This window comes from Anastrepha obliqua, chromosome 3 (genome assembly GCF_027943255.1).
Source record: "Anastrepha obliqua isolate idAnaObli1 chromosome 3, idAnaObli1_1.0, whole genome shotgun sequence".
Classification (NCBI taxonomy): Eukaryota; Metazoa; Arthropoda; class Insecta; order Diptera; family Tephritidae; genus Anastrepha; species Anastrepha obliqua.
The window spans coordinates 51,827,838-51,899,926 of NC_072894.1; the positions used below are offsets into that span (position 1 = coordinate 51,827,838).

The 72,089-nt window shown below is 36.4% G+C and overlaps 1 protein-coding gene across 1 annotated transcript; it reads left to right on the top strand.

Annotated features, from left to right (window-relative positions):
• Nucleotides 1-6,824: 6,824 nt before the first annotated feature.
• LOC129241439 (EGFR adapter protein-like) lies at nt 6,825-48,570 on the top strand. The gene is made up of 5 exons (XM_054877740.1): nt 6,825-7,330; nt 12,304-12,409; nt 43,726-44,032; nt 47,568-47,920; nt 48,041-48,570. The coding sequence occupies exons 1-5, from the start codon at nt 6,825-6,827 to the stop codon at nt 48,239-48,241; spliced, it is 1,473 nt and encodes a 490-aa protein (XP_054733715.1). The 3' UTR covers nt 48,242-48,570.
• The last annotated feature ends 23,519 nt before the right edge of the window (nt 48,571-72,089 follow it).

Below are 72,089 nucleotides of genomic sequence, written 5' to 3' on the forward strand. Positions count from 1 at the left end.
GTTAAAATAACTGCCACAGAGCAGAAAAGTGAAATAATTGGAATTTATTAGTATAGTGGGAAAAATTCAATAAAGGCACATTCAAGAAATCTTGCTGCAAAATAAAAATTTTAATTCCAAATAACACAAGCACTTACACAGTTAAATAATTGGATTTCAAAGAGATGAGAAAGTGATATTACAAAAATATTGTTTTTCAAAAAAGAAAAAAAAATCATGGTTCATACTCTTATTGTATAAATATTTCTATAATGAAAATTTTTTGCAATAACAATTTACATGCACGAATTGATGGAAATGTGCAAATGCTTTTTAAACGAATTTCATTCTCACCAGTATAAAAAAGGCCTAAATTACACATGAACATATTTTATTAAAACTCAAACAAATATTTTAATTAGTCCACATGTCCGTTTCATATACTTATTCCACATACACACGTTCCACTTACTTTTTACAAAATATATAAATCTACATAAAAATTCAAGCAATTCCCTCAAGATAAAACCACATACCTGTCCTCTGGTTGTCTAATATTTTCTAGTAATACTCGGGTATTCAGTAATACACGAGTAGCACGCAAAAGAGATTAAAAAGAACATACATACATATGTTCACGGTGGCGCAAAATGAATCGTCTCTTTAACTGGTACTATGAGCACCCCAGATATTTTGGCAGAGCCACGTATTGACTTGACTGGCTCAAGCAAGAAAAGTGAAAGGATCATTAGACCACGAGAGGAAGTCTGAAAGGTTGTGGAAATACCAGACGAAAAATGATGGGGAATTATTTTTTCAGTAGCACTACTTCGCCACATGAAAATATAAATTTCAGTCAAATCAGTTCATTTATCTATGAAATATCAGAAAAAAACAAGTCTATCAGAAGAAAAATCAGTTATGGAGAAAATTCAGTTTTGAACTTTGCATAAGTTTTTCACTAGATTAGATTAGGTTGTGCGGTTGCTCATCATGGTACACACTCAAGTTCATAGCCCATTCTATTGGTACATGGGGAACATATCGCCTCTGTACAAGATTAATAGGTTATTCAAGCTTGTTAGGGGCTTAATTGAAGATGATTAACCACGCTAAGGTCGACCAATTGAAATGAAATCCTCAGATATTATAGAAAAACTCAGAAGCAAATAAGCATCAAGTATTCATGCAAGTTTTTGCATTATAATTCTAACCTATTCTGACCCGTAGTACACAAATGTGTACCAAATTGTTGGTATGAGCACACATATACATTTTATAGTAAATAAGTAGGAATTTCCCTATAAGTACTGTAGGTAGATGATAATTGCAAGTATTCCGATTTCTCGAAACTATTCCTTTAAGGTTTGCTTACTGCTTTATATACTAAAAGTTGCATAATATGGATTAGTTTGAAAAAAAAAGCCATTATTTTATCGGTAGAGTATTGATCAAACAACGGTAAACGATTATGCTTGTTGGTGTATGGATAGATACAGATACAGATAGATCGAAAATGGTCCAGGAGGTAGAAGCAGGAATTTTGGGGCTTAGAGCACACAATCTTTAGTACTGGGCACATATACCATAATTTTCCATGCGGAGCTTTTCGCCATAATTAAAACAGTGGAAATCGTATCCATAGTATCGGGTTCGAAAAAGTAAAAATTAAAGAACTTTCGGACAGTCAATCAGTCCTGAAAGCCTTCACTGGCTTTACGTTTAATTCAAAACCCCTTATAGAGTGTAACAATGCACTCAACAAACTGGCAGGTTTCCCTGATTTGGATACCCGGACATGAGGAACACGAGAGAAATGAGAACGCAGACTTTACGCCAAAAAAGGCGCGGAAGGCCCATTTATTGGCTTTAACCAAAACAACCTGAAAAAGGAAACCAAAAAATGGGCCCAAAGAAAAAACCAAGGAATACTAGAATGGCACGAATGGTCTTAGTCACTCCAGAGCAAAATCTGATCTAACCCTAGACAAAAGAGACCTCAGATTACTCTGTGAAGCACTTGCAGGCCACTTTGCGTGCAAAAAACATTTCAAAACAATAGGACTATCTAGCACTAGTTTATGCCGGTACTGCTGTGATGAAGAAGAGTCCTTGGAAGACTTAATCACCAACTGTGAAGCATTAGGTCACAGGATATACAGAATTCACTTACCTACTAGAGAATGAAGACTTACAAATGCTCCCTCCAAAATTAAGCACTAAGGGGTGCACAATAGATTAACCTGGTGTATAAAGGTCTTAGCCTAACCCGTACAACCATCATCATTACCATTACCATGCTTGTTGTCAATTTGACATTTCACACTAAAAAATCATTGCTCTCGAAGATATAGGATCTGTACAGTAGTGCTGCATAATCAGTTTTTCATTTCATCATTCATTTAATTTTATCATATCATTAACTAACTCTTCTGTGAATGACCGTATGGTTGGACAGTGGAACCTTGCGTCGAATCCACTACTCGTTCTTTTAGTTTCTCTTAAGGTGTCGCGAGGTCCTCATCTTACATATAATAATTGGCTTTTCTTACATAGTGAAATATCAATCGGTAAATAACTGATTTGACTGAAAACAAATATTTGTACTTGCTTTAATCAAAATTGGTTCATACCCCTACAATTTCTTCTCATTCATAACCTGCTGCAAAATTATAAACACACCTCGATTTTTTTATATAAGACTCAAACTTTGTACAAAATTTTCCAAAAAACTTTAAAACTTTAAACTTGTTAACCAGAATTTTTAAACATTTTCTGGGTATGTAGTTTTATAGCATATTTCAGTGCAAGTATCGAATGACTTCAAAATACCGTTGACTTTTCACGATTTTTTTGCTGAGGTGTCACTCCTTTTCTTCCATACAAAGTACATGCTCGAATATTTTTATATTAAAGAAAAAGCCTAGCACCGCATATTGGGAAAAACATAATAAAAACGCTCGCCTGATCATTGCATTAAAATCTATGGTCCTAACGCCACTTATATAGATTATGAATATGTTTTAAGAAATTTTTCACGAAATTTTGCTGTAAAAATATTCTTAATTTTAATTTTTTTTTTCTTTGGTAAACCTATGGTTACAATAATTTTATTTTTTATGATTTTCATTTTAACATAGCTGCTTCTTCAGGTGGCAACTCCCTTTCACAAATTGTTAGCTTATTTAGGATACAATAGATCATATGCAATTTACCTTTTAAAACTATATGTGAAATAAAATGCTAACCTTTCAAACCTTACTTTGGAGTGTCAATAATATAACCCATTCTTCTTCATTCTTCATTGGTTTTCCATGAACAATTAACATTTCATCATAAGCTATTTTTGGGTATACATTCCAACATGCCTACATTTTGAAACGACATTTTTCTTACCTATATATTTCTATACTTATATCTACCTATGCCCTTGGAATTCTTGGTCAAAAGTGCATAGAGATGCTTTGAGAGGTTTCAGTCGACGTATGTAGCCAATTCTATGCGCAGAACCATTCTTTTGTTACGATAATCTTGTGAAGTCTAACACTTCTGAATTCAACTCTCTAATTCTATTATAGGACACAGCCAATTCAACGTCATATTCAAGTGAGTTAATGCCTTACCTGCAGTTCGTATCATCTCTTACGGGTATCTTAATTTTGAAAAATCGTTTTTTCTTCAGTCACCGCCTACATCATATACGAGGTGTGTTCAAAAAGTATCGCGAGTTTGTGTTTTTTCAAAAATTATTGATTTATTCTTAATATCTATTTTATTCCCTTCAAAATAATCCCCATGAGACATTATGCACTTGTACCAACGTTTTTTCCAATCTTCGAAGCACTTCAAAAAATCTTTTTTTTATCTTGTTCAGCTCCTCCTCCGTTGCTGTCTTTATCTCGTCAATCGCAGCGTCGTCCTTTCATGTGCCTCTTCTGTTTCGGGAACAAGAAAAATTCACAGGGGGCCAGACCTGGGGAATACGGTGGCTGTGGCATCATTAGTGTGAGCTGGAGCGTCATAGTGATTCCAGAGCCATTTTTTGTTCTTCCACAAATCCGGGCGTTTCTGGCGAATCTCTTCGCGCAAATTGCGCATAACTTGCAGGTAATATTCCTTATTGACCGTTTTACCCTGTCGCAAGAACTCATGATACAATCGAAGAAAACTGTAAGCAAAACTTTTACATTCGACCGAGCTTGGCACGCTCTTTTCGGTCTTGGTTCGTACGGCAGCTTCCATTGAGATGATTGAGCTTTGATTTCCACGTCATAACCAAAAACCCACGATTCGTCACCAGTTATGACCCTCTAGAGCAAATTTGGGTCGTCGCGGACAGAGTACAACATCTCATTAACACTCATCATGCGATGCGCTTTTGGTCGAAATTTAGCCGAACTCGTCGGCATGTGTGAGAGACATGAGTACCAACATATCGCAAAAAAAAAATTAAATTCGAATATACGTAACCTGCGAAAATTCAAAATTCGCGATACTTTATGAACACACCTCGTATTACTACCTAGCATGATTTATTCAATCATTCGAAGTAAAATAAGCTTTCCACATAAATACACCAACTGTAAATGTAAAAGTTGTATTCCATAGAACATGGAAAAAATAAAAAAAAAATTAGGAAAAATTAGTTTATATCTAAGTACTTGTGCCTCTAAAAATACCATAATTTTGATTAAGAATATAGCTATTGCTGAATGCGACATCGTATAAATAAGCGTAAAGAATTTTAGTCCATTCGCGTTATAACTACCCGCCATACATTCATTTAAATACAAACATTAAAATGAAAATCAAGGGAAAAACAATTTTATCGTTTTGAGCGCTCTGTTAGAAGAGCTCTGGATAAAATAAACTGGGGTCAATTGACCTCTGCATAGTCAATGTGTGTATGTATTTTGCAGTAAAACTTAGCAAAATTCTGAATATATTTTAAGTGGAACTTTGCCGATTTATGCAACATGAGGCCTGGTGTCGTCGTGAAGGAGTATGGTTTTAGCATATCGGTTAGGCCTTTTCAGTCGAATAGCCTCATTCGCGAGGTGTATCTGGGCAATGTAGAGCTCCTTGTTAACAGTGGTATTCTTCTCGAGTATATCCCAGTCCTACCAAACATACATTATGATCTTCGTTGGATGAAGATCCTGCTTGGCTCTCGTCTTTGGCGTTTTTCCCGGAACCATCCACTCCTTTCTTTGCTTCATATTGATGTATAGGCACCATTTCTCATCTCCCGTGACGATTTGATACAAAAAGTGCTGCTTATGACCGTGTGTTGTTCGATGGCGGTCGAGATGCCGAGAAGCAATTCAAAGGCGACTTTCTTTGTTTTTCTCATTGAGCTCGTGAGCTAATAGGGCTCTCAAGTTTTCGGTAAATCCCATTGAATGAAGGTGATTGACAATTGTTTTATGATCGCAGTTCATTTTTCCCGCCAATTCACGACCAACGATGGTTTGGCGACCGTTCTCCTTCAAAAGTGATTTCAGACGTTCTTCATTGAACTCAGAAGGCCATCCGCTGTGAGGCGTGCCATCGACGTCGAAGTCGCCATTTTTGAACTTTACAAAACATTTCCGTGAAGTAGACTCACCTATGACAACTTCTCCACACGCGTTGCAAATGTTCCGGGCTGCTCCGTCAGCTTTTTGCCCTCGATAAAAAGCAAAGACGAGCAGGTGTCGAAAGTGTTGATTTTTGTCTCCTGAGTATTCCATTTCTAAGCCTCAAAACTAATAAAAAATCTACAAAACAGAAACAAAAAAAAAATACAATTATAATAGCTTTGTAGAAGCAGAAAGAGTTCTATTGAATGAATACATACCATTTGCCAAACAACGAACAAATCGTTGTACAACGTCCTATACATTTTTGAAGATCTTATAAGGATAGAATGAATAGCAGGTACAAAATTTAGCCTAGGTCGCTGCATTGAGAAACTCTTGAAGTATCATGAAGTGACTTCTAAGTTTAATTTTGTTCGTACCAGTTTATTCCCATATTCTCATGTTCCACCATTGAACTTGTTTTTAAAATAGAGTATGTAGTACTCGTATATGTTTATATACATATTAAGTCAATAACTCGTATATTTGCTACCACACACTTTTTACCTTCCTACTTCTCACTGAACTTGCAACTCAGCCCCCCTTAAGGAGCACTTCCACACTCTTTCGTACTCAGTGCATTGATGCTTTTCATTCCTGCTAATCTCCTGGTCCACATTTATTGCACAAAAACGTTATTGTTGTTTTGGTTTTTTGTCTTTATTCTGTTGCTACCCTTGTGCATTGCATTGGCTTTGCTATCGATGTGACGTAATGCCTCATTGCCATTGTTGTTTGTGATTTTTGCGGTTTGCCAACGCTTGTTTCCTTCCGGCTCAACGCTTTGGTTGCCCTTGGATGCGTTCCATTGTTTTTTGTTGGGGATTTAATGTGTACGCTGTTGTCAGTTTACGCATGAATTAACTGTGGTAATGTGGCATAAAATGTGGCTTCAACAGTAGCCAGGGATGAAAAGAAATAAAAAATAACAGGGTATCAGTAGAGACTCAAATACCACCCACTGGTAGTTAGCGGTTAAAACCATAAATACGATAATAATTTAATTTTTTCAACCAGCACACCAAAAAATATAAATCAGTTCAAAAAATATGTACAAAAAATATATGTGTAAGATATAAAGTGAATAGCGAAAAGTGAAAACTGTGGCCAAACGACAGTTCCAAACCAAAAACAAAAACAAAGAAAAAAAAAAGAGCAAAATCACCGCAGGTGTCCTTCGCTTGGCAAGGATAACCGCATAATCGCCGCGTAAATTCATTCAAAATGATTAACAATAATTTAGATTATGAGCGTAATAGCAATACAACGCCAGATAGTGTTGCCACCAATACCGCAGCAGCGCATACAACAACAGCAATGCGGTCAACCACAGTTTCGCCAACAACGGCGAACAGCAACAATCAGAATAGCAACAGCAATCAGCCGAGTGTCGACAATGGCAGCTACTTTAATCGCTTCGACAATCGCATCGCCGCCAATTTAGCTGCTGTGCTGACGGGTTCACGCTTCCGCTCGTCGTCCACATCATCGAGTACGTCGTCAGCATCAAAGACCCTACAACGGAAAAGGAATGCGAATAATCTCCACAACACTCAGGGCATCTCGAATTCAAGTACAAATATGAATACAGTTGGCAAAGCTATTGGTAATCACTACAACGGTATTTCCACTTTGGGTGGAAGACATAATCCACCCACTCACTTGCAGCTGCACGGCTCAGTGGGGCGCAGTCGACGACCGTTGCATTTATTCACGCAAGCGAATTTGAAGTGAGTAGCGCGAAAATATTTGATATTATGTTTTTTTATTTTATCTTTTTCGTTATTACAAGTAGTAGACAAAGATATTCCGCGTATTATAATATATATAAATACAAGTAAAGCGTAGAATATAAAAGCACAAATGCTAAAGTATGGCCTGCTAAGCGAATGAATTGTCGTGACACGTGTTCTGAACATAAAATGCAATGAATGTGGCAAACTCAGAAATGTAAGTTCCAAGGGTAACTTGTTTGAAAGATTTTGAAATAATCGAGGGATTCATGAAATATGGGTGGTAACCAGCCAAAACTATATGGATGTAAGCTGAAAATACTTGTATAACAAAAGCTGTTTGTTCTTTTAATCCCTTCAGACAAAATATTTGTGATAAACAAGAGGATGATGTATATGACGTAATGCAAGCAGCGCAAAGTTGTTGAGAATAATTTCTTACTCTGTATAGGTACGGTAGAGTATTTCATTAAGATCTTTCGAACTTTAAAATTTAATTTACAAACAGTTTAAGTGCTGTAACTGTTTTATGTTTCATATGTTTTTTTTTTCTATAACATAATCTCGGGTATCCTAGTGAACGACATATTTTCTTCAATAAAGTTTCACTTCATAAAAAAATGTTTAATCATTTAGCCAAACAGCCGGTAGTATCGAGTGTTTTTTTAACTGCATGAGAACTATGGATATCGATAACTATGGTTTGACAGCTGAGAGCAGCATTTCTGTTCAGTAAGGTTTGGCAGGTAATCATGAATCGGAAAAATTGTTAAAATTTAATTTGAAATAAATAAATATGTTCGTGAAATTCATAGAGCGAAGTGTTGGAGAACAACCAGTTGGCCTCTGTCCTTCGATTTCGTGGAAAATTTTACCTAAGGATCTTGGCTTAGGTGCCTATAAAATATAGCTTGTGCAAGAATTGAAGTCAAATGATCATTGCGAAGCATTTTAGCTCGTTGGGCTCATTTGGATTGGTTATTTAGTTTTATTGGAGAAAGCACCAAAAAATTATTCAATAAATAAATGCCATTAAATTATATGCTAGATTATAATGGAAAAAAATCATTCCATCAATATTTCTGTTTTGTATTATCATTTTAAGCTCACAAGCTATTAAAGAAACATCCGATATTACAAAGATGTCCGGTATATACTAAAGCTATTCTAGCGCACATATTGAAAACCTACAGGGGTTATTTAATTGGCACTTATGCCCTTTACCAGATTTTCTTATCGAATTTGCATGTGATTTGATGTTGCTCTTCAATTTTGTATCAACTCCGAATGATAGATATTTTAATGAAAGTAGTTAAATTAATTAAAGCCAGTATTCACAGTGTCAGGTAATGAGTTCCACACTCTACAGCGTTAATGATAAATAATCTAGACAATGTTGTTTAATTATATTTTGTAGCGATTGTAAGACTGTTGTGTCTTCGAGATTTTGCTGGTATCAACTTCTCTAACATTAAGTTTCCACATAAATATGCAATTTCTAGCAGCTAGATAATTTTCAGGACAAGTAGTAGTACTTTGTACCTTTGTTCGCCAGGCAGAGATATGCTCGTATCTACCAGTCATACATGACGCGTTGCATTATTAAATGCTACATTAAATTTGTGGTATGTTATTGAATACAATTCGCTATATAAAACCTCAGAGTAGGCAATGAGTGGCATAATTACTTGAAAAACTAATTTGAGTCTCGTTTTAACATAGTTGGTAGAAACTCTCAACCTGTAATTCTCACATCCCTATTTATATGGTCAGTATAGGTATGTTTTGAATTAAAAATAAACCCCAAATTCTTTACCTTATTCGTAAAACTAAAGAAACTGATACCTATGCACAATTTAGGGACATTATCAACTTACGCTACACTATTACATATAGATAATACAAATAACTTCGACGCATTCAAACATAGAAGAGGTATCATTAGTCTAGGCAGAAATATCAAGCAAATCGTTGTATATTTTGAAACATAAATCCTCAACGAGGCCAATATGACTGGACAGCTACAATTATATATCATCAAACGGTAAAATTATAATTGACAAAGAGACGGAATAGAAGTTCACCAAGGATAGACCCTTGTAAAATACCAATGTGCACAGGTCTAGGATGATATGTTAATATGTTTGTCTTAACCTTCTGCGTTCTAACCCCAAGATAGCTGGCCGTGAGTTTCACCACACTAACTTTGAAGTGGAAATAATGTTTAATCTTCGAACACAACAAATTGTTATCCACTGCGTCAAATGTTTTTGAAAAGTCAAGTAAGCAAAAAAGTGGCAAGTCACTTAATTCTAATATCATTCAGTATTTTAATCATTGCTGGCGAGCAAATATGATTGAAGCGAGATTGTACTGCTGGGAAACATGAACGGGTAAAACCATAGTTTATTTCATGTGTAAGAGGCTCTCTTATATGCTGGATAACTATTCGAATGAGTTTAGCGAGATTCTATCAGCCCCTATAGCATTAGACTTAGTTTAAATTTATTAATTTTAAAAAGATATATTTGTATAGTTTGAATTTAATTTTATTTAAATAGTTTATTAACAAAATGTACGTTAATATCCATAAATTAAGTAGAAAGCATAAAAAGACAAGATATAATATAGGATAGATATAAGACTAGGATATACGATATGTGTATGTATATAGATAGCAATACTCCCAGTTCAATATTATGTAAAAGTTAATGAAAGAATGAATAAAGAATATTCTTCAAGTTATTATCACTTAGAACTGAAGACCAGATACGAGCAGCATTGGCGTAAAGCTGTCTCGCAGAGTGAATTGTGATCAAAAATGTTGTAAATTTTCTGTCGTGATTAATAAAAGGAATATGTTTACATTATCTGCTTAAAGGAACATAGATGAACTAAAAATAAACCTTTTGCTAAAGCTTCCAAGCCAAAAATGTAGGACTCTGAGTCAATTCCAGGGAAATTAAATCCATGGACTCTTACTCTATAAAAGGTTCACAATTTTATCGTTTACCCATTGAAAACGTCAACAGTTTATATATCTTGGAAGCCAAATCATACTGAAGGTGAAGCAAAATACGGTATTGGTGTCAGAACCAAAAACACCAAGGCAGTCTTTGCAAGCCTCAAAAGGAACTGGTTTTCCAAACTGGTGATGCTACAAATTTTTAATTCGAATTTTAAATCCTTACTGTATGGATGTGAAACGTTTTAGGCGTCTGTATCTGCGGCATGGAAGTTGCAAACATTTGGCCATCCGATATCTTAGAACCGTCCTAAGTATCTGGTGACCTGACAACTGGGTTTTAAACGAACAAATCCTTGATCGAAGCAGACAGAAACTAGTAGACACTGAAATACGGCAGCGGAAATGGAAATGGGTTGGCTATACAATGCCCAAGTCAGCGACCGACATAAGTAGAATGACACTAGATTGGAAGTCCCAAGGATCGCGCAGCAGTCGACGCCCTAAAGGATCTTGGCGACGTTACCTTATATATTTGGGTGTTTGGCCAAGCTCCTCCTCTTTTTTGTGGCGTGCATCGTGATGTTGTTCCATAAATGGAGGAACTTACTACAGGTTAAGCCGACTCAGAATGACAAATGGTTTTTTGTGAGGAGCTTTTACATGGCAGAAATACACTTGGAAGTTTGACATTGCCTTCCGAGGGGCAACTGCTATTAGAAAAAACGGAGGGCACCTTAGCCGTAATCTTTATGAGGAGTTTTTAAAAATTGACGAATCTCTATCATGGACTTAAATTAAGACGAAAGCGAGAAGTAGACAACATTGGCAAGCATTTGGATCGGCATCATGTAGTAACAATAATAATAATAATAAGTCAAATATGTTTCATTATTATTAGGTAAAATTTATGCCGTGTCATTCAATACCATTTTGTTATTTTGACTCGCCATATTGGAAAAGAACTGGGAAGCAGATTATCCCAATTCCATTTGAGAACCATTTTTTACCTTCTTTGCTTTTATGATGAAAAGTCCCAATTTTGGAAATAGTTCCGATCTTGATGAAATTTTTCGCCCATTCTTTCAACATCAGTTGATCTTGGCTAGAATTTTATAACTGCAGCAGTAAGGGGAAAATATCACGCATATGCATATATACAAATTTATTACCACCAAACTTAGAACTGCTCTCTCCCGTTTTTAACAAACATTTTTGCTGACTTTTAATGCAGGACAGATTGAATTAAACGACTTACCACATATGTAAATGCAATTCTTAAACGCTCACATAATACCATACAAATAACAACACAAAGCTGCAGTAAACAGAACTAAACACCATCATATAATAAGAAAATATATGAGACACAAATTCCAATGCAACCCTCATTGCGAGCAAATATATGCACATACATAAATAATCGCAGAAACTACAAAACCATGCTTGCAGCAGCCCACAAACCCACAACTTACATATGTATATATAATATAATATAAGTATATATATTGCACATGTGCTTTGAAGTTTATTGACTGCAGTTGTCAATTTCGATTATCTTCAAATGCTAAATCAAACAAAACAAAACAGAAAACAAACCAGCGTAAGGACACCGAAAACACTTATGCACTTTTTAAGCGCAGACTTTGGCTATGCAGACGACCCAGACACATGCGTGCACAACCACCATGATGACAGCCAAAACAGGAAAGTACACACCACAAACATTTACGCAATTTCCTCCACACAATCCGGCCGCAAACCCACACCCATGACCCCCATCTCAATACTGGCAAAACTTCACTATAAATATTTAACTGCGCCATTATGCTTAGTCACTAGAAGTCAACAAAATTTTCTTATATTCAATACAATATTCTACTTCCTTCAACGTATATACATACATATGTACAATTTTCTATTACTAACGGTCTGCTTCATATATTTCTTCTCCCCTTTTTACTTTTTATTGCATGTCCTTTCATACTCGATAATGATAATATAGCTGCAATGACAACGAGAAAGCCGTACATATACCACCCAGCTCGGACGAAGACAACTCACCCACAGAGCTGAATAATTGCAAGCGTTTGGCCGACAAACCGCCGTTGGTAAGTACAGACACTTTTCAAAAATGTATAGATTATATGCGCACTCCTCTATTGAATATGTTTGTAGTTCAGTGATGTGGTCGGTATGAGCTGAAACTGAAAGGAGAAAACAATACAAAATGTCTATGGCAAATACAAATCACTCAAACAAAACAAAACGAGGCAAGCAATAAGGGGGTCGCATTTCTTATTGAAAAAGTATTGACAGCTGATGTAAAATAGTACACCAATGCATATATGCGTATATAAAAATACTAGCACTAGTACATCAGCAAAACACGCCACCATGTAGAAATCAAAAAACTAAAAAACAAAAAAGGTAGTAAATTGCAAAAGTTTTGCTTTTTCGCTATTATTTTTGCATATTTTATGTGATATTGACGTTGATAAGGGTGACTACGCGGAGTGCCGGCACATTTGGTTGTCACGCCAGCATTAAGGTGCAGTCAGACATGACAATGAAAGTGATTCTTAAGCTCACTCTGCCATCGAAAATGTTTACTCACGCTGTGAAGAGCCAAAAAGTAGTTTGAGAAAGTTATTTTTTAGCTTTGGAAGAAGAGGCAATCTGAGCTTCGGTTTTGGGTATTAAAAGTTACGTTCATTTCGCTCTGTCATTCACCTTATAAGAAATATTGAAATCACAATCCGTGATATTTGACACATATTACAGGATTACTTTCCTTATGAACTAGTTCACTCATTCTTAATTATTTTCACCATAATCTTATCTTAACCTCGCCATCGGTCACCTTTAGTCCATTAGCGGAATTTTCGCCGTGTAAGTTCATTTTTCCGTCTGTGAAGCGAAATATTACTTGATTCCCCAACTTGGCGTTGAAGTCGTCGGCCATGATTTATATGTTGTGACGTCGGCATTGCCCATAGAAGCTACTTTTGCAAGAGCTGCACAATAAACTGATTTCGCTATGCAAAACCGTATTCCAAGGTTGATACTTTCAATTTTTATCATAAGCAACGTAAGCAACTTTGCATCTACTCTCTTGAAAAGGCATTTTTAGAGCTGCAGATCGAAGTTTTAAATATTATATGTCTTGAAACGAGTTTTCGTAAATTTGATAATTAAATAAAAAGAAAAGGAAATTAAACTTAATCTTAAATGTGCGCGACCCTGTCACCATTTTATTATAATTTTGTACCAAAATCGAATCCTCTTCATTGTGATTCATTTATTTTTTGATTTCAAAATAAGGCGGAAGATAAATAACAAAACTTTCGAACAGGTAACGCAATTTAGCTTCTAACATTCTGCGAGACGTGATGGCTAATTTGTAAATGACCTTCTGGGAAATAAGAAAATACTCTCGCAAAGCACTTTACATGCTTCGCGTCTTTGCCTGTGCAATTAGTGTCCGCAACTCTCCAGTTCCGTAAGTTTGCTGTGAACCTTTGCTCTTTTGTAATGTCTGACAGCTCCTTTACTGTTAATCGATGCAACGAACTTTGTGTGCGCTATCGCCTAGAGAACGGGATATCATTTGCTTGCTGCCACTGCAGAAGCGAATTCAGTAGCAGCAGAAAAATCCAAAGCAGTTGGCTAGCGTGCGCTTGTACTCGTAATAGCAGAAGCATGCGTATGCATGAGTGCAAAGTTCTTAGGTCTTGTTTTCTCCTAGTTAACCAGGTTTTGGTTGGCTCGTCTTATTGGTATGGCTTTAATATCCTGAGGGGATACAAACTTTAATTTAACTAAAATTGGTTCTTTGCTTGAACGATTAAATTGGTTTGCGTGGGAATATTGACTGTAATCGCACCAAGGGATTTTAGCATTTGGTTTTAGTTAAAACTTTTGAGACATTTCTTTTTATACCCGCACGCACTTGTGCACAAAGGTATTATAATTTTGTTCACCTAACAGTTGAGTGTAATAGAATAAATGAATTGAAATAGATATAGACATATCTCAGAATGATGAGAGAAGGCAATTTCGCTATGTTTGTTCTTTCGTCCACTCGTCCGTGTGCACGATAACTCGAGCAAAAATTAATTTATTTAAATGAAATGTGGTACAAATATTACTCTTCTTCCGAAGTAGGTAGGTTGGTTTGGAAAATGGACGAAATCATTCAATAACCACGCCCGCAATCCATACAAAGATACATTTCATAAAGCAAAACAAAGCGAAATTGCTCATATTTAGGCTGCCACGCTCAGTTTTAGGTAATCGCGTATGTCTCGATAACTTAGCTAGGCTTTATCTTACCCAAATTTAGTAAACCTTTTGCTTCCCGCACATTTAGATCCGGCATAAAAACACGCCCACTTTATATAAGATCCTCTAAGTCCCAGTCGAAGCATAAGGCGGCAACCGAAGCTGAACAAAATCTTTATTAACATATTACCATTGTAATCCATAAAAACCGTGAGCATTGCTTTCCTTTTTGACTGAAAACGATGTGGTGACTTTTTTGGTCTTGGTTCATTCGGAGCTCTCCACTCACTCGTCTGATATCTGGATGGCATGTCATACTTATAAACTCATTATCTGCAGTAATTATAAGTTAGATGATTATTGGAATGGATTCAGTCTTGGAAATCACGTATTTGACAATAAAAACAACAATATTTTTTAAGTAATTGGCTTTAAAATTTAATACCACGGTTGTGTATGAGAGGCAAAAATTAAAAGCAAAATTTTCTTGTTTTGCTATCTACTTTCACAAATGTTCCAGAAATGTTTGCAATATCTATTTACTACTTACATGGTACTTATAAGTGTGCTTAATTGTCTACATACGGCTTAGGCAAGAAGTTGCTGGGACTACAACTTTGTGTCGTTAGCATCTTGTGTTATATGATATGTATTACAAATTTTAAATTCATGAACCCCCGAGACGCTTTGCTCGAAAGTGGAGATAAAGCAAGTTTTTGCAAATAAGCTAAACAGTACGCCCAAGGCCACAATTCATACAAATATACTAACAGATACAATAGGTGAATGCAAAACTATGTATTAGGTACGTGTTAATACACCTGTGTTCGAAATAATAGCAGAGAGACGAATCAGTAAGTTTTAACTTTTTTTTTTTGTTAAACCAACGCATGGGCCGAAATGTCCTGGACCTAACAAAGAAAACCCATGTTTAGCACATTATCTTTACGCATCAATGTAATTTACATCAAGAACAACGCAATCATTACAGTGCCGCTCTAACTTTTAAATACTACCTTTGTAGATCGATTTATCTCTTGCCTCAAAATAAGCCTCAGTTTCAATTTCTTTCTTACCGGCGAGCATTTTTTTTAGGTCTGCGAACAGCCGGTAGTCGCTAGGACTTAAATCTGACGAATACGATGGATATGAAATTGATGTAGTTTTGTCATTGTTTTGATTGACATGCGACACGGTGTGTTGCCTTGATTAAGCAAAATAGTGAAGAAACCCGGCAGCCTCTTTGAACAGAGCTTTTTCATAGTCAAATGCCCATGCAATATAAAGTCACATGTTTTTTTTGACATCTTTACGGTGTCAACTAACTCACGCAACTTCACTTTTCAATTATTGAAAACAGCGGATCATACCTGATTTTCTTCAAAGGGGTTTTCAATAACTCGACTTAATCTGTGGACTTGGTTAATGGTTGAATGCTTTGCGCGAAAACTAAATTGGCGTGTAGGAATTATATTTCTCTGTTCCATTACGTTATTGAGACGCTTGGCAATTCATTTTTCCATTAATTTTGAAATCAGAGGCAAGAGAAATACATATGTGCTGATATGCTCTTGCATCGTATGCTGGTTATCCTGGCTTGTTAAACGTGATCACCTCAGCTGTTTTCTAGTAGATGGGAATGTATTTTAATTCGAAAGTGGCATTCAAATTTTGGCAAAATTGATAAAATATTTTGAGTTAGTTACTTTAGGCTTTTGCTGGTGATTAGGCGACTTTTTTATTTTAATTTTATTTCTTCTTTTGCTCCAGCATTCGTTGCTAGAGGGATTTCAGGGTTGTTATCAGGATGGCAAGAGGAAAGTCCAAATTCGGTTACACTTGATGTGGCGTCTTCAAAATACGCCGAGAACGTATTAGCTATTACCTTGTTGTTTTTAGCTCATGTATTACCCCTCTTGTTCATTAGTAGGAATTGCACTGTCGGTTGAGAAAATCCAACTTTTTTCTTGTTTGTTGCCACCGTCTTCATACTTTACGTGTATCTTCAATCATTGTTTTTATTTCTTTAGTGTATTTTTGATCTGCTGTAGTTGTTCTTTTTACTTCATACTCTGAATAAAAAGTTGAAAATTTTCATGGCAATTTTTTTAAATTTTTTTTAAGTTTGCCGGTTTTTAAAAAAAGTTTGAAACTGAAGTGAAGAAAACACTTTTATAAAAATATGAAAAGAAAAAAATATCTATAAATCAACTGTTGAAACTTGGTAATTCATCGCGCTGCTAATGTTTCTAACACAGGTGTATATAACTCATGTGCGTATTTTGGAAAAACTTTTATCATACTAAAGTTCTGTTTTATCCAAGTTCATTGGCGTGAGTAAGTTTTCATATTCATACACCACATTTCGCATAAATGATTACAAACTTAACGCAATTGTGTTATGCTTATACGCTGAGTCACGTGTTGGGGAAACATTTGTCACGAATAACCCAAACCGCTTGTGAAACTTTTCCCCAATCACGTGTTGACGATAGTATAAGAATTTAAATCGACATGAACACTTATAATAAGGAATTTAAAGTTCATAAAATAATATGAAAAAATGTATATTGCCGTTGTTGTAAATATATGAGTAAGCGAAATAAAAGTCACCAAGTGATATTCATATAAAAACATTGTTTGGAAAAGTTTTTATAGGTAGAAAGAAAGGTTCTTCAATTGCAGTTCACGATTCCAAAAATCGATAGGAAGATAGTTAAATATCTTCCGCAGATCTGAAAGGGTTGCATGTATTCCACGATTAGTTTCAGCTTGAATCCGAGAGCAGAACTCCTGAAAGTACCCCGTACCTGTGCTAGACACTTTTGCACTTCACAGCGTGAGGTAAAGAATCGTGACTACCTGAGATTAGCAGGAATATAATCCTTAAACAGCAGTTGACAAAAAGTTGTAAGAGACTGGTTATAGCGGTAGTGATTGTACAGGTAGAGCTCTATAACTTAAATAAGAAGAATTTTAAGCGTCTAGGGTGACTTTCCCGGTACCCTGAATAATTCATATGGTTCAATATAATGTATCATACTTATATTTATACTCGTTATTATAATAAGGCCGGTCTGCCAAAAGAACTGTTGCAAAGTATCTAAACAAACTACAACACAATTCGAATGACATAATTCTTAAAATTTTTGCTTACCATAATCATTGGCTTTCATATTTTGAATTTAATGCCTTTGCAGAAATCTAAGCTAAATAAATCAAAATGAGATCGAAAGTGATCACAAAAAAAAGTGGGCATATTCGCTAATAATTTATTTTAATGCATGGCTTAATAGGATCCAGGTATATACTATATGTACTATATATAATATACAAGAAATATGCAATTACAAGTGTTATAAAAATTAAAATTAAAAAAAAAAAAACATTAACTCCAAAGATGTGTGACTAACACCGGCTTGCTGTGCGAGACCACTTGTGAATATGAATGAATATCAAATGGTGCAAGATTTTTTTAATAACGGTCTCTCCTTGGCAATTAAACACCTTGGAAAACGACTCAGTGTGTTTGTGCGATTGAAAAACTAATGAGAAAAACTATCTGCCGTTCAAAATGTTAATCATGCTGCACCTTCACTTATGAGAAAACGTGAATACGAACTTAATTCGGAAAACAAAATTCCACAAAATACTCACAATGAGCGCATACGCAAATAGCTTTACAAACAGAATAATGAAAATAATTATCACTGCGCAAAAACACGCTTTAATCAAGGCGGATGGATCTATTAAAGGTGATATCAGTCGCATTACCTTTATCTCCTCTATCAACTGAAATCTCCTTCCACGAAGTGGTAACATCGACATGGGAAACAAAAAGAAGTCGCACTGGCTCATATCAGGTGAATACGGTGCTTGCACGATGGTATTTACTTGATGTTTGGTCAAATAATCCTGCACAATTTGGAATGGGAAGGTACTCACGGTGCACTACGCCTTGGCAATCGAAGAAAACAGCCAACATCACCTTCCCGGTACTTTTTGATACAATGCGTTGTTTTAGTCTAGTGCCACCAGCTTTTATGAATTCGCTTTGATTTCAATAAAGACAGACGCATGAAAAGGAAATCACGAGTTGACAGTGTAAAGAGTAAAAGGAAAATTTTCTGAACACAAAGGAAACATAAAATGAAAACAGCACACATTTTGCTTACGTAATGATAGCTAGGTATAAATCTTCTTTCAACGGTCGTTGTGACACACGCTCTATGAGTAAGGAAATACTTCCAGCTGATTCCAGAAATTGTCTTTTTATCATTCCTCGTTTTCTATTAACACATTCGTATGGATTGCACGTATACTCTGAAACTAGCGGTGTGAATTTTTTCGATTTTCACGATCCAAAGACTTTCGGGATATCATTTTTACAATACCTGGCACACGGGGTTTGAATATACATTATTTAGCATATAATACAATAAAAATAAGTGAATAAAAAACAAAAGACAAAAGCGTATGGCGCAAAATTAATCACCTTATGAGAACTAGACTGCCGCAGTATACAAACAGGCATGTACGAAGTGATGTACTGTCTAAATAAAGATTTCCATAGCTCAAAATCATCTCTTTTTTACTTACTAAAATAAAGTTATTCAAGGACAAAATAGAATGATTGTTAACTGAAATTTATTGCGGAATTTGGTTTGAGCTTGAAATGGTAAAACTAAAACTTAATTTTACGACAGTAGAAACTCGATACTTCTACATCTTTATTTATTTATTTTTTTCCTTGTTCACTCCACTCGGGAGCATAGGGCCTCGTCAAGACTCAGTCTTGCGTTGGTTTCGTTAATATATTTGCTTTCTGACAGAGTAGATGATTGGCCTGCCGCTACCAGTCCTAAGCAGTGATGGTAAATGATTTTTTGAAAATTCCCTACACAGCCCAAAAAAGTTTCCCTACTTTTCCCTACGCTTACAAAAAATGTTCCCTATACAATTCCTTACATTTTTTTCTCCTGTATTTACACTATAATGAGGCACTTGCAATGTCAAAATTGAATTATTTGCTTAAGTTTTGGACTTCATGCTATTTTGACAGTTATAATAAAAAGAAATTTTATTTGAAATACATATAAGTACACATATTTATTATATTATAAACACAAATGTAAAGAAAAATTCAGCAAAAAGACTAAAAATTCGACTTTTCATTACATTCGGCAGAGTTTTTATTTTTTCAGAATCCGGTACGGTTTCTTTTAAATCAGACTTGCCGCCGTTGAAAACTTTGTCGCAGCAGCGCATTTTCATTTGAATGCTTCCAACCAGCCACTAAAATTGTCGTCGTCAAGCCACTTGTTATTGAACTTTTGTTTCCGATACTTCAAGATACAGTGTTCCGATACATTGCTTTTTCTGGTGTTCCTCCGAAGAGTCAGTCGAAGAGGAGGAACTCATATATAAATATATATATGCATTTTAAATATAAAAAAAGCTAAAACTAAATTATTTGCAAACTTACTTCAAAAATGAAAAGCACCAGAAAACTAACAATTAACGAAGAAAAAAACGGCAATGTTGTCGTATTAACGCTTTCAAAAGTATTCTGCCATAAAGTAAAAAAGTCTGACATGACCTTACTGCGGATTTTTATTTTAAATGAACTTTTCTAATTTTTCCCGCTTTTTTAAATTTTTTTCTGTCCTTCTTGAAAATTCCTTACATTTACAGAATTTAACAAAATCTGTCCTTCTTTTCCCTACACCCACATTTTTCGACAAAAATCCTTACATGTAGGGAATTTTCCCTACATTTACCATCACTGGTCCTAAGTTGTAGGAATACCCACCTGTTGTTACTTAGGAACAACGCCGTCTTACTGCTTGAAGCGCCATCTGTATGTCAAAATTTTCTGGCAGAAGGATCACACAGATGGTTGATGACTTCGCCAAAATTGGTGCGTCTGCGCTATTACCGCGATTGTCCGCTTCCTCTTGCTGTCGCCACTGATGAAATGTGTAACTTTGTCTTTTTCTTTATTTTTTTGCTTATTTTAGCAGCCGCAAAGTAATGCGCTGACTTTTTGTGCGGGAGTAAGGATTGGAAGGATAAGGTTGTTGGGGTTGAGGAATTATTATATTACTATTATTTTTTTTATAGAAACTAGGAACGTAGGTAAGTTTGAAAAAGTGCGAGGACCGTGCTTTACCTGGGATTCGAACCCATAACCTCTGAGATGGCAGGCTAGTGCACTTACGCAAGACTACCGAGGCCGGATCTTTATACTTGGGACCCAATTTTTTTATTGCGTACTCAGTACCTGTGATATTAGAAAATTTTTACCTTGCAAGTGATATTTGCAAGATTTTTTCTTTTATCTTTCTCTTTAGCATTTTTTACGTTGTATTTTTGAAAATAAAGCTCGGAGAAGTACCGCCGATGTCATTTTTTGAATTGAATTAGCTGAATGAATTTAGTGGAAGTACCGTCCAATTCATTTGCGGACGAAATGACAGTTTTGCGTTCAATTTTGCATGGTGTGGTCTCATAATAGCAAAGAGAAAATTTACACTTACGCCTACAATAAAAGAAAAAAACTGACATTCTGGACAAATTAAATGCGAAAATTTTAATTAATGCATTAGATGAAACCCTTAATGTGCACAGAACAGCAATAACTCACATTAAAAAATTGAACAGTTCTTAAGGAAGTTTGTTACGCCATCTGAAAGTTCTGGACAAGCCTAGAGGCTTCCATGCTAGCATTGGTTGAGTTGCAAACATCAAAAATAGGCTTGGGATACTATGGCTATATTTGCAGGGAAAAATTATCAAATAAAAGTGATTCCATCAACACATTTTTGGACAAATACGGTTTTGTTAAGTTTGGGAAAATGGATTTAAGTTTGACAAAAGAGCAGAGTAAAAGAGTTCCTTCGCGCACAAAGCACTTCTTCTTATTGATAATCCTCTAAGCAATCAGAAAGAAGTCGAGTGTGCTTTCCTCTAAACTGTACGGCTTTAAACAGCCCATGGATAAAAACGTCATAAGACTTACTTAAATTGAATTACAAAAAGTCCCTCTGAAGTCACATTGTTTCTCATGGAGAAACTATCGGCAAGTCACTACGAAATATCAAATATGCTTTTAAGCTACTGCATGTGATGCTCTTACTAGAACTTCACTTCAGTCATCATTTCAAAAACTGGGATTGAAAAGATATCATTCCTCTTCGAAGTTACGATTAAAGATAGCGAATCATCCAATATTTAATGCATTACAACTTTGTTTCGGGAAGTAGAACCATTGGAGAAATCTAAAATCAAGCAATAGATTGTTGAACTTCAGTCGGAATCCACAGCTTTAAATAAAGAATATTGTAATGAAGACGACAAAATAGTCGGTGAAGAATCTAACGACGTGAAGGTAAATACGAATAAAATTACAGCGGAGGAGACAATATCAGCATTCAATGTAAGCTGGGATTGGGCAGAGCAAAGTAATGCTTGCTTAAATGATGTTGTGAGAACTGCAGAGGCTCAGAAATAGTGTGATACTGAGCAAACGAATGTTTGCAAAACAAAGCAAAATCAATCATCCGGAAAATTGTGAATATCTCGGTATTTTTGGACTTAAGAATACCAGGACACCGGGACTAGCATCCCTAGCTGGTCCTCTATATATAAGTATATTCGTACTACTCTATATACTTATGTATCATTGAGAGTGTCCACAAGTATATTAAATTTCTCCATTAGCAAATAAGAGACACCCCCAGTTCCAGTTATTTTTAAGCTTTTCATTTTTGTTTTGTCAATAAATCAATTTTCTTAATATTCCCAAAATGTGCGTTCAAAAACAAACGCCCACCCACTAACACACATTTCATTTTTACCCCTAAAATGCCACTTGACTTATGTGAATTTGCACGCTCACCGACGACCATCAGTTCCATAACTCGTTTGCTTATTGAAAGAAATTTAATATGCCACTACTCAAACTGTTGCCACTGCTGCCACTGCCGCAGCCGCTGTCACTGCTAAGTAAGCACACAAACAAAAACAAATCAACACTCACGTCTTTAACCCACTCAATGGCGGGTTGTTTACTGTAAAATGCTGCGGTGTTCTACAAACATTAGACAACATTTACTATATAGGTATATATATAGTAGTAGTAAGTGTCAAACTTCTCTAACTTGTATACGCGAATGTGAGCCTTAGTTGATGTGCGGGGCGTATGATAAACATTGCCTGTCTTTGGCGTTTCGTGCCATGTGTACATGCATACGTTGTTGCCAACGTCAATGTATTGAACTGTATCGATGTTTACACATTTTGTTGCTTATTGTTATTGTTATTTTTGTGACTGCGCACTTTGTTACCCTTGCGGCATACTTCATTGGCAGCCTTTTTAGCGATACGCAAATTAATTTCCAGAAATGTGCAATGGCAGTGGTGTTAGCGCCTGTCAAAAGTCATGGCAGCTTGTGTACGCTTATCTGCGCAAATATACATATATATGTGTGCTCCGTTTTTATGTGAAAGTCTTATCAGCGAACGCTCGTTTTGATGGCTGATGTCGATGACAACTAAGTTGATTGCCTCTAGTATTTTGTTGGTGCTTAGTATTGCAATCTTGTTTAGAAAGTTTCTATGCTTAAGGCACGAACATACATATGTATATGAATATGTTAGATGAAGTATGACGAATTTTCGCTCCTTCACTGTTTGCCTGTGCTACAGATTCAATTTTCAAATACGCATCTAGTGGAGATTTTCACATAGCGCGGGCGTTGGCAAAACACAGAGTCAAATGTGTAGATTAAGTGAGGTATGTAAAGTGTTAACAAAGTTAAACGATTATGAGACTGATTTCATGCTGCTGCACAAATAGTTTTGCATATTCGAGAGAAATTCTGCTATTAACAAAATTGGCCCAAAATTTAGGTTGGAGTCATTGAATCGGATTTTACTATACGACTATTTAAAGGCGATATTACTCACCTGTTTCAAAAAAAGGTCTTTGACAGTTTTGAGCTACAGTCCTTAAATAAGAACCTAAATGCGGAAAAAATTTAAAAAATTGGCTACATTTTTTGTTAGAGCAGGTAATGAACAAAAGCAGGTAATGAACAAAATTGTGCCGGCCCAGTATATATTGCAATAACAAAGCGCGGATTTCCCTGATTCAGCCCTGCTAAATTGGGCGCCGAATATAATAATGAAATGACGAAAACCTTGAAATCGGATCGAGTTATAAAGATTTTATTCATTGCCTAAAAAGGCAAATTTTTTTTATAGGTTAGATGAAAAATAAATAATAAATATATAATAATCGGTCTAAGCAAATACGCTGACGCTACAAAACATTTTATTTTCATTTTAAACATATTTACTTATTATCACTCCCTATATGCATCCCTCTTCTATGTAAAACTACAAGGTTTCATGCCTTTATTCAGTTATACGAAACTAATCTGGTAACATTCTTCAAACGCGAGTGTTGCTCTTCTTAATAAACATTTCCATTTACGAAGCATAGAATGCACACTCCGCGGGTTCTGCTATATAACTTCCTTAGCTCCTTTGTGGTCTCTATTTTCGTAAAACCTTTTGAACGAAGCTGTAAATTGAGTCACCGATTCAGAAAAACGTCACGCAAGGTAAAGCCAGAGTGATGGTTCTCCTTTATTTCAACTTACTTTCAGCTTTAAAGATAATCTGATATGGAATCATACAGATTTTGGTACAATAGTTTAAATAGTTCTATCAAAAATATGCATTTGAATTTTCGTTTCTGGATGTAAAAGTAATTTTTAAATTTCTTTTTTAAATATTTTTTGTTTAAATAAATTCTTAAGGATGTTTCACACAACATTTTTGAAATATAAAAACTATTTTTCCTAGAATTTATCGCACACAGAAAGGAATCATGAGACGATTAATTGACTGCTTTTATTAATTCCGGCCTCTTGTGACGATGATTTTGGTATCCTTTGGAAAACTGTTGGATTTGCCTGGATGTGATATTTATAGATACATAATATCTGCGATAAAATCTTCATTTAAAGAAACCATTTGCTTAGGTACAGCAACGCGATGCTGTTTTTAGAAGAAATCCAACACTTCCGTCTCTTGCTCAAAATATCGCACACTCAGCAGTCTTATAAAGTAATTTACAGAGCAGTGGTCGGCATTTCATATCTCAATTGCACCCGCTCATTTCACACATATTTTTCGCTTATTCCATCTCATCGGTCCTAAAGCCGATTAGATGTCAAACGGCAAATAATACTGGAACATTGTTAAGACGAAAGTTTCGTAAAAAGTATGTAAAGTAATGACATCCACCATATATCCCATATACTTAAGTAGTATTAAAAAATACACCCAAAAATTATTCCTTTTTCTCATTCTAATTCTCCGTATTTTTCTGCTTCCCTTGCTTTATTAAAAAAATAATCAAGCTTTTCTGGCTCAATTCTTAATTTATTTGATAATTTCAATTGGTTTCGTTTTTCAAAACCTGCATGCTGCAGTAACTAATGATCGTTGCTTTGTACACTTTAAAGATTGGCTCATTTGGGCCCTTTCGAGTACAGCCAACCATTTATATTTCCAAACTCTATGTATACACAAAAGTCGTACAGCTGGTGTTCCCACCGTCTGCAGTTTAGCCGTCCATAACTCTACTGTTTGCAAACCACGACTATTTATGACTTTTCAACGAAACTTAGCACATACGAATGCAAGCAAACCATCATCAATCCGGCCCAAAATATTCAATACAAGTCGACGATCCAAGCATCGTTTTTTTTTACTCCAATGAAAGCGCAGCAATCTCAAAAGGTTTCAATACATGATTGTCTGAATATTGTCAGCAATACACACATTACAGAGCAGCTATAACAACAACTCATCTATACGCAAAAGGATCGTAAAAGACACAATACACGAGGGATACCCGCATCGCCGGCAGTAATCGACAGTTGTATCAAGTGCTTTGCATATATTTTTTTAAGTTGCTGCCGGTATATGCTGTATTCTACAGATATGTATGTGTATGTGAATAAGTATTATTGTGTGTTGTTTGCGCTTTTCTTTACTCATTTCCATTTGCTCAAATCGGTCGCAGTCATTTGTGAATGCCTGCCAGCATTTAGCCATCAATCAGTGCAGCAGCAGTTTGCAGTTCATGCGTGTTGTACACAAAACCAATTGAAGTATGAAGAAGCACGCACAAGTTGTGCGGTACAAAGTACAGGGCGGTTCAAATAACAGTAATTCTCAATATTATTATTATTAAAATTATATTTTACAAATTAATTTATGAAATGGTTTTGGAGGCTCGGTTACGAACCATTTTGCCTCGCAAGAGTGCTTATATTTCAGGCAGCAGGTTGTGTTTTTTGAAGGCGTCGCTAGTACCTTCAGCGTACCTTCCTTGCTAGTCTAGAATTGTAGTTAGATTGCTGCTGTAGCTCGAGATGGGGCAGTCCTTTAGAATGTGTTATATGCTAAGAAATGTATTACACCGCCTGCACTCTCGTGAGGTTATGCGGCTGTAGTAACGCTCAGATATAATATAAATTTTTTTACACCTACTCCTGTTCTGGCTATTGTGGTGCATTTTTCGCGAACTTTGTGGTAGTTTTTTTCGCTCGTATCTGAAGTTTATATAATAAAATTTCCCGTTTTTCCGAATATTTTGTGGACGGTAAGCCTTCAAGTCAATTAGAAGGAAATTGCAGTATTTTCAAATAGGTTACTTGTGGTTGAAATATTTCTAAAAACCATATATATGGTAGGATTTTGCTCAAATAGAAAACATACATATTATATACTAAAATTCATTGAGCCGCAACAAAGCCTGGGCCTGGCCATGATTTTGTAAATTTATATATTAGTTCATATTACAACAAAAACTACATAAAGTAAAGTTGCAAACCTTGTATGAAATTTTTAAACATTCGACAAATTTTCATCAAAATTGCAAGCTTTTTAATAAGAATTTTTAGAAAAATTTCGGATATAGTGCTTTATAGATTAATGAATTTTTGTATAATAAGAAGCTGGTTTGATTTCTAAATGAGTTTTTGAAATGTTTTAGCTGAAAAGGTACAAAGATTCACTGCCCATTCTCAGCTTTGACTGATGATCGATAAATAGTCACCCCTAGCTGCTTTCCATAGAGAGTAGTTTGTCGATTTAAATTAATTAATTTTTTTTTATTTTATAAGTTCATAATAAAATAAAAATTTTAACTTAATATAAAGTTTAAATTAAACTAAAAATTAAAAATTTTATAAATAAATTTTATTTTAATTAACAATTTATGTATTCCATTTATAACAAATAATATATTTAATTAAATAAATTAAACACTCAAACTTTCCACCAAATCAAATAAATTAGTATTTCCTCCACTCTTGTTGAATATTTATTTTAATTTCATGAAAGCAAGATTTTTTTCTTGATGTGGGAGAATTACAGCTGATCCACTAACTGTATTTATTACTGTGCCATTAAAGAACGCAATAACAGTCTCGATTTGTTTTGATTTTTTAATAAAATGTTTACGAGCAATGTTTTGTTCAAAATATTTCCAAAAGCTTCCCGGTTTGTATTTTGATTATAGGGCGTAACGAAAGTTGGTTTTGAATAGGGTCAGTGAGTTTGGCAAGTAGTCAAATATGTAGCCCAAGATATGTTTTAATTTTCATTTGTCCACATATGCTGCAGCTCAGGAAGAGTGGAACACTAACCCAACATGGATAAATGTTGACTCACAAAAATGGTACACAGATGGTTCCAAAACGCTCCAAGGAGTAGGAGCAGGAATAGTGGCGCCTAGAGCACGCAAATACCTAACACTAAGTACAGATACCACTATTTTCCATGCGGAGCTCTGCACCATAATGGAATCAGTGGGAATCATATCCAAAAGAAGGTTCAAGAAAGTAAAAATTAAAATACTTTCGGACACCCAATCGACTCACAAAGTCTTGAATAGCTTCACATTCAAGTCAAAAGTCCTAATAGAGTGTAACAATGCACTCAACAACCTGGCCACGCATAATCAGGTCTCACTGATTTGGGTACTAAGACATGAGGGACACGAAGGAAACGAGATGGCAGACTTTTTTGCCAAAAAACGGGCAGAAGCGCTATTTATTGGGCCAACCCCATTTTTCGGCTTTAAGGAAAATAATATAAAACAGGAAACCAAAAAATGGATCCAAACTAAAATCAGGGATCACAGGAACAGCACTAGGGGCCTTAATCACTCCAAAAAGTTTTTGAACTTCAATGCCAACAGAGCAAAATCTGCTTTGTCCCTAGATCAAAAGGGCCTAAGATTTGGTGTTAGTTAGCTTAGACCCACAGGTCACGGAAGGTACATTGAAATATCTGCTGGCTGTAAGGTAAGTAGTCCGGTGTAACGACCGAAATTTCGACGTTTTTTCATGAATATTTTTTAAAAAGAAAATAAAATGCGATCGTTCTGAAGTTTTTAGATGTTTTTATTGGTGTTTTAAAGTATCTAAAAAAAAAGTTTAAAGTTAATTTTATATTAATTTGTTTAAAATTTTTGACGACGTCAAAAAAAAGATGAGTTGGTTCGGGGAAACACACAGCCTTCCAAAGTCATCTGAAATAAAAAATTCAAAGAAATTATTATTCTGTAGACTTTATTTTAGGTCCCGAACCTAAAATATACATAAAAATAAAAAAAAAACAAAAACAAAATGGCGGACTTCTGAAAAGTTCTCAAAATTTTTTTTCTTCATAAATTGTTTAAGGGAGGAAGCTGGTCTAGAGCGCAAAAAATGGGCATATTTTATGAATTTATTTTGACTCAACAAAGGAATCAATCGAAAATCTGTGAAATAGGTTTAATAATATAGCTTTCATGGTACAAATACAAAATTTTTCGTCTGAATTAATTTCAAAATGGCCGCTGTCCAGCAGTTCTCCTAAGGCGCCTTTTTTCTAGTGGGTCCATTGCCGAAGACGTAAACTCCTTAATTTTTGTCCTGGATCAAAAAATAAAATTTTTTTAGTTTCTATATAACAACAGAAAGAGACGTACGTAGGATTTTTTCGATATTTTGTTTTTTCGCGAAATGGTGCACGTTTGAACAAAAAGTTACAATTTTCACTATAAAGAACGACATAAAATTGTTGATTAAAAAAAAAACTATGTAATATAAATAAAAAATCCTACGTACATCTCCGGAGAAAGGTATTTCGAATGTATTGTCAAAATTTCGTAAGAATCGGTAAAGATTTGTTCGAGTTATGTCTTCGGCCAGTTTAAAAAAAGTGATTTCGAGAAAAACGCGTTTAAAGTTGTAAATAGCGTTCGGGGCATACCTGCGAGGCACTGCCGTCGAATGAAAAATTTGGGCATTTAGACATTTTTGCTGGCATCCCTCATTTGGTATATTATTTCTAAGACCCTAAAGCACCTTTTAAGACAAAAAAAAATTTTTCGATTTTTTCAAAATTCTAGAGCAGCTTCCCCCCTTAAATTAAATAGTTTATTATTAAAAGTTTAAATGTTTTAAAGATCCGGAATCTAGTTATATGTGTCTAGAATAGCGGGTTAAAATTTTAGCCAAATCGGTTGAATAGTTTTTAGTCAGTGATTCCTCGAAATTTCGAAAACATGGTTTTGAGAAAAACGCATTTAAAGTTTCAGAGCAGCTGCTGGCGTGTCACACGCTTTCATACACACTACGGCGCGCTCTCTTATTTTAGCTATAACTTTAAAAATAATTAAAATTTCTGTCTGAAATTTTTATAGTATATTTTTTAAGATGTTTTTCTTCCGAAAAATGTAAAAAAAAATCGATTTTTTTATTACCATTAATCTATTTCCTTGAGCTTTAATGTAGTTCACATTCTGAATTCCTCTATTCTTGTGCCTGTACGGGCTGTATATTGCGGTAATTGGCATGGGGCCAAGGTTGTCAGTAACCTTTATACTCTTCCATCTCATCACATAATATATTTCGTCAAATAATAATAACCGTTTCATCATGAGCTTTATTTTCTAGACAATTAGTATAGAGTATCTTGTAGTTAGAGATACGTTTATCGCTTTTGGTTCGAAAATATTCCCTTATTTGAACCACCCTGTACACGCGCCATTTAATACGCAAGCGGTGAGGTGTGATAAACAAGTGGACGTAATGGAACAAAATTAAGATACCAGGGGTAGGTAGATGAATGAAAAGTAGAATATATTAAGCCAGTCTGTCGTGCATACATACATACACACTCGCATAAATGCAAAACAACTCATCAACATTTCTGCCAGAATGATGACAGAAATTCAGTACACAGAAAGTCAATGCCATAAAATATGGCTGCACGACTGAAATCTCCAAAATGGAACTGGCCGTTAGTGTTTTTCAGAAATCGTTCCAAAATTTGTTGGTTGTGATGTCTCCATCATTTACAAGCGTCACCAGCTACTGCCCGCTGCGCTGTACAGCTGTCTATTGGGTTGATGAGATCAGTTAAACAAACCGGCTAGCAGCAGTTTACCAAAATAGCAACTTCATTAAATTTGCATACATTAACAAAATCAAGCCAAACTGTGTGTCCGGGCGTCCATTTAGCTAAGTACAAACTGAACTGAGTGCTTATGTGCTGCCATAGGCATAACATACCGTCGCTTACAAACATCTATGTGTGTGCGGCATGCAACAACTGTAGCTAATGTGTGGTGCGCCGAACGCACATAAATATTTGTATGTTTGCAAGCACATATTTGTTGTGCTATTTTAAAGTCAGCTCGGGCTGTTTACCAGTTTTCAATTAGAAAACATTTTTGGCTTCTAGGAGCATGGTAAATTATTTTTTGTGGCACAACCCCAACATGTCTGCGAAAATTTTACGTCTGCTACCATGGTGACTTTGCGAAACTTTGAGTCTGTGTTTGTGTGATTTTGTGCGTGTTGGTATTAACGTTTGTATGTTGTGTTGGTTATGACTTATGTAAGACAAAAATAATTTACCAAAAAACAATTATACTGGCAGCAGCTGACAAACTGAAAATGAAAATGTCAGCCCGTCAGTCAGCTATTACATACTTACAAACATTTGGAAAATTTTTAAAATATCCCCAACGCTCCAATGCTACCGCACAAAAGTGAATACCTATAAACATAGTATTTAGTATGCAATATGTGCGTTAGATTGGGTCAACCGAATTACACAATTTTTTCAAAAATGTATTTCCTTCTTAAATACAGCGGGGCTCTTTAATTTATTTATTTACTTATTTGTCTAAGTCATTTGGGTGTATATTTAAGTGTAACAGTTAAAGTCTTTATAATACATCTACAACATGGAAGTTACAGAAATTTAAAATACTTAACCCTACTACAAGAGAAGGTAAACTTAAAACTAAAAAATAACAGTCAAAAAAATACGGCTAGTAAATTTGAATATAGCTTCTTATAGTTAAAGATAAATCATTAAAGATAAATACAAATCCTTGAAAAAATAAACATATTGAGAAAGCAGGACAGCTACAGGGGTTACATACGTCCAGCAGCGCTAAACATACGCTAAAAGAAAAATTGTTTTTAGAAGCGATAACAATAAAACTAAATATAAAAAAATTGTATACTTTGTTTCTTTAAATACTAAACTTTATAAAAAATGTATTTTAATTTTTATTTAATTTAATTTATTTTTAATTTATTTAAATTTTTCTTTACAAAAATCAGAGTACAATGAAAAAAAAAAGTTGCTCCACGGTCTTCATCATTTCTCCTTGAAAAGTAATAATAAAGTAAAAAAAAGAAATAAAGTAATTTTCCTCAGCTATGTCAGTCACAAAGTCACAAATGACTGGGTATGTCACCAAAATAATAAAAAAATGCTTTTCGGATAACTCGAGTTATCTTTTGCGCAAAATAAAGTACGCAAGCTTTCTTTCTTTAAAATTCATACCAGCAATATATAAAGGGTGCTTAAGTTTCAAGGTTTTGAATAAATACAACTTTATTAGGAAATTATTATTATTTCTCTTTATTATGATAATATTGCTATAGCTCAATTACGTATAAAACAAAATATCGGCCAAATAGGCGCCGCGGCCTCGGTGGCACACCTCCATCCGATGATCCAAATTATCGATGCTGCTGAGGCATACTTGAGGTTCTATGCCGTTAATGTGCCGAATTATCTCATCCTTTAGCTCTTGAATTGTTGCTGGCTTATCGACGAACACCTTTTCTTAACTCCAAAGAAAGAAGTCCAACGGTGTCAAATCACATGATTTTGGCGGCCAATTGACATCGCCGCGACGATAGATTATTCGGCCATCAAATTTTTCGCGCAAAAGAGCCATTGCTTCGTTAGCTGTGTGACAAGCGGCACCGTCCTGTTGAAATATCTTCGAATTTGGGCCATAAAAAGTTCGTTATCATCTCACGATAGCGAACACTCTTCACAGTAACTGCCCGACCGGCCTCATTTTGGAAAAAATACGGCCGGATGATGCCGCCGGCCCATAAACCGCACCAAACAGTCACTCTTTGTGGGTGCATTGGTTTTTCGGCAATCATTTTTGGATTATCATTCGCCCAAATGCGGCAATTTTGCTTATTGACGAATCCAAAGAAGATGATTTTCTTCGAAAATTGGTCATTCACTGTTGCCATTTCCTGCCACCATTCTGTCCATTGACGACGCTTGAAATGGTCAAGAGGCTTTAGTTCTGGAGTCAATTGCACCTTGTAAGCGTGTAAATGAACAGCAGCAATATTTTATACAGTACGAGCTGTACGAGCATGCACTGGTGTTTTCACATCTCCTACAGACCCGGTTTGCTCAAACTTTAGCACAATTTTTCCTATTGTACGTACATTTGCACAATTAAATTGACCGAAAAAATTACGAAGTGCGCGATATGCATTTTGATTTGAACGCCAGTTTTCATAATAAGCCTGAATAACTTTAACGCGCTGCTCGATTGTGTATCTTTCCATGGTTCAAATTGAGTTAGTCTGAAATTGAAAAATGTCAAATGAAGCAGAAAAAAACTTGCCGTTTAAGTATGGTTTACATTCAACATCGATCCTTAAAATTTAACCACCCTTTATTTTGTAACTCAAATATCAAGCAATTTTTATATTTTCGAAAATATTTCCATTATTCCATATTTCGATGTACGCGAATCTGTATCCTTTTTAGTATAAAATATGATTTATGTAGCTTTTAAAATTTGTTTGCGACCCCACTTAATGCACACATTTTCATATTGTGTTTAACCGAATGCGTATACACATAGAGACTTACTTTCATGTAAATGCATGTAAAAATGTTTACGTTTGCTCATAAATTTGTATTGCGCACTTGAAATGCTTTCCTTGTTTAATAAAGCCAGCGCAGCAATCGAAAACGCCCACTCTTCCTCGTGTACAAGTATTCATTTTTTCAATTGAAAAATAAAAGCAACTCACTCCTTTTCTGAGCATGCTTTCTAAACTTAAGCAAATGTTTTGCAAGTTAATATGCTTTTCATTTGTTTATTCATTTCTTGTTCAAAATTTGATTGCCAGGTGGTTTGTAATTTACTAAATATTTTAATTATCTTTTGAAAATGGAAATACAATATTTTGAAATTTCAATGTTCATGCTTGTTTGTTAACTTATTTTATGTAAGCATAGCTTCTGAAAATAATTTACAGGAAAATTTTAAAAATTAGCGGATGGTACAAAAAGTAAGCTAGCAAATTTAATCTACGGCTATGTAGGTTTTTGAGTAATTACTCGATTAGTTCTGAGATCTATGGCCTCTGTGGACCTAAACAATCGAATCAGGAATAAAAAGTGTTTCCCAATAGCTGTCCATCCTTGACAAGTCTTCGAGTGCACATTTATGCCATGAAAGAGTATCCCATAAAAACACCACACAGATAATGCATCTTCGACATACTGATAATCAAAAATATTTGACAGATATCATACAAAGATTTGGATCTGGGTTTCTTCACATAAATAATCTAAATTTGTGAACAGTTAGAGTTTGCAAGAAAAATTAGTTAAGTAATAAGCCGTCCTTGAAAAACGAGGGTTTAAAATTTTTTATATAAGGGGGCTTAAGTTTCAAGGGCCGGTGTTGATTTTGTATAAAATACAATTTTTTTAGGAAATTATTGTCATTTCTCTTTATTATGATAATATTGCCATGGTTGGATTACGTATGTCGGCCAAATGGCCGCCGCGCCTCGGCAGCATACCTCCATCCGATGGTCTAAATTTTCGATGACGCTGAGGCATAATTGAGGGTCTATGCCGTTAATGTGCCGCATTATCTCATCCTTTAGCTCTTGAATTGTTGCTGGCTTATCGACGTACACCTTTTCTTTCAAATAACCCCAAAGAAAGAAGTCCAACGGTATCGTTGACGTTTAGGTGTAGTTCACATTCATCATCGGCCCTTGAAATTTAACCACCCTTTATAATAATATTCAGTATTAAGCAAATCATTCATAGGCCAAAAATGGTGATATTTTGAAATGATTGTATGGGGAACCCCCCAGGAAAGTTCCAGGGGGTATGCCACTGGCATGGGTGGATCGGCCGTCCAAAGTTAGTGGGGGTCGGTCATACATTTGGACTCGATTGGAGCACTCTAAATGGGTCAAAGTGGGATTTTTCGTTCGACCCAAATTGGGGGACATCAGAATTCGTTTTAGAGGTATGGTTCCTTCGCCAAAGTTTCTTATTTTGATCCCTAGAATACGATTTTCACAGAGCAATGAGCGATTTTTAAATCGAACCGCCCTAATGTACATACATGTAGGAATCCTGATGGAACATCCTTTTATAATAACGACCTTTTTATATAGACGCGAATAGAACAGGGAAAAATTTAAGATATATTTCATTCTGCTTGGTGCTCCCTAATAGTGCTACTCAGGCAATGACGCCAGTGCTAACTCAGGTTAGTGTCGTTTAAAACTTTCCCGTAAACACAACCAAACAAAAATGAGTGCGAAGTACGGGAAGCGTTTCGAGGCGGTATTTTTATGCACGCAATCGAAAGAGCCAAAATTATCTTACACCGGTATAAGATGTACAAAAATGTAGATGACTTTTCCAAGTGCGGCTTAAAGCGAGTGACGACAAAAAATCAGGATAAGGTGATCATCCAACTTGTTAAGCGGGACCCTTCTTTGCGACAACGCCAAGCACGCACAATTCTTACTGAACAGGGTACACAGGTGAGTATTAACACCATCGAACGACGACTGAAGGAGGCGAACATATCCTACCGTCACACCTCATCAAAACCACTGCTCTCAGAAAGATACATTGAGAAACAACAAAACAAGAAAATAGCGTCACAGTATTGGACAGGCCTTCCCAATCCCCAGACGCCAACCCCATTGAACATGTGTGGCGAACCATGAAAACGCATCTTGCCTGAAGGCCAGTCCATGACTTAAAGCAACTCGTGTCTCAAGTTTACAAAATCTAGTCCTGCTTGTCGACGAGCAACGCAGAAAAGCTGGTTCAAAGCATAAAGAACATGCCACTCGACAACGATGGAGACTACACAGCTTATTGAGTAATTGCAACCCGTAGTTTTGTACATATTTTCTTGTAATAAAATTTTAAATACACAGGGTCCGCCATATAACTTTACGGAATTAAAAATGCTATAAAAAAGAAACTACTCAATATTTTTCCAAACTGTTTTTTTTATTTTAAAGTACAATCCTTCCGGTTAATGATGGAACACAACTTTATTCATATGGGTACCTCGGCTAGCCATGCACTATCCCATACGATTGGTCCAATTTTTCAACACATTTTCGATTGTATGCGGCTGTATTTCAGCTATGACATCACGTATTTTGGTCTTCAGAGCATCAATTGTTGCTGCTTTGTTGGCATAACACTGGTCTTTGATGGCACCCCAAAGATAATAATCCAACGGCGTCAAATCGCAGCTCCGAGGCGGCCAAACGATATCAGAATTTCGGCTGATAATGCGATCTTCGAAGACAGTGCGCAAAAGATTGATCGTAGCATTGGCTGTGTGGCAAGTAGCGCCATCTTGTTGGAACCAAATGCCACCAATATCCTCCTCTTCAATTTCTCGGAACAAAAATTCGTTCAACATGGCCCGGTAACGCTCTTCATTGACGGTTACGGCCACTCCTCGCTCATTTTCGAAGAAAAATGGACCAATGATGCCTCTCGACCAAAATCCGCACCAAACAGTGACTCGTTGTGAATGCATCGGGTTTTCTTCGAGTGCGTGTGGGTTTTCTGAGCCCCAAATGCGGCAATTTTGCATGTTAACATACCCTCCGAGATGAAAATGAGCTTTATCCGAAAAGATGATTTTTCGGTAAAAGTCTTCATCTTCTTCAAGTCGATCCCAAGCCCATGAAGCGAAGCAAAAACGCATTGGGTGGTCGGTTAGCTTCAGCTGCCGAACCAATTGGACTTTGTACGGCGTCATACCAAGGCCTTTACGCAAAATTCGTCTCAATGATGTCTCCGAAATGTCCAATTGTTGAGAACGGCGGTGAACTGATGTTCCTGGTGATTCACGAACACTCTCGGCCACAGCAGCAATATTTTCGGGTGTACGCACGGTTTTTGGTCGGTCACGCGTTGGTTTGTCAATAAGCAAAGTAACGCACATACGCTTCATTCGGTGCTTTTCTTCATCCCATTGCCGTACGTAATTTTCGTACACATTCTGCAACATTACCATGATTTTCAAAGTAATGTCGCAATATTTCCCAGTGTTCTTTGAGCGTATACACAACCATTTTCATTCAGCGGAAGAATAAAACTAATTTTCTGTCAAATCAGATGACAGCTAAGTGTTACCATTCTTCAAATAATACCTAGTTCAAATCCGTAACGATAGATGTCGGGCCCTGTATATCTCTTATACTTCATTAATATTCGCGGTTCCTTTTTCTGACACAGACTGTAAATGCTGAAAAGCCACCCCTCTTACCTTCAACTTTTTTACTGATTAACCTGTAATACCGTATTGTTACAGATCAACGCAATTTTTAAACCACTTCGAGCTATCAAAATTCAATGAGATGTTTATAGCAGGGCTAATCTAAAAAATTTTATAAAAATTGGACTTTTTTGTGAACATTCTTTGAATTTTTGTTTTTTTAATTTAAGCAAAATTTAAAGCTCAGTCTATGTCGTTTGCTTTAGGAGAATTAGCTACACTTTAATAGAAAATTATTAAAATTAAATAAGAAATAAAAAAATTATCAAACGTGGCGAATAAGTCCTTGCGCTATAGTTATCAAGCGTACTATAATTATTGAACAAAAGACATGTTTTAATATTGCAACAGATGGCGCAAAATTAATCATCCAAACTGGTTTTAGAATAATTTTTTACTAAATAAAAACGAACTATTTTACTCACAGAAATCACACATCTTCTAATAGGGTGACTGATTTTACATTACCTTGTATTTGATCAACCGCAGGCTTTCGATAAACTCTCTACTACACCAATTACACAATACGACTTTATTGATTGCCACACTATGCTAACTGGTAAAATTTAAAAGTAAAAAAGAAGTATGTTTTCACTAAAAAAGGTTTGAATTTTACAAATTTTAGTTGCCTAGCACTTCTTCCAACACTACAAAGTGCAGGCATAGTGTGTGGCAGGCAATGATTCCAGTGTTAATTTGATTACTCTCTTTTGAGCTATCTCGATATTCAATATAACTGTGGCAACTCGAATACATCAATTATGAATATATTTTGCAATATAATTTTTATGCTTCCATTTTAATCAACAAATTCTCATCCATGTGGCGTATTCCTTCGTCTCTGTGTATATTTACATACAAATATATTACACCCATTTGAGTGTATCTGTCGCTGTGGCGTATGAGTAATGAAGCTGAAATGTATAAAATATTTTCGTAAATTGTTTTCATTTGTGCACTCGTGCCTATCCGACAAGTAAATACATCAATACGCAAATATACAACCGTATAAATAGGGATACGGCATTAAAATATCAAATAGAAAGCCAGAAATTGGATGGTTGGAAAAAGTGAAAAGCATATAAATGTTTGTGAATAAATGCTGCTAGATGTCCCTTGCAAACGTATTTCAAGTGCAACACCGTGAAATTGTAAGTCACAAACCATAAAATTCCAACAAATTGTGCAGAAACTCAAACGGAAATGGGTATGAAAATTAAATGAATATTGGCACGAAAAATTAGGCATGAAGTAAAAAAAAATAATAAAGCAGAGCGGAACTTATCGGTGTGGGTTATAGGTACATTTAGCTGATAACCAAGAAAATAGAAGTTCTCATACCGTTTAAAACCGCGTTTCTAATTATTTCGAAAAAACTAACTTGAAGGTAAGATTTGTTTCATAATAATAGAAAAGATATGAGCACATATATCGTGAAAATAACCGTGTATTTGCTTTCTAATGTACGTTTAGCACGTAGCGAATAGCTGACGTAACAGTGGTTTTTACAGCGTTTTATTTACGGCAGAGATCAGCAGCGGTTGTATTGGTGATTTGCGACAAAATGAGCATAGCCATTACTCATGTTACTTTCTTGCGTAAGAGCGTAAGAATACATGTGAAATGGGCCAACAGAATTCTCTCACAATTTAGCTTTGGATGAACAAACCATAAATTCTATCATCCTTGGGTATCGGTCTGCTAACGATAAGATACGTTTGCGTACTGGTGCTACGCTACTGCAGTATTTTGCACTGATTTCTCACTGGTTCACGGTACGTATTTGAATTCAAGTCGAATCAAAAAGTTTTGAGAGGTGTACGGTTGGTATGCCAAGATCTCGACGAACGTCGGTGTTCCTTATGTAGTATGGTGCGTTTACTATGCTCCGCAAAATTCTGTTTTGTTGCGTAGATGTTGCGTAAATTAGATTTAGATTTATTGGAGGATTTTACTTCGGCGGCTGCCGTAGGCGAATGGGTTGGCGCGTGATTACCATTCGGAATTCACAGAGAGAACGTTGGTTCGAATCTCGGTGAAACACCAAAATTAAGGAAAAGATTTTTCTGATTGCGTTCACCCCTCGGCAGGCAATGGCAAACTTCCGAGTGTATTTCTGTCATGAAAAAACTCCTCATAAAAATATCTGCCGTTCGGAGGCGGCTTGAAACTGTAGGTCCCTCCATTTGTGGATCAACATCAAGGCGCACACCACAAATAGGAGGAGGAGCTCGGCCAAACACCCAAAAAGGGCCAATTATATATATATAGGTATATATTGTACTTTGACCTCATGACTTTTTATGGCCTCTACTCATCACAGTACCTCATCCAGACAATCTTCCTTTATTAAATTTAAAATAGTGCTGGGTTGGACTGAGCATATGTACCTTTCTTCTGGCTGCAAATGGCTGAGATGTCTGAACCTTGTTTTCTGCATTCCAGGATAAGCTACATTAGAGTCTCCTATGATTGGTCGCAGAAACGACATGAACCAATTGACCATATCCCGATCATATTCAGATGATTACGCAGTCTGCAATGGCAACTGAGAATGCCCGTGAGTATTGTAAGTGTTTCCTTGAAGAGAGTTATGAGTTGTTAAATCTCTTTTGCCTGTACACCTAGAGCTTTCTTTCAAATACTAATATACTCCAGTTTACCTCGTCGTTTAGTTAAATTCTGAACTTCTTTTCGGAGTTGATGACTTTAGCTGGGTAGCTGTGTAGCTTCTCTAGTGACATTCAAAAGGGGACGCTTGCTAAATAGCTATATGAAGCAGTGTCAGCTCGACCATCGCTCCATCACAGCTGTAGTGAAAGTCCATATGGCGCTGAAGCTTAGTTAGCGCTGCCCGCACTATCGAGAGAGCAGCTCTCGATGACTAAACAAGCTCTCCATATATTATCATTGTCTGCGTTATCATGATGTACATGCGTCTAAGGATTCTTGAGCTACAGCCGAAAGACGTTTGCAGATCATGAGAGTCTTTATTGCATTGGGCAAGGTTGCGTCAGCATGCCTTTTCCAGTTAAGCTTAGTATCCAAGACAAGGCCAAGGTACTTAAATTTCGCTGCCCAATCTAATAGCAATCCCATCAGGCTGATCTCAATCACTCCTGGTGAAGGGAATAATGGTTGTGTTGGTCGCGTTTATATAGGGTGATCAATCATGAGGTGCTTTTTTCAATAGTTAAAAAAAAAAAAATGTAAATTATGCTCAAAACCTTTATTTATCATTTGAAAGACATTCTTTGACATTTACTTTTTGAATATGACATCATTCAAATGTTGGCCGCAACTACGCTTAAGGTGGTCCATTCTGAAGGTCCAATTTTCAATCACTCGTTCGAGCATTTCGACTGGTATGTCGTAATGTTGGCTTCCAGAGCTTCAATCGTAGCTGGTTTATCAGCATAGACCTTGGACTTCACGAATCCCCAAAGAAAAAAGTCCAAAGGTGTGATATCATAAGATCTTGGTGGCCAACTCACAGGTCCTAAACGTGAAATTAGCTGCTATCCGAAATGACTTCTCAATAAAGTCATTGTTTCACGAGCTGTATGGCAACAGAACGCTGATTTTCATAATACAGTTGAACAATTTGTAGACGTTGTTACGGTGTGAGTCTTTCCATGATGAAATGCCAAACGCTGTTCAGCAAATCCACGATGACAGTTTGCCACAACTCGCGCGCGATCTGTAAAAAAAACGCCAATGAAAAAAACTCCTGTTAATTGATCACATAGTATTTAAACCCACCCCAGCACATCATATTTTCGTTGGGTTTAAACCTCTTTGCAATATGTCGCAAAGCGTGCTCTCAAACTCACCCATCGTTATAATTACAACGTTATCCCCGTATCCTTCAGAGCAGATTCCGTTGCTAGTCAGCAAGTAAAGCAGGTCGTCCACTACTAGCCTCCAAAGGAGGTGTGATAAGAGCCCCCTGAGAACACCCCTTAGTTGCTTGTAGCTGGAGAGTACTGTCTACTGTACGTTGAGTAGAGCTGATGTATTTTTGGGTAGCGCATCCACAGAATTTTGTACGGTAAGTCCAAACCGATCCAAATGAGAGCAAGGGATTGTTTTTTCAAAAATGCCAAAACTTTTTCTCCAAAAATTTTCTACAACAAATTTTCAAGAAACTCAACAAAAGATCCAAATATGTGTTACTTTAGGTAACTGTTAACAAAATTTTCTACATTGAATAAACTTTAAATTTATAAATTTTTTCAAAATGTTTTCAGCTTAGTTCTTATTACACTAAGGCCCTCGAGTAAACCAATTTTCAGCAAAATTGATGGCAATACCCAAAATGCTTGGCTCACTTGACATAAAATCGCTCCATTACATAAAAAAGAAGGTAGTTCCACTTAATGATATTAGCACCAGTGTTAGCCATTTGACTTTTGCCGATCGAAATATAGCTTCCAGATCGGAAATGGCAATTAATTGTTTTACTGCATTCAATTCTATTCAAATTGACAGGCTTTGCAGTGCAAATGTATGCAAAAAATTGCTTTTATTTTCTTCAGCCCATTTGCGAGCCTGAATTGCCTTAGATGCTGTCAAAGGCCTTTTGTTTTTATGTAATACTTGCTGTTCATAATTTCTCAGCAGCAATCACGGTGACCTAAATTAGAAGTTGGCAATTTTTCTTCAGCTCTATTTCGCTTACAAAGTCTCAGGGTAAAAATTATCTTAAGCTTCAACTTGCAAAAATTTATAAAATATTTTTAAACTTACTTCTGGTGTAACGATTTGTAAACTTTGCAAATCATTTATTTCTTTCGATTTTTGTTCCAATATTTTAAAACGAAGTGAGGTTAAAAAAATTTAAAAATCTTCATCATGAGAGTCATAGATCTCCGTTTGTAAAACAAGTTGCCAACATATCTCCATAATTCAGGCATTAGTTGACACGAAACTAACACAAACAAATTGCATCTTTGATGGTTAGCGATTTCAATAACTAGGCAATATCTTTTTTTCAAAAGCCTTCTTCAAAAATGCGGCAAAATAATTCTGATCTTATATATGTATCGACGAACTAGTAGATATTTAATATTTTTAGTATTTGTTAAAATTATCAGTGATTCGAAACTCATCAAATTTCAAAATGGATGCCATCCAGACTCTTCCTCTGTCTTAAGATCACGTTCAAGTAGAAAAAATCTGACAACAGGCCTTCGAAAACTTCTTTTATTAAGATAATTTTCGGATTATTAATTTTTTCATCCAAATTTGAGTCCTGCGACACACAAACTTGAGCACTGTGTTACTTATAAGAATATTACTAAGCGCATGCAATTTAAATTAATTATCTTTAGATGTAAGCTTTAAATAGTTACCCATTGCAAGCGCACCATCATTTAATACTCACAAAACAAAAGTTACTGAGGATAATATGCAATCAGCGTATCTGCTGACTTTCAGACCATTTAAATCAAAGCCACTGACCTCAAAAAGTTCGCTACGACTCATTCGCACAACTTTCTAACCCACCTTTCAAGTTCGGCTGGAGTGCTCAAAAGCAGTGCCGCTGCAACAGCATTTGTCTAAATGCCACTAAATTATTGCATTGTCGTGAGGTGCAGCAACAGCAAAGCCAAAATAGTAAAAACTGCAGATTTCACAGATTTCACTGAATTCACCGGGTTTACTTTAAGCCATTTTATTATTGTCGCCTTCACTTACTGCATCCGCATCTGACAACCAGAAGACGTTGCACCGCCTAGTGCTGAACTTCAACAAAAGGTAGGTAGGTACTTTATACTCGTATATACCACTACATGAGGGTATACCATATAATAGACGCATGCAATAATGCTCTAAGTGCTTGGCCAAGTTTCTGCTCTAAAGTGTGCTGTACGTCTTTACGTTGAAGAGTCATTAAAGAGCAAAAATAAATTTGAAGGCTTGCCTTTTATTGCCGAGATGCTGCCGTTGGAAAAATCAACTTGTGCCGTCATTTGCTTTTTAATTGCCATGGTGTGCATCGAACCCGGTACTAACCAAATGGTGATCATGTACAAGCCAACTATGCTACTGCAGCTGGTAGTCTGCCAAAATGGCCACCGGCCCAGAGGTGGCGGTATGCCAGTTAAAAGCGTAAGCAACGGCTAAGTCAAATAATTTTTTTTGGTTTTTTTTTTTGCTCTTCCAAGTGCAGTCACAGTTACTTCCGCCAAACTGTGACTAGACCGCAGTCATGTAAAAACAAGTAAACTTAAAATGAGGGCGCCAACAAGAAAAAAGTTATTGGTTGAAGTGGCACCACCAAGTAAGTTCAGGTAAAACCATACCGTTAGCCAGCCTCTGAAAAAAGTAGGCAAAGTAGTGACAGCGGTGGTGGCGGTAGTGTCGTCTGGTTGAGTGAGAAAAACTTTTCGCTTTGCATTTATAGCTCCTCCCTCCATCGCTTACCGCACCATTGCCCTTCCACCTCTCACAGGTATTCGTATTAATCCCATTGTGCGGTAGTTTGTTAGCTATGGTTTTTGGTAATAAATTTCTACAGCCGGAAATTTATTCGCCCGCAAATGTTTGGTTGTGTATTAAGTACTACTGAAGGCGGTTAAGCAGACCACAGTCTACAAAAAGAGAAATATAACAGAAAATTTTAAAACAAAAGAGAAGCTGGAAAAAAATCATTGGATGCAATACAACGCGTCGAAACAAAAATACTAATAATGCGTAAGGGCGCTAAAAATGGGTGGCAACAAAAAATTATAGCATACTTTACGGCGCGTGAGACTGTGCTTAAACTTGAACACTTCAATGCGAACACTCGTTTTCCCCCCGCCTATGCTGCACATTTTCGGTTGCCGCTTTCAACATTTTTCTCTGCATTTTTAACTCTTCCGAACAGTGAAAGAGTGCATTTTTGCGGCTTTGCCAAGGACTTACAAGAGCGCGTCGCACTGTTTTGTGCTTACAATTCAAATATTCAACTTTAGCCAAGTACTCTTTGCGCCTGTTTTCGCATGTCGGCATTAAGTTTCTGAAGTTCAAGGATAACTTTAAAATGTAAGCAGCTAGAAATGCCGGCTTTAAAACTCGCTGACAAAAGCAGTAGTGCTACTTAAATAATTTGTTACATACTTTGAGGCGATTTAATAACTTTTTACGCTTTCTTTACATATCTTTCAGGTCAAACGTTTAACCATGGGGCTGTTGCGTTCGAATGAGGAATCACGCCCGCTAGTGGGTGTTGACCCAACTAACACGGCACCTAACACACTGAACAACTCAAAACTGAACAGTTCGACGAGCAATAAAATTTACTCGAATGGTTATATTAATGAGGAAGCTTTTGAGCCGGAGAAATTTATTGCGAGCAAATTTGGTGATTCTTGTCGACAATCATTGACGGCTATACCCATGTTGGACACTGTAAATCTGAACGACAACAGCGAATTCAATTTGAAGAAGCGATATTTACGTGAGACGAGTAGTGGTGAGTGAAAATCAGTTTTTTATTATTTACGGTGAAAATAAAATATAAATAGTTCATATGTGCTTAACTGCAAATTTATGAAATCGATGCCCCCACACAATAACACGCGCTTGGTGGCCGTGGCCAGAAAACTGCTTAGTGAACGCTGAATTGCATAGTAGGTGCAGCTAAGTTTCAAACCTAATCACATTCATTCCATTTTACTAAATTTTCTTGGTAGCAACTAGTCCATTTCGTAATCTTATATCTTGCAATCAGAATTTGAAATTACTTCCAGTTTTTAGTGAAAGCAAAGCAGTGTTGTTGTCGCTATTCTGTCGTCTTTCCGCAGCTAAAGCCACAATATATTCATACAAGGAACAATCTGAAACTATGCTGTGGTTAATTTGTTTGAAGTTGCAAGGTACAGCTAAACGAAAAATCTATGTGTGCTGTGCTGTAGGTTCTGCAGCATAGCAAAGCCAAAATTATATTCAGAAAAGTTATTGCTTTTACAGCTCAATCGCAACATAATTTTAGTATTGTTGCTGTTATGCTGGTAGTTTTTCAAATGCTATTTCTAGTAATCCTAGATTTAGAAGAAGAATCCATCACTGTAATTGCATTTATCGGTGCATATTTTTTCTTTTCCTTGTTCACTCCTTTCGAAAGCATAGGGCCTCGACAAGACTCTTCCATCGCACAGGTTTCTGTGCTGTTGCTCTTGCACCGTCCCAAGAGATGTTGGCATCTGCTAGTTCACTTCTGTAAGTGTTTTTTGGTCGACCGCGACATCTGCTCCCTTGCGTATTCCAGCCAAGTGCCATCCTCATGATCCTATCTGGTGGTTTTCTCAGTGTGTGACTTGTCCATCGTCACTTTCTGCGTTTGATTTGCCTAAGAGCGGGTTCCTCGTTCGTTAATCTCCACAGGGCATCGTTACTGAAGGTGTTTGGCCAGAATATTCTGCAGATGATGCGCAGGCACTTGTTGATGAAGGATTGTAGCCACTGTGTGATTGTGTTAGAGACCAGCCATGTTTCGCTTCCGTACAACAAAACTGCCTTTAGAGAAGAGCCGAATATTCGTAGTTTAGTGCTCCTGGAGATTTGCGCACTCTTCCATACCGTATGCATTCGTCCGAATGACGCCCTTTCTTTGTTTAGCCTGCAATTGACATCTTCATCTGCATGTTTAGCCTTGTTAAACGCCTTGGTAATTCCAGGAGCAGATTCAATAAATATGATTTGATCTCCTGTGTCACTGTGGCGTTCATATATATCCTTTTCTCAATGAAGGTAATTAAAAATCTTTACATCTCAGGTATACTTATAAATAATTCAACAAATAATTTTATGTAACACAGGAAAAATTACTGAAGTAATTTTCACAAAGTTGGATCAGTTACACAGAATTGTGATTACCTAAGATATCCTTTTTGTTTCATAAATCGCAAGTGCATTAAAATTCATAAAACGTTTGCTTTTGAACTGTTTTGCTAAATTAGTAACTAATAAAGAATTTAATAGGGAAGTACAACTCTGAGTGACAATCCAACAATGTAAAAACTGCGGAGGTCGTGAGAATAAGATTTATGTGAGTTGGACCGATTTAAAAATAAGTAGTTTTTGAGAAACTTTTTTAAAAAATCACCTCATATCAAAAAACAGTTTAAGGTTAAAAAACTGCATTAAAATATCTAAAAATTGTATCAATAGAAGCAATACAGAAAAATATTTCATGTCATTTTTTGAAGATAGGTTTAAGGAAATCTTAAACAATTCAACAGAATCTGGATTTGAAGTAATATATAAACAGAATTTGGGAGTTCATCTGCTTGCATTTGATGTGAATTTCATTTTCATCTTGTTCCGACGATGACACTCCACCCGATGAAGTTCGCTCAGCATTTTGATTCTGGTTATACAAGGTGGCGCAAAATTATCATTCTATTCTATTGCGAGAATTCTAATTTTTGCAAATGATGTCAATCGCATTTGGCACTTATGAACCAGACAACGGCAGTGTACAAACTGAGAAGCAATGTAATGCGTAAAGGTCAAAATAAAGATCTCTTCAAATATTCTGTTAGGGAATAAGTTCATAGCGTTTTTATTCAAGACATTTATTTAAACAAAAAACAATACTTATATCTGCAAGTTAATCAATTATGTATTCGATGTTGCTATTTACAACCTCTTCTAACCGTTTCGTCAAAAATCGCATGGTCTGAAGTCAAAGAAGTTGTTGAGCTGGGCGTTGTCGTGAAGGAGTATTGCTTGACTGTGATCAGATGTTAAGCCTCATTCACGAGGTGTAGCTGGGCAATGTAGAGCTCCTTGTTAACCGTGGCATTCTTTTCCAGCATTTCTCAGCGCACCGTGCTATCCCAGTTCCACCAAAACCATATTATGATCTTCTTTGGATAAAGATCCGGCTTGGTTCTCGGCTTTTGCGTATCTCCTGGAGCCACCCACTCTCTTCTTTGCTTTATATTGAGACATAGGCACCATTTCCCATATCCCGTGACGATTCGGAACAGAAAGCACTGTTTATGACCGCGTGTTGCTCTATTGCGGGCGAGAAGCTGAGAAGCAATTTGAAGGCGACTTTCTTTTTTTTTTCGTTGAGCCATTGATTCCATTGAATGGATGGATTACGATCCGCCAATACCCGACCGGATTAGCGAGCGTTCTTCTTCGAAAGTGATTTGAGACGTTCTTCATCGAACTCAGAAGGCCTTCCGATGCGTGACGTGTCATCGATGTCGAAGTCGCCATTTTTGAACTTTGCAAGCCACTTCCGTTCTGTAAACTCTTCTATTACACCTGCACCATACTCGTCGTAAATGTCCTGGGCTGCTTCGGCAGCTTTTTAACCTCGATGAAAATCAAAGAAGAGCAGGTGCCGAAAGTGTTGACTTTTGACTCAAGGGTATTCCATTTCTAAACCTCAAAACAAATAAAAAATCTACAAAATTCTCAAAAATACAATTAAAATAGTTTTGAACGGCAGAAAGATTAAAAAAATTATTCAAAAACAAAATTGATGATTGCGCTACTTTGTACTATTCGACTTCTAAGGTGTCATTGCAAATATTTTTGTTTTCAACCATTTCAATTGGTTGGTCAATGATTGGACAATTTAGGTGCCAACATTTTCTTTCGCAAAAATCAAAACGCGGAGACAGTTAAGACCATTTTTACGCAGACATTTCAAACCTAAATAATTCCTATTAATTTTGGAAAAATACTCAAACCGGACCAGCCAAATAAATCTTCCCCAAACAATTTACTTTCCCAAAATAATTTAGCGGAAGTCTTAAAATATAATGAGAGAATGAAGGGAAAGTATACTATATATTCTTAATTAGCATCGGCTTAAATTTGTGCGTTAGAGGGCTAACGATCACATGTTAGGTGTATGTGTAGTGCATCTCCTGAAAAACAATCAATTTTGCTCGAAATAAACAAATAATAAATTCGATTGCACATTTCATTAACAAATCTTACTCTCTTTATTTTCTTTCTCAAACAAACAAAAACAAAACGAACAGCGAATTCCAGTCCCAAAATATTTGCTAGTCGCCTGCGCACCAATACAGTTTCGGCGGCAATGTGTTCCGACAACACCTCGAACTCCATCACAAACACCACCCTTGCCACCGCATCCGATGCCTTGGACGAAGCCGTTGAAGCTGATCTGAAGGATGCCTCCTGGTTCCAGGCGGGCATTTCACGTGACATAGCGGTCGAAGTGCTTACTAATAAAAGCCCTGGTGCCTTTTTGGTGCGCAAAAGCACCTCCAAGCCAGGTTGTTTCGCATTAACGCTACGCGTGCCATCGCCGCCAGGTCCAAAAACAGTCAACTATATTATTTTGCGAACGCCGCGTGGTTACAAAATTAAGGTAGGCACTTGTAGAGGATTAAATAAACTTATGATTTTCATTAAAAAGTATTTATTCAAAAAAAATCATTTTCATCTAAGTCGAAACTAACTTAAATTTGTTTACCTGACATGTTTTTAGGGCTTTCGCAAGGAGTTCTCCACGCTTCAGGCCTTAATCACACACCATTCCGTCATGCCTGAATTACTACCTGTACCGCTTGCTATGCCACGCCCAACAAATATGACTTCATCCAGAAGGAATATCGACGACTTCGATACATATGATTCACTACAAATGCTGCTGAAATACTTGCGGGCAAAAAATTTAGAAAATGAGTAAAATAAATTTAGTTGAGTTATAGCGTACCGAAATAAAAGTATTTACCGGGCACAAGTGGTTCTTCATACCTGATATGCTTGCACGTAAAGAAACAGCACAAACAAAGCACGGCAAACTGAAGCAGTGCAGTGAAAAGGAAACTGGAAAGGCACAAGTTGAAAAATTGTCCTCGCTTAAGCTTTATCTGTGGTTTATAAAGTATTTAGGTTTATGGAAAATATATATTTCGGCTAGTAACCAATTATTTTAGCTGCGTACAATTCCACTTATTCCACCAACTTCACGAAAGACTTCACACAAGATAAACATCGAGTCACGGAAACTACCAAACTATATAAATATTTTGCAGCCACAATTAGGCCACAAATTTTCTAAGTGCATATAATTTTTAAGCATCCAATTCTCAAACGCATATGTATGTATGTACGCATGCGTGCATGGTTGCATATTTGAATGAATGAAATAAAGTTTATAGAAAAATGTGATATCATTAAGAGACGCTACAGGTGACTGGCGTAGGCGAAAGGCGCGTCTGTTGCAAAACTACATAGTTTACTTAGTATGTATGTATGTATTTAATGTTAAAGTTGTTTTGTGTATAACTGTTAAGAAGTGCATGCGAACATAATTGTGCATATGTGGTATATATATACGATTAATTTGTCTAAGAGACCACTAAAAGTTAAATTCAAATTTAGACACATTTTAAATACAGTGTAAATAAAATTAATTTTTTGCAAAATCAACAATGTGCGAAATGAAAAATAAATTTGTTTAGTTTTCATAAAAAATTTCACAAGCATCTAGTCCATTTTTTGAAGCGATTGAAATTCTGGTAAGTATCTCAATTGTTATGTATGATACTGCCACCAGGTTACGAGGAAAGCCGTCGAGAAACTTAGAAATATTATTATTTAGGTCACTTCTGATTAACTTCGTAGTATGGTGAAAGTGGAGGTCCAGGAAGCAGAAACACAAAGCAAAGTGCATGATTACATTTAACATAGTAAATGTAACAAATGATCTTAGCCCCTGTCACGTTTTAAATTGGCCCACCACCTCCGCGCGGCGTCCCTTGAATAAGCTACGAACCTCCGTCCGCAGTGAACTAAGGTATGCAGCGAGCTTCCGAGCTTTAAGCGTTTTGTGTCGGGCTTGGGAACCACCATTTAAAAACAAGTATATTACTCCAATTAAAGACCAAAATAAGCCTCGGATAAGGACCCCCCGCTAACGCTATAAGGACAACGGCTTGAGGATATGCACCTGAGAAGTCAGAACTCTCTACAGGCCGGGTGCTGCTATCTAGCTGATTGAGGCCTTCAACGAATACAAGACTGACATCTTCGCACTCCAGGAAATGCGATAGACTAGGCAAGGATACTCTAAAAGTCTTCCTGCGACATCTCCTACAGCTCTCATGAAATGAAGCATCAATTAGGAGTAGGCTTTGCGGTAGACCAAAGACTTCGCTATCTTGTCTCCCAGTTCAAACCAGTGAACGATTTGGTTAAGTTTTAGTGGTGACTTATTAATTGGCATATCCTTTAACTGAAACAGAAAAAAAGCGGATCTTTAACTACATTTAAAAAATGGACTTACCAGAAAATAATCTTTAACATAGAGGATCCCGAAAATGGTCAAGTTTTGGACATCATGTTATGTAACCGAATTAATCATAAACTCTTCTTCTCTTTCGTAATTGGCGTGATAACTTCTTAAACGACTTCGACCGAGTTTATTAAAGCCCACCAGTCGTTTCTTTCTAGTGCTTACTACCGCCAGTTGAACACACAAAGTGCAGCCAAGTCCTTTTTAAAGCAAAGGAGGCCTTTCTCTTCCTCTGCCACCCCCAGAGAGTACCGTACCAAGCGCTTTCATGGAACGTTCATATCCATTCGGATGGCATGACCTGGACAGTGGAGTTGCTGGATCTTTACTCTCCGCGGTGTGCCTATGTGATCGTAAAGTTCAGACAATTCGTTGTTCCTCGTCTGTGACACTTGTCGCCGCCAACGTGCAAAGTTCCAAAAATCTTCATGGCTCGCTTATAAGAAATCAGAAATTATGTAAATAATATTGTCCTTAAGCATCTACGACGCTTTTCTCGGTAATCTTCCGTAATGCAAATAAGTGGCAATCTTTAGAGCGTTAAATTCGAGATCAAATTGGACAAGTTGCAATGGATATAAAACATGGTTCCAGTGTCTAAGGTGAATACATAATCTGAGTTCCTAACATTGCATCGGGTCATATCTGGCTGCAAGCCACATCCGTACATATATCTAAAAAGCTTATATTGCAGCAGAGAACCAGCAGATTCGCTATTCAATTCTCTTGTCTCCACTCTTGTGACTGATTTTTTGACTAGAAATCGCATTTTAACCATCAATTAATCCCCGTATTCGCCTGATATGGCTTCCTGTGACTACTATCTATTCAGAAAATTGCATTTGACCATGAAAGGAAAACGTTTTGCGTCCGTAGAGGCCATCCAAAAGTCGTGTACCGACATCTAGAAGGACATTCCGGTCAATGATCTGAAACACTCAGTTTCGTTTGGACTTCACCTTGTAGACAATAAGAGTTATAGCTTGTAACATCAGAAGGATGGATGGAGAATAGGTCTTAACATAAAAAATGTAAAAGCGATCTCTGAGTCCGAGAGATATATCGCCAATTACCATTTTTGGATGAAAGAAAAAAGTCAGATTGCAACAATTTCTAATATCTGGAGAATCCGCAATCAGATCAAAGCTAGTGGCACATCAAATGAAATATAATGAAATTTTTTTCATTAATCAATATTTGTTATTTAGAATATCTTGAAAACTCCGAGACGGAAACAAAATTATGTGTTTCTTTCGGATTAAACGATCGATTTTTCACAGGAATTAAGTGAACTGGTTCCTGGGTTAAAAATCATTAATTATTTGGATTCTGTTTTATAGTTATGTTGGCCGGTTTCACCAACACCAACGTACTTTGGATAAAGAGTAGTATGTATTGGGTATGGGAATAAGTTTCCGTCCTCGTAAAAGAGGTGTCGCTGCTGATACAATTTTTGTGATCACTCTATTCCTATACCGGTGATTTGAAGGTGTATATGTGAGGTCTCGATCGCAGTAGTTGACATTTGTTTGAAGCATAAAGATCCTCTTTTATCTGACGTTAAAAACGTCTGCGTCCGGTCCGAAAAACAGCTTTTACGGGAAGTTATGTTTCATTATTACCTTTAAAGAAAAGTGCAGCTGAAACATGTCGTATATTGATTAATATTTACGTTAATCACGCGCCATCAAATACAACTTTTAGAGAGTGGTTTCGACGTCACCAAAGTGGCAATTTCTCAAGATTCTCAATTACAATAATTATTGGATAAAGACACATGTCGAACCCTTGGTGATATCTCTAAAAACTTGGATGTAGAGAGACCAACCGTCGGTAAACGTTAGTAAACAGAAAGCAGGTAACTGGACTTCACATCAATTGAAGGAGAGGGATATCGAGAGACGTTTGATGTCATATGAGATGATTCTTCAACACAGAAAAGAAAAGGTTTTCTGCATCGTATCGTTACTGGTGATGAAAAATGGATCTATTATGATAACCCTAAGCGTAGAAAATGTTGGAGCCTGCCAGGTGAACCAGTCCCATCGGCAGCGAAAAAAAATATTCATGCTTCAAAGGTTATGTTATGTATCTGGTGGGATCAGAAGGTTGTTATCTATTATGAACTCTTTAAACCATCTAAAACCATCACTGACGATCGTTACCGACTGCAGCTAATGCGTTTGAATCGAGCTCTCAAAGAAAGAAAGAAAAGCGGCCGGAATGGGACGGTAGGCATGACAAACAGATTTTGGAAATTGGGAAATCTTGCCCCATCCGTCGTATTCCCCACAAATTGTCCCTTCGGATTACCATCTGTCCCGAACAATGCGGTCAGCCCTTCTTGCCGAACGGTTCACTTCTTACCAGAGCATCCCAAGGATCAAGTCAAAAGAACTCGAATTTTTCATCAGAGGAATTTGTATGCTGCCTGAAAGATGGAGTAAAGTTGTATTATTTAATTTTTTAAATAATTCGAAACTTTGGCTAAGAGAGGACGAAAGTTTATTCTCATAACAAATAATATGAATGCAAGGAGCTGGCCGCCGGGAGAGGTGCCCAAGAATGTTATAATATCAAAATTCGATAGCTAGGGTTGGTGCGCGACTATCATTCGGAATTCACAGAGAGAACGTCGGTTCGAATCTCGGTGAAAACACCAAAATTAAGAAAAACATTTTTCTAATAGCGGTCGCCCCTCGGCAGGCGATGGCAAACCTTCGAGTGTATTTCTGCCACGAAAAAGCTCCTCATAAAAAATATCTGCCGTTCGGGGGCGGCTTGAAACTGTAGGTCCCTCCATTTGTGTAACAACATCAAGGCTCGGTGGAGGAGCTCGGCCAAACACCCAAAAACGGTGTACGCGCCAATTATATATATATATATATAATCAAAGTGTTTCAGACGGAGGTGGTTCGCTACAAGAATAATGAGGTCAACAATTCGCACTGTAATCCAAATCAATTTGTCTTAAAATCAAAATGATGCTTCTTTGAACTGGCGTGTGTTGACTGTAATCGAAATTACAGAGAATATGAATAAATTGGATCCAAATTATTGAAGTGCCATAAACCCTGTAAGATGAAATATGGTATGAAGTACAGCAATAGGGCAGATAATCAGATAAACCACGGGAGCCAAGTAAGGCGGCGGAGAGTTGGTAAGATGCACGCATTGACGCCTATGGCAGGATGATTGGAACTTAAATATGCCCAGCCCAATTTAAAGAAAGGGTGCTCCTGCAATCTCTACAGTTTTCATAGAATCGGCCTACTTAATATTGCGTAGTAAATATGGACCATTTCGTGGCCAGAATAAGGTTCCCTTTTAAAACCGACTATCATTGCCGTATCTGCAATGAGACCGAAAACTTTGTCCATTACAAAGATTGTATCCACTCAATGTTCAATTAAACAGTTCCTTACCCGCCATTCAACAATATACCCCACAAATGAATAGTTACAATAAAAACAAACAAAAAGTCTAAATATTACTGTAGCAACAAATACACGAGCTGATGGCGCCAGAATTTGAGCAAGTATTTATATGAATAGCGACTAAGGCTTATTATTGTTGTACGAGCAAAAGAAGAAAAAATCAGGCATACACTCCAAATGCATTAACATAAGCGAAATGAAAAAGTTAGGACTACGAATGCTCACACACACATACAAGTATATATATTCTGTGTGCTTTAGTATTTTCCCGGCAGTCAAGCCTGCTACTTCTGAATTACTTTTCAACCACATTTTTTGCAGCGCAGTAGTGAATCTTTTACATTTCTTCAGCTACTGGTACTTTTAACATGGCCACACTAGTTAACAAAGTAGTAAGCGCATGTGTCACCGCTTTACCACCTGATAAACAACAGCTTGTGGCAAATGGGTTTTTTGAATGTTCATAATTGTTTTTTGTAAAAATATTACTCATTGTCTAAATTCTAACTGTACAAATCCAAGTTTCAAACCATACATATAAAAATTTGGGAAACTTTTCATTGTAATTCCGCGGGGTTTAATTATATATTCTAGAAACATATTTGGTATGAAATTTTAGTAGCATCTCCCTTGATTTTTTATAATTTTTCCCAGGATTTACTCACCAAGTGCTGATCCTCATATCTATTAATCCCAGCAAAACTATCATTGTTTCTTCTATTGTACAAACAATTTAAAGTTGGGCCTTGGTAAAATAATTGTAGTAGGAACTAAATACTATAAGTACATAAATACAATAAAGTAAAATATCTAGGTGTTATCTTAAATAAGGGTCTAAATTGGAACTCTCACCTCGAAACGGTGATAGAAAATGGGCACTTGCCTTTTTTGGTGGCCGAAAACCAAACAAGTACCCACTAAATAACTACTTGATAGTTTTCAAAGACAACCCAGCTTGGCAATAACTGTTGCCATGAAAAGCCGTCCTACCCATAGAAGTGATAGTAAGACTATCCCCACTGCACATTTTCCTATGGTCCATACACACATACCTAGCGTCTTTCAGACGGAAATTCCAGCAATTTTAACATGTGCGAGAATAAAACATATGAGGGCCAACAAGGGTACATACATAGCTACATATATGCTCGGACAGCCAAGCTGCTTTAAAAACCCCAGTGCACTACAATATAAATTCCATAAGCGCTTCACTACCACTACTTCTTCAGTGATAGTTAAAACACGAATTTCATTATCACTGAATATTTAGTGATAGTGGCAAAAACAAATAAAATATCACTAAACTTTTAGTGATAGTGAAAAAAATTGCATTAGCACTAAATATTTAGCGAAATTGAAAATCTTGAGTGATAAATAACTTTTTCTTTTCCTTGAAGAATAAGAATAAGACTATGTGAGCTAAAGCAGTATAAGGAATTGTTTTCAGAATAAATCTTAATTTTGAGTAGAAGCTTTTAATTATACCGCACCAAAGCAGTGTAAACCATCATCTATCATCGTTCTTCAAGTACAGGATTACTTCAGTTGCTATAGGTCCACCGTGGGAGTCTATATAATAATTTTCATCTAAAAAAAGGAGTTATTTATAAAAATTTTTCAGTTTCGTTTACTTTAATCGAGTACCTCATCAAATTCGAGAAATGAAGTATTAGCACTTATGGAAGGCTGCAATTACTTTTTTCCCCTATAGGTTGTCTTTTAAACTTTAGAGGGTTGCCTTTAACTTAATCTTGGACATCATCTAGAGTGTATGACTCAGCACTTTCCAGCAAAGCTTTGGCAAAATTTTAATTTGATATCGGAAAAGATGCAAGAATTAGAGTCAGAGCGCAAGCGAAAATATTTCCACGGTTACATTACTCTTTCATATTTTTCAAAATATTCAATTCCTTCCTCATTAAAAGTATAATTTTTCAGCTTGTAGCAGATGCTTTCCATTTGAATTCAACCGGACTACTCCGGTCATGTTCTTCGATTTCGATGTAACTCAAATATATTGCTCTCTGGTCAAAATAATGAGACACGTATTTTTTTGTTCGCCCGAACAAAATTTTTTTCAAGATTTATCGGCAATTTTGTTTTTCGGATAAAAATCGATTTTTTTTAATTATATAAGAAAAATTGTTTTTTAAATGCTCATAACCAAAAATGAACCGATTTTAATGATTCTGGGTTCAAAATGATCGTCATTATTTCCACGAGCGACTTCATGTAGAAACAATTGCAAAAAAGTAGTTGAACATTTTTTATTTTGCAAAAAAAAAATTGAAATTTTTTCGAAATTCAATATTTCAAAAGGCGTATTTTTTTTTTCCAAATCAAAAGAACATCTCAAACTTTAATTGAGCTGAATGCCCAGTAGCTAAAATAAGTTGTTTTTGAGTAATGAATTTTTGAGTAAAAAACCTGTTTCGCACTTTTTGTTGATGATGAAATCATAGCACAACTGTATTACCTTGGCAAAGACAAGACTGCACATCTTTCATGGAGATAAAATGGATCCGAATGAAATCAAAAATGCTCCTGATTCAGTTATTCTGAAATTAGTTCGCAAGGCGAAAATTTTACTGAAAGAATTTGGCTTTCATCGAGAAAAGGCTTTACTACTCAATGGCAACTTGGTTCGAAGTAGAACGTCTTGGCAAGAGTGATTCTCCATTGGATTCGAGGTTGATATTCTTATCGGTGTTAATGCTGGTTCCAAGATAAGTGAAGTCTCTTACAACCTCGAAATCAGAACCTCAATAGTAAGAAATTTTTTTGTACGTTGAGCATTTTATTAAAATATAAGAAACTTTCAATAAACAAATAAAAAATAGTCAAAATTTTTCTAAAACAGTTCATCTTGCCGCGCAGTATACATAGTTCACATCGAACAAAACAAAAATCAAATGACTGACTCGCAAAAATATTTATATTCATCTACTGTAGTACGCATTTCTTGCATCCTTAACTTTTGAAGCATTCTTATTTATAAAAATATAATTTAAAAATGATAATAAAAACTATTTATAGTAATGGAACATTTTTTATTGCATTAGCACTAAATATTTAGCGAAATTGAAAATCTTGAGTGATAAATAACTTTTTCTTTTCCTTGAAGAATAAGAATAAGACTATGTGAGCTAAAGCAGTATAAGGAATTGTTTTCAGAATAAATCTTAATTTTGAGTAGAAGCTTTTAATTATACCGCACCAAAGCAGTGTAAACCATCATCTATCATCGTTCTTCAAGTACAGGATTACTTCAGTTGCTATAGGTCCACCGTGGGAGTCTATATAATAATTTTCATCTAAAAAAAGGAGTTATTTATAAAAATTTTTCAGTTTCGTTTACTTTAATCGAGTACCTCATCAAATTCGAGAAATGAAGTATTAGCACTTATGGAAGGCTGCAATTACTTTTTTCCCCTATAGGTTGTCTTTTAAACTTTAGAGGGTTGCCTTTAACTTAATCTTGGACATCATCTAGAGTGTATGACTCAGCACTTTCCAGCAAAGCTTTGGCAAAATTTTAATTTGATATCGGAAAAGATGCAAGAATTAGAGTCAGAGCGCAAGCGAAAATATTTCCACGGTTACATTACTCTTTCATATTTTTCAAAATATTCAATTCCTTCCTCATTAAAAGTATAATTTTTCAGCTTGTAGCAGATGCTTTCCATTTGAATTCAACCGGACTACTCCGGTCATGTTCTTCGATTTCGATGTAACTCAAATATATTGCTCTCTGGTCAAAATAATGAGACACGTATTTTTTTGTTCGCCCGAACAAAATTTTTTTCAAGATTTATCGGCAATTTTGTTTTTCGGATAAAAATCGATTTTTTTTAATTATATAAGAAAAATTGTTTTTTAAATGCTCATAACCAAAAATGAACCGATTTTAATGATTCTGGGTTCAAAATGATCGTCATTATTTCCACGAGCGACTTCATGTAGAAACAATTGCAAAAAAGTAGTTGAACATTTTTTATTTTGCAAAAAAAAAATTGAAATTTTTTCGAAATTCAATATTTCAAAAGGCGTATTTTTTTTTTCCAAATCAAAAGAACATCTCAAACTTTAATTGAGCTGAATGCCCAGTAGCTAAAATAAGTTGTTTTTGAGTAATGAATTTTTGAGTAAAAAACCTGTTTCGCACTTTTTGTTGATGATGAAATCATAGCACAACTGTATTACCTTGGCAAAGACAAGACTGCACATCTTTCATGGAGATAAAATGGATCCGAATGAAATCAAAAATGCTCCTGATTCAGTTATTCTGAAATTAGTTCGCAAGGCGAAAATTTTACTGAAAGAATTTGGCTTTCATCGAGAAAAGGCTTTACTACTCAATGGCAACTTGGTTCGAAGTAGAACGTCTTGGCAAGAGTGATTCTCCATTGGATTCGAGGTTGATATTCTTATCGGTGTTAATGCTGGTTCCAAGATAAGTGAAGTCTCTTACAACCTCGAAATCAGAACCTCAATAGTAAGAAATTTTTTTGTACGTTGAGCATTTTATTAAAATATAAGAAACTTTCAATAAACAAATAAAAAATAGTCAAAATTTTTCTAAAACAGTTCATCTTGCCGCGCAGTATACATAGTTCACATCGAACAAAACAAAAATCAAATGACTGACTCGCAAAAATATTTATATTCATCTACTGTAGTACGCATTTCTTGCATCCTTAACTTTTGAAGCATTCTTATTTATAAAAATATAATTTAAAAATGATAATAAAAACTATTTATAGTAATGGAACATTTTTTATGGTATTTTCCTCTCACCTTTTAGTGAACGTTTTACAGCTGGTGCAATTCTAATCACTCTCACCTAAAACATTTGCTGAGGAATTAGGTATTTCACTGCAGGGATACTACGTAACTAACAAAATAAGAGTGAGATGGTAATAAGCTGATGCTGAGGCTGATACTTTTGTTTTTCATCGAAGTCTCCCTACGGCAGTTTTTCTTTTTAAATGTCTCTTGTCATCTCTGCCGCACACACTTTGCACTCTCACTACTGTTATAATTGATTTCGAGCAGCATCCTCAGTACTTGCGCTAACACTGTGCTGCTGTGATGTTTATTTACTTTTTAAATATTTAATGAGAAATTGACAGAAAGGACATATTTCTACTCCTCCTTCTAAAAGTTTGCCCACCCCAACAAAAGTAAAAGTATTCACCACAACCAAAGATTTATGTGAAGGCACTCAGTACACACACCAATAGATAAACAGGTTTCCTCAGTGATGGCAGGTACATACTGAACGCAGTCACAGCTGACTGAAGTTTGTCCTTTATTGTCAGAGACTTAAGCAAACTGTGCACATTCATATTCATTGAAACAATTTTCGCTACTGAAAGTTAGTTGGCATGAAAAAAAAATACGCCGAAAATTTGTGTAAAAAAGAATGAAAGTGCGACTTTGACGTTGACTTTGAGTGCGGTGTAATTTTTTCAGCTAATTATTTAAATGTTACTTTGCGTAGGTTGAATGCGTCAAAGCCAGAGGTGCGCATTCATGTGTATCGAAGCTGATAATTGCAAAATGTTGAAGAAAACTTTTTGAGTACGAGTATAAGTAGCATAATATAAAAAAGAAGGCATCAATTAATAATTGAGCACAGACGCAGAGTATTCAACGCACAATGGGTAAGGATAAGGGATCAAAGGCGTAGAAACAAAGGCACAAACGCAAGAAGAATAAGGGCAAATGGAAATATTGAAGCAAAATAAACTCTTCGCACAAACTAGAAGCAGACAAACTAAAACCCTTTTTCAGAAATTTAAATGTTTCCTACTTGAAAATAAGTGAATATGATCGGTCGAAACAGTGGAACACTCTTAAATGAAATATTTATGTACTTTATACAAACACGATGTATACACAAGTTAGGATCAATTGAGCGTTAGTAACTAGTGGAGCGCACCTGCGAGTCAGGTGTAAAAACCTCATAGTGTCTTCTTCTTCTTAGGTCCGTAATCTCTCATGGAACATTAGGACATCAACCACACCTGCACATAATCTTGTGCGATTTTTGGCAATGTACTTCCATTGATTCCAGCTCTTTCCGATGTTTCCAGCTTCACTTTCAACGATCCGCCACAAGTTTCGCTTGGTCTACCAGGCTTGCGACATTGCAACATTCGTGAGAGGGTTCCACTCTAATGCTTTTCGTGCAGTGCATACATCGTTTTTGCGTAGAGTGTGCCCAATCCATCTCAATTTTTGGCATTTTATGAGTATTTCGATTGGCTCCATTTGCACCTGTTTCAGTAAATCTGATGTTCCTCAGGCATGGATTTATAAAAACCTGAAGGCTCGTAGTGGTGAATTTGGTCACTTTCCATGTACAGCAAGGATAAAGTAGAACAGATACTACTTTGGATTTGCAAATTCTAATTTTTGATGAACGCGAATTTTGTTATTGCGCATAACCAAAGGTGGCTCTAGCTTTATCAATGCGAGATTTGACTTCTTGGTTTACAATTATCTTTGTGCCTTAAAAACTCTTTAGTTGTCCAAAAGAGACCTCCGCCGGCATTCAGTTGGAACTGGATGGTGTTGCCGGATTTTAGAACTCGGCATGAAACACCAAATTAGAGAAAGGGTTTTTTTTAATAACGTTCGCCCCTTGAAAGTGACTAACCTTCGAATATATTTCTTCCATGAACAAGTTCTTCATGACCCACTATCTCAACACAGCAGAATAGTTTTTATAAAAAATATAGTTAATAGTCAAACTTTTAGCACGATTTTTTTTAAATATTTTCATATTTTCATCAAAACTTTCGAGGTATGCAGTTTTGAGCCAATTGAATTTTAATATACAATTTTGACATTTTTTCTCGCTGAGATGTCAGGTCATTTCTTCCATTCAATCTAAATGCTTAGTTCCCTTATTAAACTTAAAATAGAGCTGGGTTGGACAACCACATGCCTTTCTTTTGACTGCAAATGGCCGAGATGTCTAAACCTTGTCCCCGGTATAGCGCTGCGAGAATGCCCAGAGCATTCTGAGTTTATCCTTGAGGAAAGTTGTACATTTTTTCAAACCTCTTTTGGTTGTACCCCAGGATACAGTTTTCGCCAGGCGTAGCCCCATAGTTTGGTACCACCTTACCTCCCATAGACTTAGCTCTCCACTCCTAAGAACCTTGGTAGAGTGTCGTCCTATAGCAAGGAATGGCTCGGCCCCATTATTATTAGCAAGGCCGCAGTATCTCTTGCCAATCCGCTACTTCATTCCCAGTTATACCCCTGTGTTCTGGAATCCAAATTAGCCAGATGTGATTGTGCATACCTAACAGTCAAGGGCCAGTGATTACTTAATCCCACAGTATGACAAGGCCTCGATTGCCGCCTGACTGTCGCTCAGAATGGCAATTTATACATTCATAATCTCTGCACATAGACAGATGGTATACACTTACGCTTTGAAGGTGCTTGAAGAACTGCCAATCAACATAGAAAGCTTGGTTCTGTGGCCATATATGTATTTCAGCGCCTATTTCTTCTGATGTTTTCGAGCCATATACGTACCAGGGCAGGATACACTCCTGGAGTCTCTTTTCAAAAACGGGTTCTCCCGGTTACCTTGCCGTCAAGTTCAATTCTGAACTTCTTTTCAAGTTTGAAACTCAGCTATTTACAGTTGCTGAGCCTGTCCATGTTCTTAGATGACATCACATTTCCTTTATTGAAGCATTCTCTAATAATATTTAACAGGGTACGCTTGGCTGATTACTGCATAACTATATGAAGCGGTGTCAGGTCGATCAACACCTTCATCACAGATATAGGGCAGGTCCGCATCGCTCACGCATTCTAAGCATCATTTTTTCCAACTGAAGCTTAGTTAGCGTTGCCCGCACTGTCAAGAGAGCGGCTCTCTATGATCAAGCAACCGCTCTATATGTTATCATTGACCGTATTATCATGATTATATCTATCTTAGGATTATTGGGCACTTAAAACTTTCACCAGAATTTTCCTGCCAGACGTTTGCAGATTAAGGGAGCCTTTACTGCTTTGAACGAGGTTATATCCTATGCCTTTTCCAGCTAGCTTGGAATCCAGAACGCAGCCAAGGTACTTAATTTCGCTTTACTAATCTAATAGCAGAATAATGGCTGTTTTGGGCTTTATATCCAGACCGACCTCATTACATCATCTTTCCGTCAGGCTTAAAGTTTTTTGCAATATGTTGCAAAGAGTGCTCTCTAACTTGCCACGATATTTATAGTCTGTTTAAAAAATCTTTACAATGTATTAGCGCTTTCTGTTCATTGTCATATAAACCATATTTTTATAAACGAATAATAGAGGAAAAAAAATTCCTGTAATTCTCATCAACTAATTTTGAAGAAAATAGAAATCACAGAGGACCACGTTTTGTGTTGATCTAAACACTAACGTTTGCTTGAATTATACTTCTACTTATTAGCGCTGCTAATATCTCAATACAAATTCCATACCAAAATCATTCGAATTTCGATATTGGCATTCTTGAAAGTAAATAATCTCAACATACGAATTGAGTAACCTCTTCTTTTTGGGCCAACAAATAAGGAAAATAAGTTAATAAAAGTTTACAAAAAACAGAACCCTCGAAGAAAACGTTGAAGATATTGGCAACTTTTTAATGTAATTTCTTTGGAAACATGCGCATCAGTGACTTAAGCAGCCATCATCAAAAACAAAAACTACATCAGATAAGCGATAGCATCGCATGCCTCACTACCAGAGAGGTATTCATCGCAAACAGCTGTTTTCATTTCAAAGTTAACTTTGTACACGACAGTTGAAAAAGTGTGCAGAATTACCGCAATTAAAAGGGATTTCAAGTAGGACAAGCAGCAAGCCATTCGGGGAGCACAGGAAATTGCTGGTCAAAGGATACAAATTAAATTTCAACTTTGATTTGATAATTTTTTTCCACCCTTTCTTCTGTGCATTTTTCTCCATTTGATTTTCATGCTTCGTGCGAATCGACACAAGCTTTTTTCAGTTCTTTTTTCCTCTCGATTTAATTTTTTCTTCGTTATCCAGCTTTGCTGTTACATTCTTTCACGCTTGCTGGCAACAAATTAAAACTAGATAATGTAGCTGAATACACATAAAAAGTTGAAAATTTTTCTGCGTTCCACTAGTAAGTAGGTGATTAGGAAGAATGCAATTTGAGAAAAAAGGGTCCATTTATTTCTTATGGCACGCTCATACCACTTACATATGAAAATGTGAAGAAGACTTCTTACACTGTGCAATAACTGAAATAAGCCCGTACTTCGTTACTATTTTCTGAAAGTAAAAGAAAGAGAAAAAAATATTGCCTAATAAAAATGTTTGACAGGGTTAACTCAAAAAATTTTCAAGAGCAGTTCAATCCTCTAACGACTTTCCAATTCATGTTTTTTAGGAGTTTCTTAAAGTAAAGGTCAAAGAAACTATTTGAGGCGGGAGCTAAAGAGTTGAGATATTAATATATATGAATTTGTTTTCCGTGAAATTTTACTTTATATGTATGTCTTAAACTTTGCTTTCGCTCAGCTATATATTTTAACAATTTTTCCACTTTTCTAAAATCAATCTAAGCAAAACAAAAAGAATTCGAGCTAATTGGATATCTATACCTTCAGAAGTAATTAACAAAGTCCGTGCTGCTTCGAATTGCAATAAAATTTTCGCATAGTGTTATTGCATACCAAGCCACTGATCTTTTCATAAGCCCGATGAGAAATCGATTATATGATATATATAATTGGCTCTTATACCCTTTTCGGCCGTTTAGCCGAGCTACTTCTTCTATTTGTGGTGTGCGCTTTGATGTTGTTCCGCAAGTGGAGGTGTTTACTGTTTTAAACCGACGCCGAACGGCAGATATTAATTCTGAGTAGCTTTTTCATGACAGAAAAGGAGACTTGCCATGTCCTGCTGAGGGGCGACCGCTATAGAAAAAAATTGTTCTATCATTTGATGCTTCATGCACGGAGATTCGAACTTGTGCACTTGCGAAAGGTAAACGAATGATTCTAACCACCATATATTTAAAAATGGTAAACTTTACGATATCTGGGCCGGAAGAAGGATCTTTATCTCAAGAGAGAAAAACATGACGCACAGAATATTATTGTTGTATGCAAGCCACGTGCGCTAGTAACGTGATCTAACTTTTAATTCGGTTGACAGGCGCAGAGGTGTTAAAAGAATGAAATAATAAGAAAATATCTTAATGAGTTAAATAATGAGCACAACTTGTTTGAAAAGAAAGTATCAGACCAACAAGCTACCAAATATAGAATTTTGGAAAGGTTCGCCTGTTTTTATGCTCAACTATTATTTCATCTTCATCCTTCACCCGCACTGTTATTACTAAATATCCCCAAAGTTCAGGACTACAGACTTTCTAACTTTTCTAACTTCATTCGTTCTACCTAAACTTGCGAGGTAATCTATCATACAGCTTGCTTCCATATTCCTATGTCTCTTGAATTCAAGTGAGATAGTGTTTGTACTCCTTTGCCATTATCCCCTACAGATCGGCAACAGTGCCAAATTAAATCCTAATCACAATAAAAAAATATAGACATTTAGTGGCACCACAAAATTAGTCCCAAAGTCAGAAAGCATTAACGTTTCTGAAAGTGTCGGGTGTTTTTATTCTAGCTGCATGTGAACAATTGATATCTGTGTTGACATTTCTATTCACTAAGGTTTAAAAAGTTATCATCGATTTTATGGATGGTTGAACGCTAGAACCAAATTGGCAAATTGGGGAAATTTACTTTTAAAACATAAATCTATTTGCGAATTTCATAGAGCAATGAGGAAGGAGCTCCCGTTACGGTAAATGGCGAGCGCCTGTGGGCCGTTTTTTTTTTTTGAAGTGAAACTTCTTAGGCGTCGACGGGCGAGCAAGAATGGGGAGTAAGATTTCAAGGCCATGCAACGTTTTGGGCATTTTCGCTCCGCGAGAGAGAAAAAAGATGACGAAAAGGAGAGAGAGAACTATACCTTATATATATCTTAGATACACTTTAGGTTATTTTTCCGGGGTTTTTCCTTGTGGTTGCAAATTTCTAGTGAGAAATAACACTGCCTACTTTTTGGCGCTTGTTTGTTGGCGCAAACTTGTAGGAAATATATTTTTGGTGCCTACTTTTTGGCGTTATATTTCCTTGGTGCCTACTGTTTAGGGCGTTTTTTGGTAACAACTTTTTGGGCGTTTTTTTTTTGGTGCCTAATTTTTGGCGCTTAGTTCCGTTTCCTGGCAAGTGCTCGTGCGTACTATAAAGTGCTATCTCTTCCGGCGTCGGATTTATTGGTATTGCCTTGCGGTAATATGTGCCGTTACGGCGGTCCTGGAATCGCTGCGTTTGTGCGAGTCGGGCGCGTTGTTGCCACGGTTTGTGTCCGGCATTTATCTACACCACTAGACCCTTCTCCGTTTTTTGTATTCCCTGCAAATGTTGTGAATTTCTGCCTTGACTACTATACTATGAGTACTACGCTACACGCACTTTTATTCAAAATTGAATCAGCTAAACATCGACTATATTTGATTCGCATGGCTCAACCTGTCATACAGTGCACTCAAAAATCGATGTATTGCAATATTCAAACCGCCATTGACGTCATACGGTCGGATTTCTTGGAAAATATAATGAAAAACGGACTGATCGAATGAACCATGTAACTCGTAGCCGTGTAAATGGCATGAAATCATCTACTAGATTATAACGAAAAAATTAAATCCAAAATATTTCTTTTTTTTCATTTTAAGTTCTCCAGCTTTACCAAAAACATCCATACTACATTACAAAAACTTGTGTCATGAATTCAGCCAACGGATGTAACCTTCAAGTCTTTGTTTTCGGTAAGAAAACATCCTGCATAATTGGCGTTGCGTCTTTTTGGCACAGGTCAATGGCTTTGAAAATTTCCTTTGCCCTTTCCTTAATCGCATTTAAACTCCTCCAAAATCTCATTGTAAATCCCGCTCTCGCATAGTAAGCGCATGGTTTCGAACCATTTACTTAAGGTCCCGGCGGTCTAGAACTCGGTAATTTGAGGTATTGTCAGAAATTTTTTTCACCAATAAAAAAAACGATATTTAAATTTTTAAGACTTTTTATTTATTTTCTTAACATAAAAACTGAAAAAAAATTTTTTTTTTCATTTCAATAGTTTCAAAAATGGCGCGGGAGTTGACCCTCCCGAAAAATTGGACCTGGACGGTGTGGTCCATTTTGGCTCTTCTATTTATCTGAAACACAAAAACCAAAAAAATTTTTAATCAGCATGTTTGTAGCTATGTCCCGTATTAGAATAATAAAAAAATTGACAAAATGGCGCGGTTTTGAATTTGACGCTCTAAAAATCGTGTTTTTTTTCTTTTTTTTTATAAAAAAACAAAAACGAAATAATTGAAATAATAATATGATTCTAGTACAGGCGATAGCCCTTGATGTTGAATAACATAGAGTCAAACCACGTCAAGTGGGCCCCGAATTTTCCATCGAATTCCCGATTTCAAAATCAAATGCATTTTTGGATAGAGAATTTGTCACATAATAATTGCTGTGAATAGTTTTTTGTTTATTTCGCTTTTTGTTTATGTTATTAAAAATTAAATTTTTTTGCTTGATATTCTTGTAAAATCAATATCTCAGAAACTACAATTGATAATTTGATGAAATTCATTTCGGTTACCGAAAAATTTTTACTCTATCGATTTAACGTTCATAGATTGTGTATCTGTTGAAACAATAATTTTTAATAATAATTTTTTATGAACAATCACAATTATTTTTGCGTTCTTCATGCTGTAAATGGACAATATTACAGTCAGATTAAGCGCACAATGCTAACCTTTAATAATATGTAAAAAAAAACTTTGTTCATCTAATCCGTTCTGAAGATATCGAATTTTTTGTCAAACTGTGTAAAGTTTTGATGCGCAGTATAGTCTGGTGCAACGCGCCCCGCTTCGCAGTTGGCCTTGCATTGTCCCATGGGATCATACGCTAAAACTTATAGCACTTAAGAAAGACATAAAAAGGATTAAAGATTCAAAAATGAGGTGTTTCATTACTAGAATTTTTATTACATACATCCATATCCACATGAAAATATACAACATTTAATTAGTAATAATACTCTCGAAAAAACGATTTTTTGACATTTCTAGACCACCGGGTCCCCTTAAGAGTAATTATAACTGCCTTATTTTTGCTGCACCTAATATTTCAATCCAGAAAGCTCAACAGTGGTCAAAAGGTCGAATAGAAAAGCTTTGTGAGAATAAATAATTTTCCACCATGCCGTCAAGCTTAGAGCCATCCCCTGCTTTATGATTTTGTCTCAAGAGAGATCAGACACGGCGATCTGCTGCTAGGAAGAAAGCCAATATTACAGCTAAATATATTCTACTTCCAAGAAAAGCATTTTTTTTGAAGAAAACAGAAAACTCGAGTATTTTTTATATAAGTAGTAGCAAGACAACTTCTGGCTATTAACTTTATTGCCAACGATGTACTAGAGAGTTTTCTAATACTCAAAATTGTGAGCTTAATGTCTTAAGGCACTGTTTGCATTTCGTTGTAAGTAGTTTGTGCTCCTGCTACTGCTGTTGCCTCGGCCATTGTTGTTAATATTGATGATAATGCTGCTTTTGTTATTTTCTCTGTTGCTGTTGCATACGTACGTAGCTGGTTTTTTGCAAGTTGCCTCCACTTTTCTGTGTACTATTTTCCACCTTTTTTTCTCTGTTTTCCACTTCAACTACCACAACTTAATGCAGGCACGCAGATTTCTGTTAAATTTAAAACTTTGGCGTAAATCTTGCTGCAGCACTGAATGAAAACTGCGAAGAAGTTAATGTGCGATGGATGCGTATGAAGAGGTGAGCATGCAATGTATTAACGGTGAAGTGCAACGTAAACGCTGGCGGCGTCAAGAAAAGAAAAGTATACACAAAAAATTGTGGGGAAAAAGGCTTGAGTCGTTGGAAAAATCAAATAAAAACAACCTAAGTAAAGTACACAAACAAAAAAAAGGTAAACAAGCTGCTAAAGGATGCCAAAGAGAAGAAGTTGGAAGACTTATTACGCTGCCACATTGCCAGGAAGGAAGCAACACAAAAGTAGCTTCCGCTTATAAGAAAGTAGGTAGTTAATTTTTTCGTTAAAAAGCAGATTGGCTGCTACTTACTGCTACACTCTTCGGCCTCGCTGTCCCGAAAACTGCATTTTTGCGCGCTACTCGGGGTCTTCATTGCCAAGGAAGCTGCCAAGGATACGCTTAAGTGGCAGTAACAGTTTTCATGCAAATGTCGCTTAAACAAACATGTTTTGGCAATGAATAGGCTTGGCGAGAATGCCAAAATGGGGAGAGAAAGCGGCTAAGTCTGAACGGGTAGGCAATTGTATGGCGGTTTGTTCATGTAGTATAGTTAAAATGAAGTAAGTACATAAGATAAAACCAAAGAATAAGTTATTGAAAAGAACTATGCGAATCTACGAGCATCTTAACCATTTGGCAACGACAATGCAAATGAATGAGTGTGCAGTGTGTGAACATCGTCATTGTGCTTATACGGCTATCTGCATGTGAACTTGATTTTACAGTAATTCTGCTCCTTTTTGTTTAGAAGCTGTGTTTAGTTAAGTGCAATTTTGAGTGCAAAGCAAAATCTATCAGTGTAAGTATCATCACACTGTAGCACAGTGGCAACCTTTCAACAGACAAGTCATCATTTGACATATATATTTGAGAAGAGTACTGCGATCTACGATCTATTGTGGCCTCTATTGTTCGCTGCACCTCATACAGATCTAAACCTTTTGGAAAAATTTAGATAAAGTTTGATGGCGAACGTACATCGGCTTTAGCTGTGGTGAGCGTGGAAACGAACCTCTCCCACTTCATTGATAGGGCAACACACTCTAGAAGCGAATGCATAGAAATCTCAGCGGCCATAAAAACGATACGCCTAGTATGACAACATCCCGGAATTGATGTTAGAGAGATTAATAATTGTTTGAAATATTTCCTTATAACTCTGTCATTTGCTGCCATTGCGGTTCTCTCAGTATTCATTCTTCTTTTTTGAGTTCCTCTTCTCTAAATCGGCCAATTCATCTATTTCATAAAATTGTCGAATACTGCTGGTGTTTCTCACGCAGACGTCTTTTCGATCCTGCAGGCATGCAGAAAGCTTAGGGAATGTGGGGGGCAAGGGAGATACTAACATTTTTCCCGATAGTCAGCCCGAGATGAAAACCCCGACGACGCCTTGGTGCAGATCCATTCTGGATAATTCCTATAAGGATGAGTGTGCATGTAACATTTCTTTGAGCTGGGTATAAGAACATAGGAACATAAAGAGAAATGATGGCTCGTCTGGATTAACTCTGAATTGGCCTCAGTCATCGGCTTCCCTAACTGTTATCAAAGAGGAAACTCTCAGAAAAGCGTAGAAGAGATTGGCTTCCACTTCTTTATATGCTATTTCGAAAAACCCTTGTTCCCAGTACAATATGAGGAGGACTCCGAAAGTCCTGGGGCCTCCACAACATTAAATTTCCAGACTATGTATCAGGTCAGTCCATACGTTCGTGCGGATTTTACCCATAATTTCACTTTTGTACGATTTTTGCATACAAAAAATTATTCGCGGAATATAACGAAACTATTTATATTTTCTTTGATATATTGTGCATTCAGAAAGTATTTTTTTATAAAAGTGATAAAAATTCAACAACTGCTACTGCAAAACTAAACACTGTTCACGGAGTTTGCCCCGCGCGCTGGTCGTCCTGAAGTCTTTAACTCCAACGCCTTGCTCGAACTCGTGGAAGCTGAGCCAAATTTGACAGCCAATATGATAGCTCAGAGGTTAAATTCATTACATGGAATAGTTCACAGGCACCTGGTTCAGTTGGGAAAGGTTTCAAAGCTGGGAAAATGGATTCCGCATAGACTTTCCGTAGCCAACCTTCAGCAGAGAGTGAATTTGTTCTCAGCTGATGCAACGGCTTGAAAATGAAAGTTTTCTAACCGTATCGTTACTGGTGATGAAAAGTGGGTCCTTTAGAATAATCTTGTTCGCAAACGTTAATGATTAGATAAAGATGAGACACCACAAACGACCCCTAGAGATGGCCTTCACCCCAAGAATACTCTCCTGTCTATTTGGTGGGATATGGCCGATATTGTTTATTATGAACTTCTGGAACTAAGCCAGACGATAAATGCTAATTATTATTCCCATTAGCTATCAAACCTGAATGGGGCACTTAACAAAAATCGACCGTCTTTCGTGAATAGACGCAAAGTTTTGTTTCACCACGACAGCGCAAGACCTCATACCGCAAGCATTAGGCAAGCTGAACGAGCTCGGATGGGAGCTAATGCCGCATCCACCATACTCTCCGGATATTGAACCTTGTGATTATCACCTTTCCCACGGACTTCAATCCCATATAAGTAACAAGAACTACTCCTCAAAAGAAGCTATAAAAAGGGATATCGAATCGTATTTTAGCTCCAAGGACAAACAATTTTTTGAGCAGGGAATTACAATAAAAATTTGCCTAAACGTTGGGAAGACAATGTAAATAATGAAGGAAAATATATTATTGATTAATAAATACTTAAAACAACTTTTTTAATAATTTGAAAACCGGCTTTAAAAAACTCACGAACTTATGGACTGACCTGATATATCGGGTATTGAACGATGGACGCACATGGGTGAAAAGCCCATTGCAGAAGTTGTGAGGAGCTTTCTTAGAAGGAGATAGTTGGGAACTCTTCCTGTAAATGTCCGTTCTTGTCAGCTAGACTATTAAGATCACTGTGGGCTTCCTCCTGCGACACTCTGGGGCAATGCACCAACTTATATCTTCTCCGTTAAATTAAAAGCTCTGGTTGGTTGTAGATATCTGCCTGTTGGAGGTCTCATAATGGTATCAAAGCGGCACTTTAGTGCTGTTTGGAGATTGCCATTTAAACATTTCAAATTCCTACCTTCCTTGTATAAAGGTTGAGTTTCGTAAAAAATTTAAACCTTTTCTCGAATTATTGCTTGTAACATCAGACGGACGGACATCAATCTAGTTTTAACATATAAAAATCCTTCGGAATAATATACTGGTACCTCTATGAGATGGGTGCAATAGGTGTATAAAGTGTGAAATAGTTTTTTATGTCGTTTTCGAGATTTATAACTTTATTGTAAAAGCGGACGTGTCACCAGCCATTTTTCCGTTATATGGAAGGAAGCGTGTTTATTAGGCGATTTCGCATATTTTCATAGCCAACGTTAATATCTTGGAGAAAGAGTAACTTGTGTACCACGCTTCATTGAAATAAAAAAAATTCTCCCTCGAGTTTTAGTGCGCATGGTGGAATGGACAGACGGACAAACGTAGCTAAATCTATTCCTATCATTTTGAGCATTTCGGTATATATAGGGTTATTCAATAGGTGCGCTTCAACTTTTTTCCGATAGTGAGGGCGAACGACGCAATATTTTTTATTTTTCGCTTGTCATTTGTAAACTTAATTAGTGTACATTTCATCATGGAACGCTACATACTTGAGCAACGATTGCAAATCGTGCACATTTTTTATGAAAATAATCGTTCTGTTGCTGCTACTTTAAGAGCATTACGGCCATTTTACGGTCCATTTAACAAGCCGTCCCGTTTTGGGGTTATGTGAAGTCATTGGTCTACAGTAACAAGCCGGCGACGATTTGTGAGCTCAGAGCCAATATTGAACTCGAAATTGCTGGAATCTCGACCGATTTATGCAAAAGAGTGGTCGAAAATTGGATTCAACGATTGGACTTCGTAAACCGTGCACGCGGTGGTCATACAAAAGAAATCGAATTTCATACTTAAATGTATATGTTCAAACTCGATAATAAAAAAAAATTAGTTAAAAAAGTCAAACCGTTTGTGTTTTATTCAAAAAAGTTCAAAAGTTGAAGCGCTCTTACTGAAAAACCCTATACATACAGGGTCTACAGTCCACAGTATTGTTTAGTAGTGCGCGGAGGGATTTTGCTGAGAGTAAATGCGAAAGAGGAAAATAAGTAATGGATTTCAAACGTAGTAGTGTGATTGCATTATATTTGTCTGAAAAATCGCAACCAGCGATGTTTCGTGAGCCCGAGAACCTTTAGGCACCATTACTAGTTACAATGATACTGGTAGCATCGCGAAAAGTCATGGAAGAGGTCACCAAACAACTGCAACGTCATGTGAAATGGTTCAAAAAGTGAAGAAGCGATTTCAGCGAAATACCCGACGAAGTGCCAATCAAATGGCGAAATAACTGAAAATATCTGACCGTAGCATCCACCGTATACTGAAAAATGATCTCAAAGTCAAGCCTTACCAGTTCCAAAAGGTGATTGATCTCACACTAAAGCAGCAATACATCAGACGTGAGAGAGCGACGTAGTTGCTTCGCTTGGCTGAAAGCAGTAAATTTTTGAACATTGAGTTTTCTGACAAGAAAGTTTTTCTTATTGAGCAATTCGTAAACTCCCAAAATGATAGGGTTTATTTGACCGACGTTCATACGAGAATTTGATTCATCGATTGGTCCTGCAAGTCACATTCGGGTAGCTTGCGATTCGTGTCCGGACCATCTCAAGGCCAAAGTCAAGGCAAAAGGTGGTCATATCGAGCAAAAGTAAATCGAATCTTAATTTTTGTATTAGTATTAGTATTTTTTCCTTTGAATTGAATACAAGTAGTTCTCAAAACTAA

What these genes read in the sequence shown, in the direction of transcription:
- LOC129241439 (XM_054877740.1), top strand. Translation starts at nt 6,825, where the DNA reads ATGATTAACAATAATTTAGATTATGAGCGTAATAGCAATACAACGCCA. An exon ending in TGGCCGACAAACCGCCGTTG is followed by an intron (nt 12,410 to 43,725) that starts GTAAGTACAGAC and finishes CATATCTTTCAG; the next exon opens with GTCAAACGTTTAACCATGGG. An exon ending in CGCGTGGTTACAAAATTAAG is followed by an intron (nt 47,921 to 48,040) that starts GTAGGCACTTGT and finishes ACATGTTTTTAG; the next exon opens with GGCTTTCGCAAGGAGTTCTC.